Consider the following 60948-nt stretch of genomic DNA (forward strand, 5'->3'; position numbering starts at 1 on the left):
TCTGTTGTTTTGAGTTTTCTTCAATTGCACATAGGTTATTAATGTCACCAAGGAAGACTGATGACTGAATGTAAATTGTAACTGTTAGTTATATCAATATCCTTATGAAAATACTGTATCTATGTTAATCATTCTTATTTCTCTGACTCACATTGTTGATGGAGTCTTGGTTGGGCAAATGCAGGTAAACACCTTCTACTTGCATCAGATTTGAACTGCAGTAGAGCATACCGACTTCTCACCGCCCAGCGTGAGACGCGAGACAAGTGAATCAATCCTTTTAAAAAATTTGTCTCTCTACTTCTGGCTTACACTTTGTGTAATGACCAAAAGCAACCCACTATGCACTTGCTATCTCCAGCTGTATAAAAATGCCAGAGAAATAGTGAAACATGTGCCAGGTGCAAAGGAGTACCTGAAATGTAATACATAACATGTAACTCCACAATTAATTCCCATTATTAATTTCCATAACATTAGGAATAAAATAGGGTTGATTTTCCCCAAGTATTTTAATTCATAAGGTGTATATATATATTGTAGGTTAAATCTCAAATAAGTGACCCAGTATCAACACCTTTAAATAACAAGCCATATCTTTGGCTAGCAGGATAGTTATTTCTCCTAATTTACAGCTGGTACCCCGGCTATTCTTGACCTAAGTTTTTTTTAACAATAAAATTAGAGACTATTTCTGCAATCCTAAAGGCCTATGTAAGTACCCATCTTGAGTATTAATGTTCCTTCTAAACCATAAATTCTTTATTTATACACTTATGTATGCAATGGACATATTTCCTCTTATCCAAAGTTATGAAAACTGCAAAAGAAAGGCCTCCTGCTGTGTTGGTTGCAGAGAGCTTAAATTTATAAGGTTGGGTTTTCTTTGCTGGAACATGCCTATACTGAAATGCCATCAAACTCATTTGCATTTGTATTACTTCTCCCAAAGCTAATTACAACTATTTTTATTGCCTAACTTTTTCTTACTATTAACATCAACAAAATTGAATGTATTATGCTAGTTCCAAATTAATAAAGGACGTCTGCGATTTCCAGTTTACATACTACACTCTAATACCTTTTATGAGCTAAACTGCTTTGTATGCTGTAGTCCATAATTTGAAATAAAAGACTTCGGCATTTTTATGCATTCAACTGTACATAAAAGAGGATAAACGAGTAAAACTCCTATGCCCTTTCTTCGCACCAGCACTTTACTGATTCCTCCCTTAGCTTTGGCATTAGGATTTTGAGGGATGCCCAGAACAGCCTCACTGGAATCAGCCTCACGGTTTTACACCAGGTGTTATCTCCGCTGCCCCGGGATGTATTTTGCCCGTGGGCTCTGCACCTCCCCGAACGCCCCCTCCCCCGCCCAGGCAGACCCCGCTTCCCCACCTCCAGCCGCCCCCCGGGCCGCTGCCAAAAACTTCGGGAAGTTACCTGGAGGGAGGCGCTTCCCGGGGGACCACCCGGTGCCGGAGAGGCGATGCGGGGCAGTCCGCCGCGCACCCCGGGGGGCGGCCGGGTGTAGACGGGGGCTGGGCGGGGGCGGCCGCCCCGCCCAGCCCCCGTCTACACCCCGCCGCCCCCCGGGGTGCGCTCCGGCCCGCTTTTGGGGGGGGATAAACCGCAGGATTCCGCCTTCCCCCCCCCCTTTTTTTTTCTCTCTGCCCCAGCCCCCCGGCTCTTACCTGGGCGGCGGGAGGGGAGCACCGTGAGCCCCCAGACGCGGTCGCAGGAGGTGCCGCAGGCGTGCCCTAAGTTTGTCGGGGAAGGGGGACGGGCAGATCCCGCTGGAATTAAAGCCCCCAGGGTGCGCGGTCCAGGCGGAGCAAGCTGATAAAGAGGAAGAAAAGAAAAGAGAAAGAAAAAAGAAAAAAGAAAAAAAAAAAAAGGGTGGGGGTGGCGAGCGAGAGGACGGCACCCGTTCCCACCGGCTTCTGGCGGTGCAATTATCGCAGCTGAAGGGAGGAGTTAGTTTAATTACAGGCCGCGCTCCCGGGAAACGTGCCCGAGCGGAGGCACGCACGGGCGGAGTCGGAAAGTTGCCGCGCTCGGGCGGGCAGCGGCCGCCGCGCTTCAGCACCGCGGACAGCGGCGCCCGGCCCGGCCCAGGCGCGCCGGCAGGCGGGGGCAGGGGGAGCCGGCCCGGCCCTCGCCGCGGGGTCCGGCTGACGCACCGGCATATTCGGCAAAAACACGCGTTCTGGAAGTAAGTGCTTTGAACGGTGGAAAATCGACCGTGCTGCTAGGCGAACTGGTCCGATGGTTAACTGTGACCACACACGGAAGTTTGCCTGTTAGTCCTCCTGGGAATCTGCCAAGTGGCTTCTGCCAGCCATCGCCAGCTGAAAATAGGCATCAGGTCATGATTGCCTGCAGAATCACTGATATCTTAGCAATACACACAAATTATATTTTACTGCACATATTCTGACTGATTAGTGATCCACTACCACTGGCTGATAAATGTTACTAACCTTATTCTGCCGCTGAGGACATTGGGACAGACAGATTAAGAAATAATTGAGATTACATACATAAAGCCAGATCCCTACATGACTCCAGATCTGAGTGTACCTAACCTGTGGGATCATCTTCCTCCTCAGATCATTTCTTTCCCTCCTCCTTGTTCCTTGGGTGTTAAGTGTAGTGCCTCAATGGCACTACAAGCAATAGCTTGGCCATCAACTCTGGAAGCTTTTATAGACCTCACCCAAACACTGAAATATGATTTGAGGTCCTCCAAATTCAGAAAGTTGCTATTGTGAATGTAATACCCCAAAACAAAGAAGCATGGTTTTGTGAGGAACTGTCAAGAAGGAGCATAAGACTAGAACTAGACATTCTATCTACACAGAGATGAGTGTTAAGCAAATGGGATAAGAATTCACATCCTAGGGTCTCTCAAGCAGAAGGGAGAGAATTCGCCTTTTGTAAATCTCACAAACAAAATTTTCCAGAAATTAAGTACTACTTATTATCTCCAGAGTTCGTGAAATATTGAATAGGCATTCCAGGATAACAAACAAGATTTGTTTCAGCATTGTAGAATAAGCGTTGCTACAGGAGTGGAGCTAAGTTATTCTGGAAAAAATATTGACATATTACAGTGAGAAAGCAAATTTTCATTACTAATAATTCATATAAAGAGTAAACAAACAGAACCCACTTCTTGCCTGGTTGTTGGAAATAGTTTATAGATTGGAAAAAAATAAAGGCAGGCTTGGGGAAAGTTCACCAATGATCAAGACAGACAAGAGGAAGGTAAAGTGAATCTTAAACCAGTACTGCATGACTCTTCAGTTCATCAAAATTTATATGATCTATTTATGTGCATGCCTTTTCTAAATACATGTCTGACATGAGAATACAAATTACAGCTGTGGAAATGGAAGGGAGTGTGGAAGGCCAAACAGACGGAAATCCTATGAAAAAAACCCTCAAATTCCTAAATAACTACTAAACTGTGATAGCTCACACACTTTCTGCCTAGTCTTAAAGTAAAGGGACTATAACAACTGAAAGGCTGAACTGATTTTTTTTAATTATTTTTTATTATATATGCGATTATATAGTATATGTATTTTTAATTATTTTTATTATAGATGCAATTTTTATTATTTTTTTATTATATATGCAATTCCTCACAGCCTTCCCAACATTTTTACTGTTTAAAAAATATTCTAAAATGTCTTCTTTTTCTACTGAGCTTCTTTTTGTTAGCTAAGAAATTTCATATATATATATATATACACATACACACACACACACTTACACACAAACCTAATGCCAGGCATTTACAACATTTTGCAAAATGGAGCAAAACCAGAGCAAAGATAGGCTTTCAAATCTCAGGATTTGAGATATAGGCAATAACATAAGCTTAGAAAAAGGTTTTCAGAGTAGTAACACACTTAAAATCGCGTCATGCAAGTTTTCCCAACAACAGCCTGAAAGCAGGTGTGCCAATTAGGCTCATCACAGATTGTGCAGTGAAGACACAGGCCTCTTTAGTGAAAGTGTCTTGGAGCATATCCAGTACTAGTACATGACTGTGGATATGATCGTGTCAAAATCCAGGCTGCTATGGCTTCAGACGCGTAAGTCACCTTGCTGTACAGATGGTCTGAGAGATGAAGCATGGAAGAAGAAAGCTGAAATGCTAGTGGCAGAAGTCATGAACTGAAGTAACGTATAACATATCCTGCTGCGGCAGAGAAGGGTTTCTTTGCTTCCCTTTTTCCCCCTTTGCTAACCACAAATTCACAGTCAGGAGGCTTGTTCAGGGTAGTGTCCAGTTTAGTATGCTCGTTTTACAGGACAATCAAAAACATTCTTATGGTTAACATTTGGCAGTGAGGGTGAGATTGCTCTAATACGGACTGAATTCTTGGCATCTATGGTCTCCGTGCAGTTTCCACAGGAGAAAATTTTTGCTCAGGTAGTAAAAATCAAAGTTAAACAATGGTCAAGCAGTTATACTCAGAAATTATTAGGGACTGAATAATGATCAGCTTAGATCAGAATTAAAATTACTAGAGGAACTGCATATTATTTTTAAGACAAGCTATCTGCCTTGGTTTCCTCCTCTTTTGCTATAGAACAGACACGGTCCTGTTACGTTCCAGAGGAGACAAGTATAGAACAGCAACAGCAAAAACCTTCCTTCGTTGAAGAGCTTATAGTCTAGTAAGGTAAAAATCTTGATAAGAATAATGTACTTACTGTGTGGGCAGCATAAGTTTTATGTGTTCTTAATTATTCATTTCTTTGCTTCTAAGTGCTTTGATTTAAAAATGATGTGATGTGTACATGCAGCGTTGATACTCAGATAACTTAATTGTTTTGGTAATATAACAAAGCATATGATGTAATTGTCAATAGACTGCACCTTGTGTGCATTACAGAGCTTTTCCATGTGGATGCTTACCCTCTAGTGACAAAGCTAATGATTCCTAATATGTGTACAGGGTAAGAAAGAGACTGCTGTGATAGACACTTAATAAATGGTTAAACAGATTGGTGAGAGAGCCAAGAAAAAAACTCAAAATCAAATCTTGGCTTTGAACTGGTTTTGGAATTATATAAGCAGATGCAAAAGATTTGAAAGAGAATAAAACAAGGAAAGAAAAAGCCTGAGGGAGAAAGATACCAAAGTAATGCAGCTATTTGTCCACGCATACAAACTTATCTGCTTCGCTCCTAAAAATGTGCTCCAAGCAATACCATCTTTATGCTATGTTTCCAGTGGTAATCCAGGCTCAAAAATATTAGTTACTGTAGGGCACAATAAATTTTCTTTTCTAGGTGTTTCAGTAATGGAGTACAAAGTATCTAATTAAAATGTAAGCATCCGAATGGATATTCACCCCTTCTAACTGATGTTATCTGAATTACTGCCTAGGAAAAACTTCCCTCCATCAACTATACAGCAAATCTACATTTCTAATCATATCACCTAAACAATGTTAAGTAGATGGCTTCATCCCTCTTTTTTTTTTTTTTTTTTTTGCATCCATTTTTGCTGAAACAAGATAGGACTGGAAATACACGAAACAGAGAGAAAGGGAAATAAAATCTAGACAATTACTATCATTGTTGCCCAGCCACTCAGGATCAGTAGCATTTATTGCTCAGGTCTTCTCGGAAGATAAGGGTCTCAATGCGATAGGTATCAACAGTTGACTGTTCAGAGCAAAGAGGAAATGCTCACCGTTATGTACCAATTGTGTGCTATGTAGTCTTTTAAAAACATATAGTCTATTCAAGAACATTCTTGTAAGAGTCATCCTAGTTCTGCTGTAAAGTGTATATTTCTGGACAGGTTGTGGGGGATTTTGTTAGGGTTTTTTTGTTTTGTTTTGGGTTTGTTTTTTTTTGTTTTTTGGGTTTTTTTTTAAGATATTAGTATTACTGATAGGTAGCAAAAAAAGCAGGAAATCACCTCCTGTAGTCAAAACAGGAAGATCAGCTAGAGCAACTGTCTTTTCTCTCAATAAGCTAATGCATATCTATTTGTATAAATTTCATAAAGCCTCAACTTCATATATGAATAGTTTGGACATTGAAATTAATTTTGGCAGTGATTTCAGCAGGATCAGAATTTTATTAAACAATTTTTAGTAAGCATGAGGGTAAGAATGTGTCAACAGAATGAAAGGAGGATGGAGAATAGGCCATATATGTAACAACATCTCTAATTAAACCTATGAAGAAATATATGCAAATCACTACCATCACTGCTGTGATTCACATTTTCTTTTTAGAAGCATGTCTACTAATCTCTTTCTTTCCCCCCCAGTTAGCCTCAAAAAAAACCAGATTTACATTCTACTTGCCCAAAGGTGACGCCCATTTTGAAGGGCGTCTGACACGTCCAATAGAAAACTGATGGGACGAATAAGAGCAAACCTATCATTCTGCTATCAGTCACATCAGTACAAAATAAAGTATTGGATTACCAAGATGAACTAAGAGGTCATTTACCTTTTTCCAATTACTCAGCTTAACAATTAAAACTTTGAATGATAATTTGCTTTGAGTTGTGTCAAAAGCAATTATACTACTACTAACAGTGCTGCCTAATTACAAATATAATCATGCTTTTGAGTGAAAATTAACTCCTAAACCTGATGATGTAGAAGGTTAAGCACTTTGATTACTTTTTACCTAGAATCTGACCCAGAATCTCAGTTTCATAACGCCAGACCAATTTCTAATTGATTTTATATTACCATTGGTTATTACAACAATGTAAGACTTCATCCAATTGAGTTATGAGGGGGAAGGGGAATCTATCATAAAGATACAGAAGCATCCATCAAAGATGCATTTAGAGAAAATGGACAATGCACTTTTTTTAAAAAGTTGTAATTGTATTCAAGGGAATGACATTTAGCAGCCATCGACTGTAGGTTATTGAAATATTCTGTGACCTTGGCTCCACTTCCAAATGGAAAGCAAAACCACAGATAAAACTGCAGGGAATAAAGAAATCAAATTTTGGTCTCAATTACATTGTTTTGAAAATGTTCAATAATAAGAAGTGATCTTAATTACTCTCACAGCTACCAATTTTGGAATCGGTGCTTAACCAAAAACCACGTGTTGAATAACCCCATAATCTGTAAATGGACAGAGTTCAAAGTATTGCAGTTGGAACCCACCTACACACACATAAGTGAACCTGTACATACTTACTGCCCAATTATTTTGGTAAGAGCATGGGTTTCTTGCCAAAATAGTTGTACCAGTATACTCCTTGTCTTGTATAAGCCTAACAAAAACACATGCAACACATTATAGGTTATTTCATTACTATGTAACATTAAACGATGGTGACATTGCGGTCACATTGGATGGGCATTTTCCACTCTACTGTATCCTAGCATTTAAAGCAGTAAGCTTATGTTTAGTAGTAATGCCTTTTTTACTCATGTAGCTACTTCTTTTAATGTAAAATCATAGTCTAAAAGAAAAAAAAATTTTTTTTATTTCAGAAGGGACAGGAAAGGGTAGAAGTTAAAAGCCAGGCCCCAAAGTTCCAGTTTATTTGAGTTATTTATTTACAGCTTGAGTCTGTTCTCTGAATTTAGCTGTTAAGTAAAGGAGTAGGAAGAGAGGAGAGAGAGAGAGAACAGAAGCTCTTTGCCTGACAGCAGTTGTTAGAGCAGCACTCCTGATTATCGTAATGGGTTCACTTGTCAAATGCCTTTCATACCAAAAGCAAGGCTGTTAAATGTGAAGTTGAGACTGTGGATTTTTTTTTTTCCCTGGGAAAAAGCACTCTCCACATCACCCTCCCCCCCCCCGCCAATGAGCATTGAAAGCATTTTGATGCTTGAGGGAATCTTACTTCCAGGGGAATATCACTGCATCTACCTGTCTTTTGTTGCTTCTGAACACTTTGTTCATAACTTCAAACAATGAATCAGCACATAAGATTTAAAAAATGGTTTAGTTTTATCTCTTTTGACCTGTAGCATTCATAACTAAGCTCTATTTCTCACTTCCCATTCCCTAAAAACAATGAGCATTCTACAAATTGAATTGAAAGCCTTTGCTCATTTTTCAGCTCTCTAGTAGCAAAATTCCTTTAAAAAAAATAGTCAAAGGTCAGTGCTGTTTTTGTATCAGCCAGTAATCTGACCCTAAAACTACACAGTGACTAAATGAATATTTGGATACTTTTTCTTTAAAATGAACAAACAAACAAAAAAACCACCCAAACCTCAAACACTTCCTCTGCTGCTTCAGAGGCAAAAAACTTTGAGCAGCAGAGAAGAAAACAAGCCTTTGGTTCCTTTTAAAGGAACACCTTTCCCGTGCCTTCTTCAGGGCACGACTGTCACCAGTGTGGCTGTTGCAGGTTGAGTGACAGAGCACAGTGCTGGAGCAAATGCAAGTGGCCGCTGCGCTGCGAGGGAGAGAACCTCAGGGCTTCCCCCAGCCCTGGAGGTCACTTTGCGCTGGGAAAACACGTTGCAGGGAACAGATGGACAGGTGGTGAAAATCATAACTGAAAAGGCTGATGATTGCTTCTAATAAAAGGGTTGGTTAGGCAAATATTACACCCTTACAGTAGTGGAAGGGGAGTGATTTCAGCCGTCACAGTAGAACTGAAAATACGAAGATGCATCAAGAGGAAGGAAGGAAGCCATGCTATTTCTGATGCTTTCCAGTAAGCAGCACTCAGTGAAGGCAATTATTCACTGGGTATGTGGTAACCCAATTGGAAATGGATTAGGAAAAATAAATCACCCCAAAAATAGTGATTTGGATTTTGGCACGTAATGTTTATTACAAACATCAACAACAAAATATATGTTTTTGCACTCCTCTTTATTTTCAAAGGGGTGTTTTGAAACCTCAGCAATGTTGCTAGGACCAAATTCACACACGTAAGAATCTAAGGACAAGTAGAAGACTCAGTAAGGAGAGTTGAAATAGATTTTTTTTTTTTTTAAGACTGTTATTAGATGCACTACTTACACTTCCAGGTATGTGAAACCTCATTTCTAGGAGATGGAGGGTTGTTTGGTTTTGGTGTTAGGCTGGGGAAGTTGACTTTCTTCCTTTGGGGCAGGGCAAGTCATGTACCTATATGCTAGCTACCTCCTTTCAAGCACAGGAAAGAATAATGTTTGTATGCCCCATAGATTGCCAAAAAAATAACAATAATCTTTTTGTTTACTGTGTATGAAGAGAACAAACTTCCAACTGCGTTTTAAAGCACAGATGAGTATAGTGCTCAGCATTGCTTGCGCTTTATTGGAAAATAAAAATTATAATTATTGTTCCCAGCTTACCTAACTTAATAAAGAACCATCAAAACACCTGCAACTCACTTGAACCCTTACAGATCTGCAATTGTCTTTGCTGGCACATTATGCATAGATTTTAAGTGTGGTGTTCCATTACAGATGCTGCAGGCCACCAGCCTGCATGCAGAATTAAAAAGGAGTAGAAATAGGCATTTTAAAGGACAACGAAGAGGAGGAAGGGAATCTAACTTGGGGGGGTGGGGGAAATCCTCTCAAAAGTGAAACTAGATTTTCAATTATTTTTATAAACCAATTTTAGGTAAAGGCAACAAAGAGAATGAGCTAGTACATTCAAAGAAACCTCAATTCCTTTTGCTGCTGTTGTGTAATAGATGTACTCAAAAATCATTAATATCTTTCTGAAAGATGGAGACTTGGAATTATAGCACCACAGTTATTGGTTATATCCTTTATTAGAAAGACAAGTGATTGCTCCAAGTTTTCTTATTATACATACTGAAAAAATAAAAGCTGCAAAAAGGATTAATTCTGGAAAATAGCACACAAAAGTGTAAAAAAAAGAAATCAATAGCAAGGGAAATCTAGGGAATAGATTGAAAAAAATCACAGGGGCTGGAACAGTTACTTGTAAATGACAGATAAAAAGCATAAATCAGTACAAAGCTTTGAAGAAGGTACCAGAGGAATAGATGAATATATACTCCACAAAGATTAATGTTTTGTGTATGGCAGACAAAACCAATGGAACCAGTCATCATGAAATGGAAAATAACATCACATCCCATAACACTTTGTAATGACCTTGATAGGAAGAAGCCTGCTGCAGAGAAGTTACATCTCACTTAATTAGGTAGGATTTTGTGCAGCTTTGAAAGCATTTACTCGATAATGTGTACGTTAAACATACCTCCAAACTGCTCGTAACTTAAATGCATGCCTGAATCAAAGAGAGACAATGATAAATACTGTAATTTTCATATTTTTTAACTACACTTGTTAACTACGTTTTTACCAATAGAAGTCCATCATTGAAAACAACACATTGAGACATAACTGGTCAGAAAGCTACCAAAACACACTTTCTGATTTGAAAATGATGATTGGACATTGTTCCTTTTATACAACTTGCCTGAAAGCTTTATAAATATAACTTCTTCGAATTCCAAAGGAATTTTGCACTACCAGGCATGAATATACTGGTGAGGGAGATTAAGAATAAGGAGAAGAACAGTTCATTTGCTCTCCTTAAGCAACATACCATCCATTCCATAGCTCAGGAGAAAAAGCCCTAAGAACAAGTGATCGCTATTTTATGAAGAGTTTTCCTATCATTTTGTTCCTGATTACATTTGTGTTTTATAGGACACACAGCTAGTATGAAGAGAAGATTCTGTGTGTTGGTAATGAAGTTTTAAGTAGATATAAGTTCCAGGGAATAGATTCACCTAATGCTATTTAATGAGATAGTGGTTTTGTTTTTTTCTTAAATTCCTCTTTTATATATTCCTGTAAGTTCATGTTAGAAGTAGTCAAGCACATATATAGCAACACTTTTTCTGAAAGTTTCCTTCTGCTGCACATCAAAGGACCTTAAAATGTATGTAAAAATCACTTTAATGACTTTGGTTTCTGCGCGATAGTGTCTCGACCCTTGCCTTGATGTTAAGAAACAAAGGCAGTGTGCTATTCCTGCTTTGAACTAGCCCACTGTCAGGACCGGTGTGACGAGACTACCAGACAGGCTACCTGAACACGAATGTCCTGAGCTAGATTTTGTCCCGTAGCACCTATGCTCTGTCTCTATATAGGGACAGCCATGAATATAAACAACTAACTGGGCATTTCCCAGGCACTGATGATGCATCTAGAAGCTTTTAGTCTGGAACAAACTGCTTTCCAGCAGTCCTTGCCTGGCACAGTAGCTTTTCAGGGAGTGTTTTAATACATTGTAATTTGAGCAGTTTAAATTACATTGGACAGGGAAGCCTCCAAAAGAAAAAATGAGAGCACATGCACCATGGAACGTACCACGGGATCACACGCTTGGCAATATCTGTAACTTTTGAAATTTTAAATGTTTTTTTCAGAAATTCCAGTGCGGAGGATGCATGCTTTATATGCGTGATAGTTATATCTTCCTCTTCTTGAATTTTCCCTTGCTTTTCTGACCTCCTTTTCTTGCATCTGGCTGTTTCATCCTTGAAGGGAAAATAATTGGAAATTCACATTTTGCTCTGAGAAAGCGCAGAACATAACTGTTTGTGAAAAATTCTGAGAATGAACCAGAAAACAAATGTTCATCCTCTGCTCTTCTTTGGTGCTCACATCCTCAGCCCTAAGCAGTGGCCACTTAGGTTTGAACCACTTGGTACCTCATAATCCACTCAGCATATTTTTGAGAGATTTGAATGGAATAAATTCACTTTTCATGAAAAAAAGGTTTTGGTCAAGCAAAAAGAAGAACCATAGGATGTTTAAACTTTATCCTTCCTTCTCGTGAGCATATACTTATGAAAGATTAAAGCTGGAGGAATTTTTATGGAAACCTTGTGAAAATAGCTGCAGATTTCGATAACTGAGCAGGGAAAACACAAATACTATTTCCCCAGTTCTCTAATCCACAATGTAAATGACTCTCACAGCTTCTTTTCATCTTCTAAAATTGGCCTATACCTACACTAATATCATTATCTATAGCTAGTGTTCAGCTATATCATATAAGTCTACAATATTGCTTCCTCTTGTGTCAAAAATAATTCTGTACTGCCTCAGGCAATTTTTCTAACCTTCCCTTTCACATCACAGTGTCTGATAAGGCATTTTATTCTCCTTTTCCCAACAACTTCTCAGCTGTACCCTTGACATATTTTAATCGGGGTTTCTCTCTGACCAAAGGATGGACACCTCTCTCTTCCAATTAGTTAATGGTTTCCTACTTTCTGCTGCTGCTGTTGTTGTTGTTTCCATCTCACTTGCCATCCTCCTTGACCTCAGAGCAGCTGGAACTCTGAAATTAAATTAGACAGGCTCATGCAACCCTCTCAGCTACAAGCTGCTACAGTAGTTTTGCTGTTTGTGTCCAAAACCATGCCTGGATTCTTATTTTGTTGTATAAATTGCAGTAATAGCAGGTGCATATGGATGGAGATTACTATTTCCAATACAAATGAAAGTATGAAAATAATAAAAAACAGAACAAGTAGGAGACAGACACACTTGGTTTTGTAGCACAAACACATAGAAGACACATATAAGCCTTCCCAAAGGCTGTATTCAAAACACTGTTCATCAACATTACCCTAGGAACAGCCCTACAAAAGGGGAGCTACTAATGACAGAATGGTAACAAAGTCCAGTAATTAGGAATGGTTTATTATTAAAGATACTGTAACTGAGATTATGACTGGTAAGGAACTAATCTTTCCATTTCAAGTATGCTATAATTTTAATGCAAGGCTCATAGTAATACTAGAATTCTAGTGTGGGGAAAAAGGATTTTTACACAGATGGACAAACCTCTATTTTACTAACTTCTGCCTCTTGTGAAGCCATATTAACTCAGGCTGACTCAAGTATGCTCTCTAACTCTCACTGCTTGTATTTTACAAAAACTTTAAAGGGATATGGGCTCTAGCAGCAAGTACTCACAAAAAGTCCTTTTCCGCATGTCATTAGCCCAGTTTTGAACAAGTAGAGTGAAGGCTAGGCAAGGAAAACGTCTCCTGAAAACTAAAGCTAATAAGAGGAACAGAAGATAGAAGCATTGGTTGAAAATGCCACTAAATGAGGTGGTACAAACAAATTGCAGTTCAGCAAGTACCTGTCACTTACTACAGTGGGTATGGCAGTGCCCATATCACTCATGCACATTAATCTATTAATTAAAAAAAAAAAATCAAGTAGTGGAGGAAGTAACTGTTATTTCTATTATTTGCGTCTATCTTCTTACTATACGCTGGGAAAAGGAAACCTGTTACTAGTCTTTAGAGAAGACATATTATGGTATGTTAAAGTTTTTGCTCCTTTTCTGAAGGAGCTGTGCAATTTAAGTTTTACACTCTTAGCAACAGTTCCTTTTCACCTCAGTGTCCTTCTGCTGTTAAAGTAGGGCAGGATCAAAGAGAGATGTTTGTTAAACAGCTTCTCTAGTTGTTTCAGTTTCAGTTCCTCTGACTGTGACATTTCAGTTTCATACACATGAGGGTCAACTATAGACTGCCTGAGCTCTTCCCAAACACTCAGGAACTATCCCACCATCCACACTTCCTCTTAATTCTCTCTCATTTTGCCAACCAATTTTGCCAAGACCATAAATCAGGAAACTGAGCTCTGAAGAGTTGATATGGTTGAATACAGGAAAAGTATTTAGGTCAGATTTTTCAAGTCAAAAAGCCTCACTGATATGCCCATTAATCTGAGTCTGAATCCCAATGAATAATGAGGCTTCTCTATTTCTATGATGCCATTACTTTCATTATTATACTAATGTAAAATAATTTCCATGATTTTACCGATGTAACACAATGCTTTATGAATGTTAAGGATTTCAACCTTACAACAGTCGTCACAGGTATCTGTTATAAAGCAAGAAAGTGAAATACAGAGCTGCTGAGTTACAGTGAAAGTTAAGGAAAAAAAGCCCAGCCAAACAGAGAAAAAAACAATAACAGCAGAAGCTGTCTATGGAACATAGAATTCCTGATAGCTCATCTGCCACTTAACAAACAGCAATTGATCTGAATAAAAATGGAGAAAACAAAGAAAGACATTCTCCAGTTGTCAGTCATAGTAGGAATGATATCCACCCAAAAGGCAGAAGTCCAGAAGTTTATACCTATGTAAGCAATGAGGTGAACAGAATGGATCCTGCTAATTGTTTTCATCCTTCATTGTAATTAAACGAAAAGAAACCTATTCACTCAGTGGGCTGCAGGACCAAACCGTCACTGTCAGGTCATAGTTACCATGAATATCAAATGTCACTTGATAGAGTCCTTAAACTTCAATGCTATTTCATCACAATAAATAAATAAATAAACAAAAAAACCCTCAACTTTACACCAAGATTCAACTTCATTTAAAATAACTGCAAGGGCTTAACATTTGGAGTACATTTAGACAACCTCCCCTTATTCAGAAGTGTCTATGGTTAGAAAAGATAGTCTCATTTGGATTTATATCGCTCTCCTAAAGTGCATGATTATGTCTCCAACAGAAAATCAGTATTCCATTGGCTACAAATGTATTACTGCTCCCTCCACTGTCACCTTGCTGATAATATGATGTATTTCAATGCATTTTGCTGAGTTCAGTGCATTTTGATACTTCCATTTAGTGTTTTGGACTTCCTTTTCAATTCTCTCTCTGAAGTGTATCAAACTTTGTTCATTATATTTCAAGTAGTGGGGCAGATAAATAGTGTCTGCCAAGATATACTTTCAATTGAGCATTGAAAGTGCCTGCTTAAAATTCCCTTTGAATAAATTTTTGTTTAAAAAAAAAAAGGAAAAGCTTTTTGGCAAGCCATTAATCATCACACAATTATTTGTGCTAGACTGTCATAAGTAGTGGATGTAGCACTATAAACACATTTTATAACTAAATGGCAAAAAAGATACTGACCATCTTTCCCACTGAAAAATTTGTTGCACAATCCTAAATAGATACCCTACGTGTCCTATGTCAAAAGGATTTTAGGCACCTTTTTCTGGACTTGCACACTGTTATAAATCTGGCTGTTTCCTTTAAAACAAAAAATCTTTACCTTCATAGGCAGGATAAGCCATACTTCTTAACAGTTTGCATCTGTAGCTAATGTTTTACTTTATGTTGAACATGAAGAATGATCTCCATAGATAAAACCCAAATATATTCAGAAAAGTATCAAAACTCTTTCCAAAAGCATCTTGCAGATGCTTTTCAATAAGTCATCTTCACTTGATCATTTGACAATTAAAATCCTGTCTGCTTCATACTTTTGAGTTAGAAGACATCAAGAACTGGGCACTGAACTTCTCTTTTATTTATACAGGATTCAATTAGGGACAAATATCACTGAGTTTCTCCTACTCTAGGAGCATCAAAAGCTCACCATAAATGCCCATCTTTTCTTTTTACCCTGACCATGCTTTCTTGCTTTACTGGATCTGGCTGAGATGGAGTTAACTTTCTTCACAGCAGCCTGTATGATGCTGTGTTTTGGATTTGTGGCTAAAACAGTGTTGATAACACACCAGTAGTTTGGCTGTTGCTGAGCAGGGCTTCCACAGAGTCAAGCCTTTCTCTTTTTCCCCACTCTGTCCCCACAGTGAGTAAGCTGGGGATGGGCAAGAAGTTGGGAGGGGTGACACAGCTGGGACAGCTGACCTGAATTGGCCGAAGGGATATTCCATGCCACATATGCTCAGCAATAAAACCTGGGGTACAGGAAGAAGGGGCTGGGGCAGGGGGGAAGGTTGGCTTCCAAGGTGGCCATTGCTCAGAGATTGTCTGGGCATCAGTCTGCTGGCAGGAGGTGGTTCATGACTGCTTTTTCATCACTTTTTGTTTGTTTGCTTCCCCCCCACCCTTTCCTTCACCTGTTAAACTGTCTTTATGTCGACCCATCAGTTTTCTCACTTTTTTGTCTTCCCATTCTCTCTCCCACACCATCACGGGGAGGGGGAGAGTGAGTCAGCAGCAGTGTGAGTGCTTATTCTATGTTATTTCTATGTATTTTCTATTTTCCTGTATCCTTTCTTGCCTGCCTGTCCAGTAACCCGTTCCCCAGGCTCGGTCAAGGCCCTTGCTCAGGGATAGAACTGAAGGACATCATATGGAGAGCAATTCCCTCCTCTCATAAGTTGTCTCATAGTACACCATTCAAATAAGTCAAATGTGCTACACAGGACACCGAGCTTTTAATGAAGCCTAACATTTTGCAGCTGGCAGCTTATGATATAAGCTGATTCTAGTGTCACCTTTTTAGTAAACAGTTTTTAAACTAATGGAATTGTTTCCCTGAGAAAGGCAGTTACCCACTGCTAAATTCACACAATTAGTTCCACTTACTTAAACTGATATTTCTAGTACAGGGTTGAATCCTTCTTCCAGTGTCTGCCTGAAACACAATCCAAACAGCAATTGCACTGTGTGTAACTTTAATCTAGTCAATTTGGATATTTGTAACAATCTAACCATAGCAGCACAGACTCAAGCTTTAGCTATATTAACTTACCTGGGACCTCAGGGGAGGTGCTCAGCCAGGCAAACCTGTAGCTCTGCTCAGTGTAGCCAGACAAACCCATCGCAAGGTGGCTGGGGTAGGGAAAATTTCACTTTAAAAATCTCAGTGCAGCCACAGCCTATACTAGGTGTGCTGAGTCTGTATATGGTCTCTCATAATACAAAATTATACAATTTAGTCTACCCATTTGCTCTGTTTGCAAAAACCTTCTTTCCAGATACCACAATCAAAAGGCAAGAGAGACTATTTGCCCTATCTACTAGCCTGTGAAGTTTTCATTAAATTCCTGGAGGAATTATTCAGATATTTGGAGAAAGAATAGGATCATTGCAGATATTTCAAGCAAGATAGTATGTAAGCACTTATTGGCACAATATCTCCTAAAAGGTCATTGATTATTACCAACTGTGTCTATTAAAATTCAATTTTATATGACATTTTAAAAAGTGCATCGGGCAATAAATTGCTAGATGGGAAGTGTTTTTCCAAAGAAGAGAAGGTAGCCACAAGGGCAGATATACATTGCAGACTAGTAAGATTGCAATAAACTAAAGTACACTATCAATCTGCTGAATTAATGCAGGGGGGGTTGATCCATTGTATTTGCTGTAATAGAGATAGCAGTTGTCACAGAAAAAGTATGGCATTACCAGGCTTGATAACTATTACAGTGATAAATACTGATGGACAAGGCCATTCTTGAGATGCCCATGTCAAAGTTGATATTTAACTTATTTCAGGTGGGCCTGAAAAATATTTTTCCATTGCCCTTTTCTTCCAATGGACTCTGTCATTCATGGCCACTGACATAAATGGGGCCTGAAAAAGAGGTGAAGGCTGAAGTTTCTTAGGATCCTTCCCCCACTACCCCATCCTGCAACAGACCCCCAAATCCGGTGCTGCTGGCAGGTAGGAAACCTACTGTTTGTGCATATTATTAGAATAGGGAGAATAATTTTGCAAGAATGGATTACCCAAACAGTCCTTTTGCAATTTGCAGTGATCCGCTGCCTGATATACTCTTGTTTTCCCCCAGCTACACAGAGAAGATACTATTAACTCAGAGAAGCTACTATTTACCAGTCTGCTGATTTACAGGAACAACGAAGCTCATGAAAGCAAGTGTTGTATGATGTTGTTTCATATTTGAGCTCTCTGATGTGTAATAACTACATCTGAACTCTGGAAGAAGTCTTCCTGAGAGCGGGGCATCGGTAACATCTTTCTCCCTTGTGGCTTCTCTGGTACTTATTAAGGATTAAGTTCACCCCACAGCCTTTCTTTCCTTTGGGGAGAGCTGATAGTATCTGTCTCTTCTGTGGCACCTACTGTCACAAAATGCAAAAGCTACTGCCTCTAAGACCATACTATCTTTGTTAACAGAAGAGTTAAATTTCAAAGGAATGGTTGGACAGAGAAACAGCTTGACACCATAAGCTACATCCTCCTAGGAAACCCAGGTTTCCTACTACCTACGGGAAGAAAGCACTTAAAATAACTGTTTATGCCTGATTTGGGCAAGTTTTACCTCTTTGCAATTTAATTGTTAGAATGCTAAGGCCCATTAATAATTATTACACATTTTACTGGTATAGAAACTGTAGCAATGAGGGAGTGAAAAAGCAAACATTTCCAGCAAATCACTTCTCACTAATGGCAGCATAAATCTGCAGTTACCCAGTTGACTTCAATGAATCTACTTTACATTTACGCTGCTGTGGCCAAGCGTGAAATTTGTCGTAATGATTTATTCCATAGATGAGATAGATCTAGGTTGGACTCAGTTCTGCACTTAGAAAACGGTCTGTAGTTGAAAAATTCCTAGTAATTGGAGATAGAATTCATGGTTGAGGAGTGTTTCCAGAGCACATTTTTTTAAATGTTTCAGGGATGGCATTACTATGAAGAGCCAGACATACGCAGCCACCTATGACTTAAAGTGTGTGTGTTTCAGATTTGAAATCGTTCTTAGGACCTAGCTGTAAGGAATAGTTCCGTAAAGCTGATTGCTCCTCACATTTTAACAAAGGCTTCAACTTCATGTTGCATAATTCCTGTAATATAACTTCATATATCAAAACAAAAGTCATAACCTAAGAGACAGAGTTTAATAAGGAAATTGAATAAATCCGGAACAAAATCAGTTGGTCACCTTACTCTAATCTGGAGCTACAAATACTTAAAACACTTTCATCGTAATTACATAGGCATTATGGGTGTAAAGATGACAGAGCCAGACTCTTCTCAGGGGTATCCAGTGACACGACAAGAGGCAATAAGCAGCACAAATTGAAGTACAGGATACTCCACTTAAACGTAAGTGGAATCCTCTAACTGTGGATAGTTTAAGATTTCTATTAGGTTGTTGCAAATTACTCAGTTACTCTTGATGTAAAGCGGTATTTCAACTTATACAGAGGTCAGACCTTATAACAAAATCTTTGGTATATCATAGTTCAACAGTTTGGGTTTTTTTGTTGTTGTTGAAATAGATCTGTCTTTAGTAAATTAACCCTTGCTCTACAGCTCTTATTCTGTTTCTACAGAGAAAGTAGATGAACACTCACTGTCTGCCATTGGTGGCAATTGATCTCACAGGATCAAGGTCATTTATATGGAACCCTCCACCTCTTCCCCAAGAAATGCCTTTTAATTTGATGTGGTTTATTATCTAAAGAAAACTAAATTGGTAAGAGTGTTGGACATTGTCTACTCTGACTAAACTCAAAAGGAGATTTTCTGCCCCTTCCAACACTGGCCTGATCTGAAACTTATTTAAAAAAAAAAAAAAAAAAAAAAAAAAGAAGTATTTCCACTGATTTCAATCACAGCGTTGGACAAGGCTCCCATATCAGAATCCATGAAAGAACTAGGAAAAAAACCACGACAAGGTAAATTAGATGTTTTTTCCCTCAACTGACTACAGTCTCCACCCTTTTCAGTAGTTGCACAATAGATGTTCTGTAACAAAGTTCAGAAGAAATTTACATACCCATCTGGATAAAATATAAAATTCATTAACACCTTATCTTGTAGATGAAAATTGCAAATTTAAAACCTTTCTTCTTGTGACAAACTGAAGTCTTTCTTTGTCAGTAGTGTGAATTGATGTTTCCCATCTTTTACTTTAAGTGTTTGGTGGGAAACGTACAATTTGCACTTCAAAGACTCACTCCAGATTAGTCGTGTGCTTTGCGGCTGTAGGAAAGTCTTGCAATTGTATCATTAAAGTCAAGAGACTTCCATATATTTAAAGTGACAGGCTTACATTTATTTCATTCTATAGCAAGTCTTAGACTGCATATTGTTTGGAGCAGCATTTCAGCATATTTGGATCTCTGATCTATTTATTTAATCATATAAATGATGAGCTGAGTGCCCACTGCAGTACAAAGCCTCAAGTGTGTGAAATAGTTTACTAAACAATCTTGAAGCATGAGGAAAAAAAAAAAAACCAGGCTCCATGGCCCAAAACAATCCTCTCAAAACAATTCCTACTGCCTTAAGCCATTATTTGATTATACAATTTAGCATTTAAATCCACGTGGTACCAGACCAAACCCTGACAACTTTACTTATTCAGTATTTCCGACAGAGGACGTCCCATCATGAAGATTTCAGGTGAGAGGCGACCAGAGCACCCATCAAATCCTGCAAGCATCAGAAATTATTTCTGCTACACCTGTTTACAGAAGCAGCTCTGTAATCACACACACAGAGGTGCGGAAACGTTCTTGCTTCTGATTCCGAAAGGATTTGGAAAGCGAACGTGCCATAAAGTGTTATCACAGCATGTAGCTGAGGTGGCCTCGCTCTCGGCTGCTAAGTCTCTGCCAGAGCTCGGAGCCAGGCTGTTCGCACCTTGCAGCGAGCTGTTCCCGACACCGGTGCACCGATGCCTCGTGGCAGGAGCTACACATCTCTCCTACCAGCGACAGGCGCACGGGGCCGAGGAGCTGCTCATCACCTGCTAGCTGCCATCTCCCCCCTACTTGGAAATATGTTAAAAAAAATTAAAAAAATAAAGGCACTGCTACCTAGGAAGAAGAGGCAGGCTGAATATATCCTCCTGAAATTATCAAACCCTTGGGAACATTATTTGCAAGGAAGTCTGTGACATTCTGTCCTGCACTTCGGCCACAACAACCCCAGGCAACGCTACAGGCTTGGGGAAGAGTGGCTGGAAAGCTGCCCAGAGGAAAAGGACCTGGGGGTGCTGGTTGACAGCCGGCTGAACATGAGCCGGCAGTGTGCTCAGGTGGCCAAGAAGGCCAACGGCATCCTGGCCTGTATCAGAAATAGTGTGGCCAGCAGGAGTAGGGAGGTGATCGTGCCCCTGTACTCGGCACTGGTGAGGCCGCACCTCGAATCCTGTGTTCAGTTTTGGGCCCCTGACTACAAGAAGGACATGGAGGTGCTGGAGCGTGTCCAGAGAAGGGCAACGAAGCTGGTGAAGGGCCTGGAGCACAAGTCTGATGAGGAGCGGCTGAAGGAACTGGGACTGTTTAGCCTGGAGAAGAGGAGGCTGAGGGGAGACCTCATCGCGCTCTACAACTACCTGAAAGGAGGTTGTAGCGAGGTGGGTGTTGGTCTCTTCTACCAAGTAACTAGCGATAGGACGAGAGGAAATGACCTCAAGTTGCGCCAGGGAAGGTTTAGACTGGACATTAGGAGAAATGTCTTTACTGAAAGAGTGGTCAGGCTGGGACCAGGCTGCCCAGGGAAGTGGTTGAGTCACCATCCCTGGAAGTATTTAAAAGACGTGTAGATGAGGCGCTTAGGGACATGGTGTAGTGGGCATGGTGGTGTTGGGTTGACGGTTGTACTCGATGATCTTAGAAGTCTTTTCCAACCTTAATGATTCTATGATTATAATTCATGGGAATGGTATAAAACACAGTGGCTCAAACCATGCCAGGCAATGTGGGGGCAGAGGCTGTGGTGCCCTCCCTCCCCAACCAGCCACCTGCCTCAGCCTCCAGCAAGGCCAGGCTAGGGAAGGTGACTGGGGTCAGCCACAGCCCGTCCACCCCCAAGCCCTGCTTGCAGGGCCCGGCCGGGAAGGCAGCCCCCGGGACGGGACGGGGTCGGGGTGAGGGTGGTGCCCAGCCCAGCAGGGCCCAGGGGCAGGGCTGATGGCAACCCCCAAGGCGCTCAGGGCCTGGGCACTGATTTTTTGCCCAAGTGAAACCAGCTGATGTATAGCATTTTATGAGGTTTTTAAAGCTTTTATTCTGTGTTGTCTGTGACAGCTTAATGACACCGTCCTCCCCAACACAGCACTCAATCAGCAGAGGTGGTGAGGAACTGCAGAGCCCTCCTGCCAGCTCAGCAGGGCTGGTTTGAGTGAGCCACTCTCTCCTCCGAGGTGGGAATGGCTACAGGCCCGATTTCCCCATTACCAGTGCTGATTAACTTCCTCCTAGTAAAACCATGAAAATATTTCCCTGTAAGATACGAATGATCAAGTAACAAGAAAGCTAGCAAGTCTGTGGGAAGACGGGGAAGACAAGGTTCCCTTCACAAACCTTGTTTTGGGGTAAGTCATCTCTTAACAGTATGTCCAGTTATAAGTTTGATCACTCCAAAAGGCAGAGGATGCAGAGGAATCTTATAAGGTAAAAGTTTTAATTTGATATAGAGTCTAGCACAGCTCGGTCTAACCTGGAAATGTTGATAGCACTTGTAATAAAAAAAGAAAAAAAAAAGCAGACCTCTCTGAAAGCTCTAATACTTAAACACTGTCAGCTAAAACAGATTGTTAGAAGTGAAATAAATACTAAGGAGAATTCCTTAATAGCAAAAAGCTTTTTTCACAAGGAACTCTATCTTCTATACTTCTGCATTCCCTGTCACTAAATAGGAAGTGTTTCACAAGCCTTAATGCATTTATAACTTTTCTGGGAGGTAGAGGAAGACCATTGTTTTTCATTTACAGATGGAGAGCTGAGGCAGAGGAAGGGGAACACTTTGTCCATGGCCATGAGTTTGAATCTTCATTTCTAGATCCCCAGGCCACTGCCCTAAATAGTGGGCAATGCTTTCCACCACTAGCATTTCCACCACCCCCTCCCCCCCTCGATTATGGATAGTCCTAGATAGAAACATTGATAGCATTACATCAAAAAAAGGTAGTGTGCCCTTCCCTCCTTCCTTGGGGGACCAATACTGAGATCTCCTCTTATTCCTTAAAAAGTCTAGGAGATAATGTAGTGTTAATCACAGACATCTGAACTGCTTTCAGGAGTTTCTGCTCCTTATCATCATCCTAGCCTAGAGCAGAAAAACCTGTTCTGAAAATTTTGGCATCTGATGAGGCTCCCAAGGCAAAAAATACCAGCAATGATATAGAGCAATATGGTACCTCTCAAACACGGTTTTGATCTAGTTTCCTCACTCAGCTAGCTAAAGCAACTGTTGGATACAGGGATACAGGACTAGGAGGGTGAAAATCTTTTCCCAGTGTTGGCAAACAGGGTGATACTCCAGGTATAAGCACCACTGAAACCAGGTAAAAGACTACCAAAGCCTTGCTATAGGTCTCTGTAGGTTAACAGAGGCCTATGCTTTAACATGGGCTGACAAATAGAAGCCTATGGCTCACCCATATGCAACATAAATTTTTGGTTTGCTGGTAACTGCACCTCTGCAGACTCTTTTTTTGATATATAGTAGATTATATATACACCTGGTATTTCTAGGTATGTTATTAGCTTGCTGAAACAAAGTTATGCTTGATATGAAAACTATTATATGAAACTAGGACAAGGACCTGAAACCAGGATGATTTCATGCTCTTACCAAATAGTTACACGTAACTTCTACAATAACACATAACAGACCATATGAAGATAATGGGAGACAGCATGTAGGGACCCTGGCACTATTGCTATAAACCACAATAGCCCCTTTGCAAAGGAGACAGAAAAGACATCTGTCAAGACAGCATCTTTCCCCTTGGAGGGACAACACCTGGACTGTGATTTGACTCAGTCAAATCAGTGAACAGGTATATTAATTCACAAAAGGAGGCAAACAGCTTACAGCTTATTACATTTAGCTATACACATATACAGTACATGCTCCTTAGCAAACACCTTTAGTGTCCTCGCCTCTTTTCCCTGCAGTCATCCTGATCCCATAAAACAACAGCTCTTGCAATAACAGGTGTCTCAGCAGCTCTAAATCATATAATTTTTTAGCTGCTGACAGGTGTCACCATGAGGAAGGAACACAGTCAATGGGCCAGGATTTGCCACAAAACTGCCCTGGGAAGCAGCCTGAAGAAAATGCTACAAACCCTTGGTTACTTATGATTTCCATGTCTTAACCCATCATTAACAAAGGAAACTTGGCACCATCAGTAGCAGTAGGGAGAATCAGAATATGTTCCCAAAATGCTGCATTTTTTTTTTCCTGGCCTTCTATAAATGAGTCCAAATTCCTCCCTTCTTCCAAACTCATACTACTTCATTCCAGAATACAGGAGAATTTTTTCCTTTATAGAAGAAAACAATACAAGAATATTACACAAACTAAACATTGTTGACTTTTCTACTGCCTTTTGCTGCAGCATTTTCCATTGAACGGTATTCTCCATAGACACAAATACATGCATATTTATAGTGTATCTACATAGATCATATTTTTCCTACACTCTCAAATTCTGAACTCTTCTCCAGCTCTACTGCATTCTTTATCATCTATTCTCCTTTTCTATAGGTAAAAATATTTTATTTTTTTAAACGTCTGTCTTTCTACTAGATAAAACAAAAGCATAGAAATTTAAGGAATCAACTACATTACTTCTGATGTGAACTTCCTTAGTTAAACTGTTCATGTTCACAAACCTGTACTGCTTATGAATTCTTAACACAAGTGGATGTAATCAGAGCTAGTCATTGCTTGCATTGATAATTTTAGCACTTCAACTTCAAAAAAAACTATTATAATGATCAGTCTCTTGGAATTTGTTTTATATTTTCTGATCCTTTTGTTTTAACACTCTGTATGGCTCTAATAAGATAAAAGGAATGCCAATTTAAAAAAAAAAATGTTTTCTGCATTCTTCCTCTTTCAGAAATTAAAACTCCTCCAGTGTGTTACAGATAATTGAAAAAATGAAAATTATATGCTCATTTTTAACTTAAAAAAGAAAACTCTTGCAGAGCAGTTCAATCTGGGAAGTCTGAAAGATAAGAAGAGCTGTTATGCAGCATTCAGATAAGGCCCTTCCCAGTGCTTTGCAATTGGAGAAAATTCCTACTCATTTTAACAGAAGTTTGCAGAAGGGTAGAGTGCTTTGGTAGTGAAAGCTTTCACGTATGGAAAGCACGGACATGGGAATGGAGGCTATCTATTTAACAAATAAAGCACATAATAAGGAATCCAACTGGAAAGAGTGAAATTCAGGGAAAAGTAGATCTACTGTCATCTCTACTACTGCAATGCCCTGGATTTGGAAAAATGTCTAAGACCATAAGTTATATAGATAACCAGATTACTTTAATAGATAACCCAACCGACTATAGGTACTTGCACAATGAAGTATATTGAACTGGAAAATTCTGAGATCATTGCTGAATGCTCTTGTTTACTTACACACATAGCTACATTGTGGCAGTTTTCTTGCTGAAAAGGTGTTTAGAGTAAACAAATATTTATGTATAATTATATTGGCTTCAGTAAGAATTCCTATAGATTTATTATTTCTTTTAATTGGAAATTGTTGCTGGTAAATTTTCTAATTTGCTCCAGAAAATGTTGAAATGTCATGGTAGAGTGAAATTAAAATCTTATTTTGTTTTCTTTCTGGATTTATGTTCTTTTCCTATTATTACATGACATGGGAGTAGCAATAACTCCTACTGACATATAATAACAACTGAAATATTCTGTTACTCATATTCTCTTTCTAAAACAAACATGAACAATTGAATGTTATCTTCAGATGGAAAAAAAAATGTGAAAATATTCAGGATAGACACCTCAGAAGACAAGAAGATTTATTATATTCTTTGGAAATATGCCTGCTCTGTCTGCTGTAATGAAAACACTGTGACAGGCACAGACCCAGGCATCTTTGTATTGATTCACAATACTCCTACTATTTACCATCTAGCTGTAATGATTTGAAAGCAAACCTAAAATACGGACTAAAGGCGTGCTTTAAAACATGTTTCTTTCTTGTAGTAAAACCAGACCATCCTCATACTCCTGCTTCATTTCATCTTCCCCAAATTATCCCATACAACTGGTTGGAAGTCAGTGCAATGAAAGAGATTTCTGTAATTTGCTGGGTTGAAAATGTTTCAGAGATGTCTTTTAGCTTATTTTTACCACACAGATTTTTCCATTGATCAGTTTACCCCTTTAACAGTGTGCTGGCAGAAATTACAAAGCAATAAATTACAGTGAGGAAAGGGGGAAAAAAGAAGTGGAGATGGGATGTTTCAGATCTGCTTCTCAATTTAAGAAAAGCAGCTGGACGAGGAAGCTTAAGTGCTGAAGAGATTGATCTGCAGAAAGTCTGACTCCACTGGTAAGATTGCAAACTGCTCCAACCACAGCAGAGATTTCTTAAATCGAAGGAGGCTTACAGTGCATTCAACAGCTGTGGTAGCTTGACCTTGAAACTAGCTAGCTTTGGGACAGGTAACTGTAGCCACAGCAGCCAGGGGCTCAACTAAGTTAGAATGACTGTTTGTGAGGGTATGCTATAAACTACATCTGGGAACTAAGCTGGGTCTGCAAAAGCTCTTTTCTGCTTTTGTTGCTATTATTTTCAGGCCAGTCTGTTTTCCAATTCAATTCGGCCATGTTGTGAAACCATAGTTTGAGCATCGCTTAGGCAGGACTTTCAGCTTCTTTCATTTTTAATTACTCGGAAAAAAAAATAGGTGAGACAGATCTGAATTGAGCAGATCGATGCAGGCATAAGACCATTTCCTGAGAAAAAATTTCGTAACCCTACATACTTCTGAATAAGCACACATCTATAAATCTTCAAAACACTCAGGATGGAATACTTCACCACATAAGCATACAAAGTAGATAATTACTGGCTTGCTTACTCTTCTTGCTGTTCTGCAATTTTCATTTCACTTTGCCAAACTGCTAGGCAAGAAAATATGGAATAAGAATGAGAAAGAAAACAAACTTGAAGTGCCACCCTTAACAAGTTAAAAGACATTAAGGATAGTTTTAATGATATTCTCTGGAATGACTGCAGTGTCAAAGCATATTGAAAAAAATTTATGAAAAGCTGCAGAATAAGCATGTAATAGACATTCAAACCCCTAAACTTTGCAATATGCAAGCATATAATTAGGAGTGCACTATATAATAAACACCAATTAAGCCAGAACAATCACAAGGGGAATAACAAAATGAATACTAAAGCAGGAAAACCAAAGCCATTTGCACACTGGAAAATACCATGAATTCAAAACAGTCTGTGCATAACTGAATACCTGAAAAACGATTTATTACCAAACTGGACAGGGAGCGGGGTAAAGGATGCCATAACAACAACATTCTTGTTATAAAATTCTCCAATTGTGGTGACATTAATATATAGGCACTACATAAAAAATTACTTTACAAAAGACACTACAGGGTGGGGGAGGGGGGGGAAAAGAGTAAGAACACCTGCAATCAATTGTTTAAAATAAGAAGTTTAGGTCTGCTCTCTGCCAAGATTGAATCCAAATACTTTAATATTAACTTGCTACATTAACAAGAAAAATAGGGTTTATTTTGCCTACAGAGATTTACTGAGAATCTTCTTTCTGTGGCTCACCTGATCATAGGCATGCAAAACATGGAGAGCAACAGCCTGCATCAATAAAAGTTACTGCACCCCCTTTCTAGCTAGTATCAATCCACCTCCTTCACATTCCTTTTTACTAACATATTAAGTTCCTAATTACCATATCTTAAACAATTACCCGCTACAGAAGTATCTTTTATTTTCCCAACCAGGGAGTGTTCTTGCCTCCTTTGCCCATTAAATAAAGGCCTCATTCTCATGTGGACTTAAATCTAATTTCACAAGAAATTAAATCAGTAGTAAAATTCACATCAACTGATATCTGTGCTGAAGAAGTATCCAGCTATTTATATTTAGTACTGCACCTGTCGCAGGGAAAAAACCTTAACCATTAATGAAAGATGTGTGAATTAACTGATGGCTTTTCACAGGTGAGTTATTTACAGAATTTATTTCTTCCATTTCATCTAGCATCAGCGTTGCAACCCGACACACAACCTTTGGGTGCCTGTGAATGCAGGTAGCCAACAAACTAGCGAATTCCCCTCCTGGAGCTCTGCAAAGTGATGGCATCAGCAATAACACCAAGAAGGAAGAAAATGAGGTAAAAGGGAAGAAGGACAAGATGCAAGAGATATAGTTTAATTAGGCTGCAGCTTTGTTAAACCTGGGATCATTTTTCAGCAGTAAATTGTTCCTGCCATGATTGCCCCAACATATTTCAGAGGGTGCTCATCAGCCCACTGATATGGTGGCAGTCCTTCAGTCCCTCCTTGGCTAAAAGTGAAAGGAGAGCCGATGACTGTTATTTGTTACCCTGCGGCCTCACAGAGAAGAGGTATCTTGATGCCCTTCACCCTCTTCCTGCCAGCCCATTTCCAGCCTGGTTTATCAGATAACCAAACCCTTGTGGTTCTTCACCTGCCGTGGATACGGGTGGAGAAAAAGCAAAGCAGAACAAAACAAAGAAACTTGACCAGCCCAGTGTCTGCAAAGGGAAAATTTCCCCCTTGCTCCCTTTCAATCCCCCAGAGAGTTCAACAGTCCAGTGTGAATTGTCAAACACACTCCTCTTCTGATCCAGTAGGTGGGGAAAGTGAGGAGTGAAACTGGCCCTTAGCAGTGATGGAGTGCCAGGGTCAAAAGGAACTCAGTGTAGTCATTACTCCACCCCCACCATGCACATGATCTGACTTTTTCCAGCTCTTGGATAATATTCTCAGCTGATTTTTCTCACCTTAGGCAGATGTGCAATGGAAGGATCAGAAGTGACCTCTCTGCAGAAAACCCCAGATTCAGTTTTTGTGCTATATAAATAAAAAGGCATCCACGTAGGGTGCTGTTAGAAGATACTAGACATAGTCTGGGTAATTGGGCAAGCAATACCTGGGCAAGCAAAAATACCTGGGCAAGCAAGTTATTTTTAATTCTTTATGTTCATGTCTCCTCTGGACCCTTCTAAATATTTGCCTGTGTATTGTTTAAAGCTAAATGATAAAGTAAACATTAGAGTTCTGTATTTTTGACAATACATTATTTCTATAAAATGAAAAGTCATCCGAGAAAATAAAATATTATACTCAACAATATTGATCAGTATAAATTATGCATGACTCATTTTGAATTACTTCTATAACCCAATATTCTCCTCTTGCTAGTGGGAATAAATTAATTATAACATTAGGAGCCATTGTACAAAGGTTAAAAACAGGCATGCATGCATTCAATCTACAGAAAACTAAGAAGTTTAGGTTAATGAAATGTCTGAGGGAGAGAGTCATATTAATTAGCAGGTTCACAGCGTTCTTCACAGCTATATTTTAGAGATGCCAAACTGTAATATATTAATGCTGCAGGCAAAAGCTGCATCTCCATCTAGAGAATCATTTCAAGCTTATTTTATTCAATCTTGGATCTTTTTTCTAGTGATTTGTATGCTGCAATGCACTACCTCTTCTTCAAAGTCTTGCATGAGACAGAAACCAAGTGCAACGTTTATGGCCCTGTAGATAACGGCATAAAACTACTGAAAGAGCTCTAGTTATATTTATCTTTTAAAATTGATTGCATTTTCAAAATTTTGTTAACATTGTACCTGTTGTAGGTAAGTGCTTATAGATTTTTTCCTCTTCATTGGTTTTAGATTTGATGTTGATATAATCTCTTGTTTTCTTCTTTTTTTTGGGGGGGGGGGGGGCGATCCAAGCCCATTGCAATCAGCAAGGAATCTTTCCACTGATTCTGCTGAACACTTCAAGACCTTGTAAACAAAAAAAAGTATGGTACCTTACAACCTAACAAACTTGGAACTTTCTGCATGATATGCAGAGAGGTCATGGAGTGAGGAGTATTGGCACTAGCTATCACACTGCTCCAGTCCTTCAATTGCGACCTGAAAGCCATTCAGGAGTAGATGTTGCAATGCTTCATGTTTTCTCTTTTCAGCCTTTACGCTTTGAAGAATATCAATAATGTTATTGTTCATTGGGACTGTTTTTGTGAGATGGACATTTCTATTTTTTAAGCACAAAGCTTATTCTGTCATTGAGCATCACCTTTAAGAACCAAGCAGTAAGCTAACATTTGTGGTCCTGTGGGTTGTTTTTGTTGGGAGGAAAAATCGCTGCTGGAGAGAGGTGCAGGAACGAGTGAGCTGCCAGACTCGCAGGCAGTTCCAGGGATGGGGACTTCTTGTTCAGTGCTTGAGTGGGCAGGGGAAGGAGGAGCTGCCCGCTGAGCCAAGTTTGGGTGGCATGGCTCCCAGCAAAGTGTACCAGGGTGGAGAGCAGTGCTTACTGGAGGCAGCACTTCTTCAGCTGACAGACAGTTCAGGATCCAGCTCTGACTTTAAAACCCACTCATCTGAACTAGAACGAACCCCATCTGGCTCAGCCTGGGATGAAACTATGTCTATGAACAAAGTCCCCCCAGTGGACAGGTCCCTTCTTAGCAATTCAAAGTTCTTTTCCCAGATAACACTGCACCCAGACATCTCCCTCCTTTTCCCTGAGCGCGTTCCAGATTTTGTTTTTGTCATTATTTTGACTGCCTCTCCTTCCTACATTTTTCTTTATTTCTCTCACTTTACACTGCTGATCAGGTTGAAGATTTGCATTATTTTCTGGCTCCATTCTTTGAGATTTGTCACCACTATCCTTCCGGTAGTTACAATGCCCTCAAATCTACAAGCTTCCTAACCTATCCCAATAAAGGTGACACAGTTTAGCTGGAGCAATTTAAACAGTAGGTCTTTGATACCAATCAAAATACACTGAGGTAGATTAGGTAGCAATTACATTTGCAGGCAAGGCAAAAGTCCGAAGGGTTACCAGCAGGGATCTGCCACTTCTCCCGGTGACTGGTTCCACTTTGTCCGCATCACTCTGCATTGTCTATCAGTCCTTAGGGAAGCACTTGAGGTCAGCTTCTGTTCAAGTCTCGACACTTACTTGCACATATTGGATAAAGCCTCTGTTTTTTCTTTTTTCAAGAAAGCTGCTTATCTGCATATTCCCTGCCCCCTCAACCTCTCCGAGCCTCCCCACTCGAAAAAAACCCCAACAACCCACAATCTTTTTGTGTGGGCTGCTGAACAGTTGGTGAAACTCTTGACCTCATTTCATCCAATGATATTCCTTTTCTTTCCTCAGGTTATCATATTTAATAAAATATAGATGCAGGTACTTTGAAGAACAACCAGAAATATAGTAATAGCAAGGGGGAAAAAAGTCTGATTCAGAGACATTAAAAAAAAAATACTCTTTTTGATTGAAGAAGTTAGGGCAGATGGACCAGATACAGTATAAATCAGCACAAGTCCTTCACTTGGTAGAGCTATACACTATACCATTATATATTATATTATATGTTTATTATATTTATTTAAAAACTGGTTCTAGTTTAAGACATTTTTTAAAGTATTCTTTCCACAATAAGGACATATGATTTTAAAGTAAATCTGGTAATTTTGCTGACCAGAACAGTCTTTCTCCTCTTTTATTTCAGAAAGAAAGGAATGCAAAAAAGAGAAAGGGAAAAAAGCCCACTTTTTTAAAGTAGATCCAGCTATTGATAGTCAAGGGTGGCCTAGGGACCCTACTGACAACTTAACAATAACCTATATGAGAGCTGAAGCATTTATTGCATGCATATACATAGACAAGTATACAAGTCTACCACCTCCAATTCAACCAGGCTCAGAAGGAGACAGATCTTAATAGACAGGCAGAGTGATACTATTTCTGGAAAATTTCCAATTTATATTTGTCTCATTAATAATGTGGACCTACCAGGATCCCATGTGTTTTGCTAGTCAAAACATTGGGAAATATCCAAAATTCAGCTATCTTAAAATACGATAATATGCATTATATTCACCACACCACCTTCAAACTATAAGCACAGTTCCTGACACCCTTCATACAGCCCTCTGTTCCTTTAAGGAAAATCGGCTGGAAATCAAATGCTTTAAAGTGAAAGAATTGTTTTGAATAAGAACCGAAAAGCTAAAGCCCCATCTGCTCTGCATCCAGTGAAGATATCTTGCTATATTTTATAGGAATAGGGGTATGTCTTGGCATCCAATACATGACAATGCATGCACCTCATGTTGAGCAGTATGCCGTGCTATGATTAACTCTCTGCCTTCCCTTTAAGGCTTGCCTAAAGGCTGGGAACTACAGACTAAAAGCATCCATGAGCATGGAGTAGAAGGATGGGAGGGAGAAGATTGGCAGAGCCTTTAGACACCCTTTGCTCCTTCCTTAGGCTGTGTATTTATTTCTTAATTGAAACAAAGACATAGACTTGCATAGTATACACAAACCAAATCTTTTATGACAGTTTTGAGCAATCTTGAAAATCTTTGATATTTGAGCAAAAAATATGTGATTGCTTGAGACTGCAATTAGGTAGGTTCCTGTTTAAGTGCTTACTTAATTCTCATCTTAACCAACCACTTAAAACATGTAGAGTTCAAGTGCTTTACCAAATCAAGCTCTAAAAACTTCATTAACTGAAGTTGAATCCTCACTTAGCCAAGTGCCTAGACACAAATTTCCGCTCAAGATAGTTTTCCACGAAGTGGCTATGTTATCTTACATCTTGCAGGGATTCATTGACATATCAGCTAAAAGGAAATAGCAACCTGAGTTAGAAGCACTTCAAAATGGGCAAAGTTCCCATCTTAAATATACACAAGCATGTTAAGTCTCTGGAAAGTCAAGACTCCTAATCTTCCGATTGCCTTGCTTTTTCCTTTCCTTTCTATTTTTGAACAGACAAATGGTCTTGCATAGCTAGCAGATGGGGTTCCCATTCTTAGATCACAACAGATATATATTCTGCATACACTGTTTGGAACAGGGGGTCCAAAAGCACCTGGGTTACTTTTTACTGGTGTAAATCCCTGTACGTTCAAGGAACTCTGCTGATTTAAGGTATAGCTACAGAGTTGACTATAGTCTTCCTCTTCGGCCTGTATCTTTTACATTTTACCCTTTCCACAGACAGTAGATTGAATATCTGCAGGTAGATGAGATAAGAGCTCCCTCCGCTTCTGCTGAGCTGCTGACCTTGAGATGCCTCTGGTCTTGAAGTCACTTGGCAACAATGGCTGAGTTAATAAGCTTTGCTGAGATGCTGGACATTTTAATTTGAGATTGAGGAAAGGTCTTAACATGGAAAAGTTCCAACAGATACTGATACATAATGCATGTAACTGTCATGTTTGTGTTAAATTTTTATGAAGTGTGCCTACTTACACTGGTGGTGATCTTCATAAAGCCTTACCTAGACAGTTTGGGAGTTTCTGCTCCTACTCCGGGCCAAATTACCCACAAAGAGACACAGCCACAAGGCTACTCCTTCCACTCAGGAATCAGAAGTTAAAACAAACACATCTTCATAATCTCTTGTATCAGTTCACAAATGATGTTCATTCAAATTTTAGGGTTTCTCTTTTTCCACTGCAGTGATATATTAACTGGAATAGTTACAGACTAGTTGTAGCTGGAGTCTACTGACTGCAACAAGTTCTGTATAAAACCAGTGTAGTCTGCCAACTGCTTATGATATAAATTTCACTATTTGAAACAGCCTTCATGACTACATACTGTATTTGAATAAATACTGAGACAGATTGATATGATTAAGAATACATTAATAAAGCATCATTCACTTAATTTACTAGTGCTTTGTTAGTTTTTATTCTAAATATTGGCTTACCTCTCTGCAATAATATTTAAGCAAGTGTATTTTGCCCGTAATACCTGAAGTACTCAAAGTTCATTTGCCTTAAACTACAAAAAAAAAAAAGGATGATCACATTTCCCTTTGTTCACTCATCTTAAAATCATTCCTAACTCTATTGTTTGAACATAACAGGAAAAAACTGCTACTACAAAGCCAGGCCTCTGTCCTTTGAAGGTAGCACAAAAGAGCAGCATTCTTGTTGAGATCCAGTTTTGTGCATGTTGCAGTTTCCTTAACAAGGTTAACCCCATACTGGTGTGCTTAACTATAGTGAAAGGACTAATTTAAGATGTTTTCTGTATTGTTGTTGGTTTATAGCTTATGTGAAAAGGCTGCCCTCTTCTGACTACTTTTTCATTTCTTCTAAAATCTTCACACATTTTTCTCACCTCCAGTTACACTTTATTCTTTGTTTCTCTGTACATTGTATTGGTAGGACCATTATCCCTTTTCCTTACATTCATATTCAGAACAATGTAAGAAACATAGATATAAGAAGATTAAATACGCTATGCAATTAATGTGTAAACTGCATGCAGTTGATAAACATGATAAAAATCACCACCCCCCCATTACTCAAACAGTCAAGCAGGAAGCAAGTGGCTGTCTGGTATTCTGAGATACGGTGGAAATATTAACTGCCACAGGTGTCACACTTCCACTTTTTAAAGAAGTGTCATCTTTCCATTTTCAGATACACCCATTGTATGGATACCTTTATCCACAGTATTTTGGCAGTAGCTGCATAAGCCTTTTAGTTTGAACCAGGACTGTGCTTCTGAAACAACCAGCTCAACTTACCACATCCTAGTTCGCATTGCAGAGCAGTCTCCGAGCATTCAGAGTGGGTTGATTTCAAATAAAATTAGATTGAAAGATGCCCTCCAGGAGCACACCTAATGCACTCTGATCAGTACTGGGGAGTCAGTCAGTGGGACCAGAACTGAGCTTGTCTGAGGGCTCGCTAGAGCTAGAGCATATAGTGAGTAATCAAGTCTCACATCAACAGTTAAGGCTACCAATCCTCTCCTCCTGGGCCGTGCTACTTGATGGCCACAACCACTGTATCCAGCTGCACTGAAGTCACAGCAGGTCAGGGACCTAAGAGCTGAGCTTATCCAAAAGCTACCACATCACTTTTTTAGGTCATAAAGCTCTTAATCACTGTTTCTCTCCTACACTCCTACAGTACAAGAAGGATGCAAGGGCTGAAACTAAAACTGGATTTTGATGCCACAGTGCAGAGCCTCTTTGGCAGCTGCAGTGAATCCAGGGCTCTGTGGCAGTAGGCTGGTTCTTCACCTTTTAAGAAAGAACAGGCCGTTCAGCTGGAACTGAACACAGACTTTTAAGAGTAAGCCCTTTTTACACATTGACTATTTAACAGTCCCTAAAGTAAGGCCTGTCACCCAAGAGTCCCTCTCCCATCGCTGGGCTCACGTGTGCTTTCTCTATCCCAGTCAATCCCGGTCCCATTCTGCACAGCGGCAGACCTTCAAGAGGAGGGGGGAAAGTGTGCCCAGACCAGGAGGGCTTAGAACATGAGGGCACAAGCACTCCCTGGGGAATCCATAGATGTAAACATATACCTCCTCTATGCCACGGATGACTAACTTGTACTCCAAACACGGTCTCTTAACTATAAACTCTGTCTGGTAGGGAGCAGCAGCACATCATTTTCCTTACACTTTTTTAACAGAAGGCAGAGTTTGTCTCAACTTTTTGTGCGGACTTTAGTTCAAAGCATTAGATGTGCACCAGGCATGCCCACCAGACTGAAGGGGGAGGTGTAAGCATGCTTAGACTTGGGATATTGGTTAGCTGGGCGGCAGTGTCAAACTGTTCAGCACTAAGACTGATGCACACATCTGGATATGCTCAGAAGAAATCTTGGAAACTTCAAAGTGAAAAAATAAGTTGAGTTATGCACTGAGTGCTATCAGTGACAGCTGTCAAACGCAGGAGGTGACTCTGGGCTTCGCATAAATCCTGATTTAGTACCTCTTTAAGTCCCCATGTCTGAATCCTTCCTTCCTCACTCATATCAGCTGCGCTGTACTGGTCCATCACTTGCCATCGAGACATTAATGTCCCATGTGATTATTAATGACCCTGAAATGTTCCTTTAGAAGTAACCCATAACTCTATTTACAAAATTCGCATTAAAAGAGTAGATGGTTTTACAGGGCTTTCTTCTTCCTAAAAAGATACCTGACCTTCTTTCAGCATCTCCTTACTAAATTTCCACTTAGCTGTATATAAACTTAGCCATTAATTCCACCAACACATATCTGTACTTTACCTTATACAAATAAGTAATCCCAACGTGAAATCAATCTTTATCTGAGGCAGAGATCATAAACCACAGCCTTAACTTTATATAGCATCACTGAAATCAATAAAGCCATCCCAAATTAAACTGGCAGATGGTCTTGTTTTACATATCTTTAATCTAGACCATTTCAACCTATTGTGAATTAAGAGAGTGATGTAGTGAACATCTCCTGTATTATACATTGTTTTTTTGTTGTAAGCAAGCTACTGCTTACTCCAGTGACTACTAGTGCTTAATGAGTTTCTTGACATATCCTCACTGTCATGTCATTTGAAATAGTATGGTTAAAAGAAAAGATGACGTTATCAAATCCATATCGGGTCTAACACAAGCTAACAAGGAAAAACAAGCTTATATTAGTTTTATAAACCTGTCACTTAACAATTTCATCTCCCTGTGACCAGGCACTAAATAGAAATACTGCATTAAATCTCCCAAGCTTGTTGCATTTGATAGAAATAATTTAGAGTTCATTACTACAAGTATATACTAACGAGATCCCTTTGGTATTACTTCAATATACTGGTTAATTACAGAGCCTACATTTACTCATGGGATATATCTTTCTTCACATGTATAGAGATTGTTCCTTACAGTTAAACACACTAGATACAAGCAAACTTCTAAAATAAAGTTAACAAAATTTATCATTACAAATTGGGAAATGTTTTTTGGCTGGACAATTTTCTATTTTACAGGTAAGAAAACAAAAGCACAACAGCATCACCAGACCACCCAGCAGGCCAGTACTTATTGCCAAATACTGAACCAGGAGAAAATCAGAGCATTCAGGGTAGTTCTATAAAGCACATACTTCATTGCAAGTCAAACTAGTCTGAAACGGCTATTTCTCCATTTTAGATTTTCTCAATGGAAATTGATTTGGGGTTTTCAGCTCATTCTGAATTTTCCCAATGAAAACATATGTACATCTTTTTGCAGTAAAATTAAAAATTTTAGTGTATATTTTGTACTCTGGCAGAGAATGCAAAACAGTACTGCAATGACTCCAACCCCTCTTCAGTTCTGATGCAGAAGAAGTGCGCTCCACTGAACTACCATCACCACTTGCTTCAGAATAGAGAACTCCTTGGAATATTTTCACTTTCTGCCTGACTGTGGCATCCTCTGCTGAGCTCAAGGGAGCTGACAGAATTAGTACAAAGTAGCATGTGGCAGTGAGCCATAAAAAGCAATACATTTCCAAACAATTACAGCATATTTTTGTTGGTGCTGGGAGACACAAGACTACAGTCCAAGTGCTTAGCCACTTGAGAAGTGCAATTATGTGCTGGAAATGCACTGCCTGGAACAGTCCCTCTTAAGAAGTGGAAATTACCAACTAAGATGGGAAATTAGGGGGGAAAAAAAGTTTCTTTCTGTCTCGTGTTGTTTATTGGAACCTCCTTATCAATCCCGCTGCTTCTTTCCTTTTTACCCAAAGTTTAGCCAAATCAAGGCAACAAATCACTATTTCTGTCCTACCCTTTTTATAGGTATGTTTAAAATATGTGAAAATATTATTATTACCTTTATACTGCACCACTGTGCAACACTTAGTCATGCCAGTACGTCTCCTTGTATGTTTTCAACTGCACCTTACCTCACATTTTTTCCATGCCTTTATAATGGAAACATTCTAGGAAGGTATCGCAGTCCTCAATTCTTCACATTTTCTTGCTCATGTTTTATGCTTTAACCCAGAACTCAATATATCATGACTGCCTGTGTAGCCACCATTTTGCCAGTATGTTTACATGATAGATAAAGGATGCACGAGGCTAGTAGTCCGTTGTGTATGAGTTACGACCACTGTCTAAAAGCATATATTAGTGCAAGTTCTCCTTTCCAAGGGCTGCAATACCAGAGTTCTATCCTAATTTGAGGAGCAAGTAAATGGCAAAGGATATAGTTCCTAGTGAAAATGGAACCCCAGCAAATGCTGAAAAGGTAGACTTTTATGTGTCTCTGTCTTTAAATAGAGTAAGCTGTTGACAATCAAGCTCGTACGGGTAAACAATCCACAAAAATAGGGGAAAAAAACATTTGTTTGACAACTACATCAATAATAGCTGTGGTAATAAACAAGCACTCAGTTCCATTACTGGAAAGAGAAGTATAACTACCATTTACGCTGGCAAGTTAGAGCTAATATAATTTCATTAATTTTTCCAGATATGAACTTGTAATTGAATATCTCAAGCAAAATAAAAGTTTACAGCCAAAAATCATATTCATATCTCTGTACTTCAATTCTTCTCAGCAGGACATAAAAACAATGGGGGGAAAAAAGCGAGAATATAAAAAAAAATTTAAAAAAATTTTAAATTAAAAACATATACAAATATAAAACTTCAGAGAAGTTGTAGGAAGCAACATTAAATGGAAACTTAAAAGGCCATCTGATACATTTCTATGCCTGAACATCTGTGTCACCCATTGAAAGATTCTAGTTCAAGACATTTGAAGTTTACTCTGAAGTCTCCATGCTTTTTTAGAGTGATATAAGAAACAGGTATTTGGAGGCAAGATGATGAAATAAAGGAGGCTGAGAGACCTGTAAAGGGGAAGCTAGGGGTGATGAGAACAAGTCTGGACGAAAACCTGCAGGGTGAAAACAAGCAGAATAACAGCAGTTTACAAAAAAAAGGGGAGGAGAAATAAAAAAAAAAACCCACCCCTCCATACACATGCATCTAAGCAGACAAAAACGTCTTTTCCTGTGTATCTCCTTATGACTCCTTTAGAGGAAAGGAACAAAGAAGTATAAAATAAAATGATAAAGCTGAGAAAGACACCACCTGAGAAAACCTATGGTAACATAATTACCATTTCTATAGAATAAATAATTTTTTAAAAAAGTCAGTCCATGAGCAAGTCTAGCCACAGTTCTGTATTTTTTTGGTGTGTCTAGACAAGTAAAAGCATGTGCAATGGCTGGTTCAGAGCTTTGCACGTACTGACCAACACGCTGGAGCTGTCCCTTGCAATGAAAAGGACGAAGTTATAACTTGCTTTCCCTTCCTTAGGACACTATTGTCCATCTTCCTTCTAACCCAGCTGTTGACTTTCAATAAAACTTACAATTCATAGGTTTTGGACCTCCCACTCTGACATTCAGATGACATTGGTCAATAGGTTCAACCAAGTATTGCTGTCAAGACCAGGGACAGTGGGGACATAGGAAAGAAAGGAAAAGGATAACATGCATAGAACTCATTTACATGAGAAACCAGGGTTAAATATATAAAACAACCTTGAAGAAGAAAAATATACATATCTGTTCTTCAATCAGTACCATCAGGAAAGGCAATCTGGCATTGGAAAACCTTTTTCTGAACTGGAGGAGGAAACCTTTATGTAGGGCTTATTCCTGCTCACATTCCAATAGGTGAAAAGCTGTCATCAATCTCAACCCGAGCAGCAGCTCTAATTCCAAGAGGACCAAACAGAAACAAATTGAAAATGCATTTATTTCATCTTTAAGTTATTCTCTTCAGAACAGACTTTAGAGTTGCTTCATACCTGAAACATCGCTGCCCTGTCCATAGGTTTAATAGAAAAAAATCTGAATGGTTGCAATAATATTAATCTACAATGAGCATAAAGATAATTGATTTAAATAGCAAATTTACATATATACCCACAAATCTTATTGTTCCAGCTCTTAGAGACTGAGATATTATATAATGAGAAAATGTGAATTCATTTATCCAGTGAATATAGCACAGCAAAACTGCAGTGTATTAGACCTGTAGATCACATGTACAGTATATTAAATTCACTTAGTAGGCAGATAATTATGTTTCCATGTAAAAGCCATTATAAATAATAAATAATTAAATATATGTATGTCTTGACAAATAACGTGCCAGGATTATGCAGACAACTCATATTTAATTCAGTAGTTGCTTCATTGCTAACAGATAATAACAAAGAGACCATTGCATGTTCTCTACCATGATACATTTACTTTATTCAAATTTCCCAAATACATAGATATCTGAACTTTTCAATTAATTACACCCTAAGGCACTCAAAGCAAGTAATGCATATTACCAGGTAGACTCTTGAAAATAAATCTAGCTTATCTCATTTCCTTTCTCATTGCAGTCTTTATCCTGAGGAAGAATCAAAATGTCACTCTGTGAGAGAAATTAAGTTAGTAGAAGCTCTCTCTTCATGTACCCCTCTCTGGGCAAGGGATAGGTTTGAAGGTCAGTTCAGTGTTCTCCATCAGTACAAAATCATATCTGCACAGTTGCAACCTACAAAAGTAGAAAAAGAAAAAAATGTGCACAACAGAAAAAGTTAACATTAGTGGAAAAATATTTCAGTATTTAAATTATTAAACCTCCAGTATTTACCACCTCTCAGAGATGGCACTCAGGAAAAGAAGAAATGTCGTCTTGTCTAAGTTTACACCCTATTTTACGCATCACTAGAGTAGTTTTGCCAGACTGTGAACAACAACCAGGACATCAGCTGGATGGTGCAAAGTGGCAGGAGTGATAAGTGTATCACATTAGTATGAAATATGAAAGGCAATACTTCATCCATTAAAGCTATTCATCTGCATTCAAATTAATTCTTTAGAATAATGGTCCAAGAACAGCCCGTTCCTGTTAACACTGGGCCTGAATAATTTATTTTGAGTTCCCTAGGTATGAAAGTTTCTCTGCTTTCATTCCACAGAGGAAAGTAGAAGACTACATCATAATATCTTCTAAGTCTTTCAGTTGCAATCACAGCATGCGTAAGAAAGTTTAATGCAAGAGAGTAATTTGTCATCTAAACACCTAGAAAACTCAAAACTGCATAATCCTACACAAACACATACAGAGGTCACAAAGGGAGTCACACACACACAAAATCTGACTTTTTGAGGTCAACATACATGCTCTGCCTTTTAAGGCAGAGGCAGGTCATAGCTCTGCCCTTCATGCGCTACTATAGATAGACAGTGAGAGCTGGTTTGAACAGGCAAATGACTAGCACATCCTCTGATGGCACCTCTAAGGGCTTGCAAATTATGATAATTCTTTTATTTAAAATTATCTTCTATATTGCTCTGAACTCTCAGATGTGGCTATACAACACAATCAACCTCGGACTGGGATGTAGCGTACAGGGAACCAGCTAAAAGACAAAGCCTGAGAAAGAACATCCACTTCTGTTGTTGCCCATTAGTGCGAGATTTCCAACCAGTCAAGGCTCCTCCACCTGTCTGCATGTGAAAGGACTGTCAGATTCCTGTGTAACAATTTGAGGCCCTTTAAGGACCCCACAAAACTAAGATAGTAGATTTTATGACTAAGAAGATCAAGACAAATTCTGGTATTCTGTATAACGCAAAGCATAGAAGTTCATCCAGTCATCATCCACAATTTGTTTTGATTTGAATTTCATGGTTTATATTATTTTTGTAGAGGGAGAAAAAAGGACATAAAAGCACAGAAATTGCCAGCATTTCAAAAGTCCTTATAAAAGACTGTGAAAGAATTCACAGGTCAAACTTCCCACCAGAACAATGTAAGACTACTACATGCATCCATTTCCTGACTTGACTTTCGATATCTCACGTAACAGTACAATGCTGTATTTTAGCACATTTGCAACAGTATTTGCAACACAGCAGGACAATGTGTTAGCACAGCCAGTTCTCCAACAGCAATCGTCTCCTGGGAAGGGCTCTATCTAACCACAGGGGACATAATACTTAGACAAACCATGATGACGAATACTAGAAATAAAAATGTATAGTTTCCAACATATTGTATCTCATTTGAACTGCAATCCATCTAAGCTTGTGATTATTGAGTACCAGGAATGCCTTATAGGAGAGTAGCCCTGAGCGAGGAGCAGGTTCTCCAGTTCACTGCCAAGAAGCAAAACACACATAATTTTTTTGTTAGGTGAGGCTTTCATAATCCCTCACCCCATGTGGCTTCTCTGCTGTCTACTAAAAAGCAAGGGCATGCCACATTCTCTTGCTCAGTAGAGGTCGTCTTTTTTATTACTCCTGTTCTTGTTTTTGTAAAAAAAAACAAAGGTGGCTGGGCTAAGTATCTTTGAGACATTCACCTTCCCCATCAATTGAGTTTGAATTGACTGACAGGTTCAAAAGCTTTTTGGGAGAACTGACACCTGGACACACATAAGTTAGGAAAGCTGTCTGTTTTTACGGATGAGCAGGAATGAGGCCAGAATCATTATCTCAGAGGCCAGAAGAAGAGTTTGAAAATTATATGTCCCTTTTAGCATTCCCACATTCACACACCATCTGTCTAAATAATGGACCAGCCCAGTAGACAATTGTCAGTGACATTCCCAAACTCCCATTGTCTGCTATTAACCCAGATCTGGGGAGACTGAGACTCCTATTGTCTTTTATCCCTGCACCTGTCCCCTGTTTTTTACCTACTACTTTCTTATATGAATAATTTAAATATTTTTAATGTAGTTTCTAGTTGATTATCCTGTATTCAAGTAATTGTTGTAATTATATGTAACTAAATAAGGTAAATATAGGTAGTTATAATTACAATGAGCAATTATGTAATTATACCAACCAATAGTGTTGTAACATCTGCATTTAAATTACTTTTACATGCTGATTCAGTACACTATTTTCCATTGCTATCTAAAAGTATCTAATGTGCCTATATGACTGCCATCTGATGAGGCTCCGTGTGAAGGACTTTAGCGGATACTGTATTACAGAAAATCAAGTGCATCTTACTTCAAAACTAACAAGAGTCAGGTAACAAGAATGAAAACTCAAAACCAGTAAGGGGTGTTCACTGAATGTCTTCCTTATTTGCTAGATCATTATCTGAAATAGTCCTGAATGCTGATAGGTTTGCATGAAATGTATCTTCTGATTTATCACCGTTGGGTTGAGAAAAAAATTGCAATATGATTTAGAGCTTTGAATATCTCTCATCACCAAATGCTCTTAAATGAAATCATGCCAGTTCACCTGAGAACGTGAGACTTATGGCCTTCAACAAGTTAATAAAGTCTAATGTATACACATTTTGGGGTAATATTTTGGTTACTGTTCCGTTTCTTTCTAAGTCTCTCCCACCTGTCTCCTCCTTCTCAGTAAATATGAAATAGCAGATTAATTTAACAAGGTTTCATAATTTTTATGAAGTATCCTACCCAATTGCTGCTAGACTATTATTATATACCAAATCAGAAAGCCTTAAATATTATTTCTCAAGTTAACAAAATATACTTACTTAAGACTTACTCATATTGTAATACTATTTCCACTCATTACTTATTTGATAACCATTATTAGTTTTTATTTTAGATTCTGACTTTGTTGAATCTGACATTCATATTAAGCAAATTAACATAATAAATCTAAAATAAAGTACTCTTGCTACTTACCTATTCCATGTAATATGTTATTCTCACAAGATGCAAACGTAAAATTTAATTACTAATGCTACCATACAAGTAACTCTAAAGATCTAAAAAATGAACATACGGCGATACTGCCCAAGTATTTAAAACCAGAAATAATTAAAGACATTTAAATATCAAAAAATGCAGATGATTTCATTCTAAGTGTAGGCAAGCATAAACTGTGTGTTGGTCTTGGAAGGTCTTTACCATCAGCAAGAAGACCAAAAACCTATTCCAGTCACACAAGTAGCTGAAGTGCTCCATTTCGTACCCGAGTGTGAAAAGCTGTGTATAGACACATGATTAAAATCAGAAAAGTGCTTAATAAAATTTGTTTTCCGGAAGAGAACTTAACCGTGCAGGTCTAAGTCCGGCTGGTCTACATAAGTGGTCCCTGAAAACCCGCTGTGACCAGCCAGCAGCAGCAGCCTGCTGTAACAAGCAGCACGCTTGTTGACTTCTACGTGTACGAGAGATGCAAACTGAGGGTGCTGTGCACTAAATGTTCATGTACAGAGCAGCTCTTCTACATGATAAATTTGATCCTAGGTAGAATGAGAAGGATATTCATGCATTCAGGAATATGCGATTAAAAAAATCAATAGAGGGAAATATACATCCTGAGCAGTTTAGTTGATACACAACTTTGATACGCGACAAACACTTACCTTTCTGGATTATTAAGAGATTTCAGCCTCATCTGGAGAATCCTAAGCTTGTGTTTTGGGCCTATTAAAGTCTTCGTAGAAAAGATCAAGGAAATTTTCGATATTTTGTCAACATCTTGGTAAAATCCAGTTAGTATTTTGACTCTTTTATATTGCTGAAATGTTGAAGCTTCACTAAAGAAAAATATTATTTCTAGTCAGGGTTTTGTTAACAGAGTAATATTCAGTATTACTAAGCATTATTATTAAGATCAGAAATCTTGTAAGATTTATCAACTTTGAGCGTTCAGAACAAGGACACCTAGAACTGGATTCAAACCATGCAAGGACCTGGGCTAGCTCATAAATGGAGAGAGGATCATTTCAGTGTGAGGAGCATTGCCTCCGACACTGAGCCATATCCAGGAAAAGGAGCTGTGGCCAAGTCTTAACAACCTTATGATACTTTTTTGACTTACAAGTTAACAAGTTAAAAGGCTTAGGAAACTCAGAAAATTAGTCCTATAAAGTGATTAAAAAGATTTAGAGACAAAGCACAACATACCTATTCATCTCTGATTCTACTGTGTTTCCAGCATAATCTGTTATTTTAACTTTAATGAAACCTCTCCTAATGCTCTTATTCCAGGTAGTAATATCCAGCAAGTAGTTATACACTGCAAAAACAAATAGGAAATAATAAGATTCAAAGAATGATCTCAACAGGATGCAGTTGTTATTATCACCCTGTTCGAAGTATTCACTGGTTGATGATAGGAATAGTGACTCTACTTCTAAGTTACCAGCTCAAAGCAGAATAAGGCGGCTACTGACAAAAATTAGCTTCTACCAAATGGCTACTTGGAGTTCTGTGCAATTAGTGTATCATTTCCTCTAGTTCTTACATGGAAAGGATTTGCATCAGAAAGCTACCATCAGAATTAGCATGAAGAGTTTGACCTGCCTAAGGAAAAAATGCAAAATCAAGCCCTCACTAGCACCTTCAGGTTTTGGCAAGCTCTGCAAAAAGGGGATATTTGAGCTATTAGCGTAGCAAGACTATCACGTTACCCCCAAAAGTGACACGTCCAGAAAACAGCTGAGGTACATTGGCCGGGAGAGGGGAGGAACAGCATTGGCACAAGCTTTATGTACAGGCAAAGTGGGCAGTTAGCTAGGTGAGCAGATTAATCAGGTGGTAAAAGCTGAAGAGAGACATTATTCCTACGCCTTGCTCGCCCAGCCTGAGCAGGTGCAGCAGTACAGGTCCTCCAAGCACCCTTCCCTCAGAGAAGTCAACCTGCCAAAACCTCTGTGTGGATACTAGAAAAACTGCATGGGGAAGACTGAGGAAGAGGAGGGGGATCTGACTGCCTTCCCACATTCCAGCCCCTTCTCCCCCTCCCCTGGAGGGCCCACGGCCTCAGGAAAACAGGCTGGGTACCTGGGGCTGGCATCCTCCCTGCTCTGACCTCCTCCGCTGTGCCCTCGGAAACACTGACCTGGCCTTCTGCTGCACCTCTGTAACCATCACCAGTATTGTAACCGTGCTATGGCTTTTTGCTTGTTGCTTTTTAACGTTTTCTCCTAAAAGGCCAAGCCTCACCTCCTGTGAAAAACTTGTCCTGCTCAGGTTTACAGTTTCTTGTTTATTTCTTTGTCCTCATGTTTTCAAATATCTAATAATTAAAATAAGGTTTTAGTTAATAAATACCCTCTTTTTCAGACTGGTTTAGTAGACTCATTTTTCTTCTTGACTTTGCATATTTTCCCTTAAATTTATGCTGTCATTACAATGTTTCTTATTCCTCTCCATGTGCCTCCTCCTATGTTTGGTAATATTTCTCTCCCTCTTTTCTCTCTTCTACCGCCCGTCCCACAACAGTAAATATAATCTTTCCCTTCTGCAATGTACTCTTTCCATCATCAGGATTCTGCCTGCTTGGATTTTTGATAAATGCCCAGATTTTAATAGTGTGAGAGCAAAAGCAAAGCCGTAATTCTCTTCGGGAAGAATGAATGAGGAGACAGACCTAGCAGCCTGTGCAGCCTTGACAGCATGGAAGAGCAATGCCCAAGCAGACAGGAGCAGGGGAGAACAGTGGCAGCAGGTTTGGGCTGAGCTGAAAGACTACTGGGAATAGGAGTTATTTTATGTAAAATCCATCACATTTTTTTTAACCTTTCCTTGGCCCTTTGGAAGAAACAGTCATGTAAGTAAGCATGATTACCACTATAACAAGAGACATTCAGTCCCTGGTCACAAAACTTGCCAAGATGGTAAAAAAAGCTAATGGGAAAACTCGATTTCACTTGAATTCCCTGTAAGCTTATCCCCACACTCCAAATCAAGGAACCTGAAACATAAGCAATTAGAAGAGTGTGCTAACATTTGCTTATGGTGGCAAAGTCTGTTAACAAAAACAGAAATTGGATGATAATCTAAACTGGACCTCTACATGGATAGGTAAATAACCAAACTGTTGCAGCTAAAGCCCATGCCATGAGACTTCATTCCCATATAGCATAAACCTGAAACAGTCAGCTAAGTTTTCCCTCCGCTGTTTTACTCCTAGGGAGACATGGACTTTTAAAAGCTGGAGTAGCTGTAGTTCACTGTAGCGTGCCCCCTCCTGGGGTGGAACATAGAGGTGTCTCTTTTCCATCCCCCAGCCAGGGCAGTCTCGTTTCCCACTTTTGCTCTCTGACAACGGCAGCAATGATCCCCTCTAAGCAGGTTCTCTCAGTCCAGCTTTTTCCCTGTCACTCGATTCTCATTTTCTAGCTTACTTCTTCCTCTTGGCAGTCCATCTCATTACTTTTAAAGACACATTTCTTTCTCAGTTCACGTATTACTTACTCTTCTGCCACAATCATTCTTCTTCTTCCTCCAGTCTGCAAACTGACACTTAGCTCATTGTTTATTACACCATTTTACACAGCAGCTAACAATAACTTTCTACTTCTAACATGCTTTCGCTCCAGATCAGCTAACAAATAACAGCCATAACATTTCATAAAGAGTTTGTTATATATGTATTCAGCCACTCACTGCAGAATGGGTCTTGGTCCGAGGTATCAAAATAAGCTTTCGTTGGTGAACTATTTGGGATTAACAGTTTTTTCCATCTATCAGCATAATAACCTAAAATCCAAAGTTTAAATATTTAATTCCAGACATTTAGCAAAATCCTTACACATACGCATACACTTACAATTATGTAAAAGAAACTCACGCAAAGTGATAGACTTGGCTCTAATTTTCTTAAACATTCTCTGAGAAAGTAAATTGAGTTGGAAAATGCAAGAATCCCCTGAATAAAATAGAATGTAGTATGCAAGTGTTTAATTCTTCTAATACCTTAGTATTACTAAAATTGTCATAATGTTGGAATCTATTTAGTCTAGAGTACTAACTCCAACAATACTGCTTATAAACTGCCGCAGAGGTAATAAAAACAAACCCAAGAAAGTAGCCCACTTATTTGCAGAGAACAGTTACAGAACAGCTTCACATTAGGTAAAATTTTTTTCTTTCTTTTTTGAATCATTAAAGTAAGTATTTTTAAACCCTCTAGTCTATAATTGTGGATATTATTTAATAAAATGTTAGATACTCTTTAAACCTCCTAAACTCTTGGATGTAATGTAGAAAGCACTTTTGTTGTATGCAATTCTATGCTTATTGTCTTTGAGGCTTGATAACAATCCTTGTTTCTAAAGTGGCTGATCCTGTTCTCTCCCTCTTGATTTCTTTACCTAGCCTGGACAACGAGGGCTAGTTCCAGGCTGCAGAGGTGACACTGCAAGGCAGCAAGCAGGAAAGCTTGCAACAGAAGGATGCTGTTTCTCCTCCCAGTTCCCAGATTCAGCTGCCTGTCATTTCCTCAGAGGTTGTACGGTTATTGAAAAAAAAAAGGTGGCAGCTGACTGGTCAAATATTTCTCCACCTCTAGCTCGGGCATTCGGCATAAGTGCATCAGGCATGGCTAACAGCCATGCCAGGGAAGTCCTCAAGCCTTTCTGCCCTACTATAAGGTCCCGCTATGTTGGATTTTATTATAAAATAGTATACAGGTCTGTCTGTCTATGCTTTTTCTTCAAACCTGATCTAAGTAATATACGTAGGGTGTACATCTTAATAGAAGGATGTAAAGAAGACAAGGTATGAATTGAAAGTTAATTTCTATTTAAACATTTTTTTTTCATTCTTAAGAAAACCCTGCTAACTAGGAAATGCTCACACTACTGTAGCTGTTTTCAAGCTGTCCCCAGATCCTCTCTAAAAGCAATAAAACCCCAAGCAACTAAAAAACCCTGCAGATGATAAAAGCTTGATTCCAAAAGAAGAGCCAGTGAAACCATGAAGTTGCTAGAAACGTTATCATTTTTAAATAAAAACCACAGGTACTCTAGGGAAGATAACACACTATGTGTGCCTAAAGTGATCCACTAAGTAGAAGCAGTTTCTCTGTAGAAAGGAAATACACTCTGAATCCATTTCAGACTGGAAAGCATAATAATCAAAGATTAGGAACATTCAGCACCTGTTTCTAACAGAGATAACTATAAAGCAGACAAAGCCATAAACTTTAAACTACTTTAAAGAGTATGCAGCTCTGCACGCGATCAATCTCTACAATCTCTCTGGAGTAGCCCCAGAAAGAGCTAGTCTGGATTTCCCGGAAAATCTAACCCAGCCCAGAGCAGATATCATAACTCTTACCCAGTACTGGACAGGACATTGGCTGGAAAGCTTCACAATCAAGACATTTTCCTCTCTTGTAATCCAAGTAAGAGTCACAAGGATACGTTATTATGTTGCACCTTCTTTTCAAAGATGATAAGAAGAGGAAGACAGATCTTTGATGGTCACACTTAAAATACTGAAGTCCTTCAGGAAAGAAAAAACGAAATATACCAAGAATATGTAATCATTTTTCTTCGTGAAAGAAAAGGTGTTACCAAAGTAATCCCATTTACCTCAGTCATTCTTAGTTAGCCATGCTTTTATTCTCTGGTTAGTTGACCACCAAGTGTAAAAAATGGATGCACACACACAAGAAGAAGAAATTGAAGAGTGTTTTGAATATTACAGGTACAGAGAAAAGCCTACAGGGTTTAATATGCAAGAAATAGTCTACTAAGCCCTATCAAATTTACAGAATTATTGTTATAAAGCATGAGTCTGAGTTAAAATTTGCCTTGTTGCATCCCGTGCAGAACATTTTGGCAAAAAAACTGCTGCGAGGAACACTTCAGAGATTTTTCTCTCTAGTTTTTTGGGGTAATAAATTCCTTCCTCTCCTAGCAAAGCGAACGATGAGAATTGTACAGATGAAGATGATCCTAAGTCTTAAGGGATTCTCCCATACTCACAGACACACAAGTGGAAGCCCTATGCTTTTGCAGCAGCTCTAATTCGTAGCAGCACTGTGCAGATTAGTAATAGAAACATAGACAGTCATAAACGTATCCAAAAAGAGTAAACAAAAAAATGGGCAGCAACCTTGCCTAAGATTTATGGAGGTTGAAATAAGCAAAATTCTGCAGCAAAAGATCACGTCGTTAAACTGTTTTCATCCTAGAGCTTAAAAGATCTGTCCAAAACCTAGTACATCATTGCCGACCAGGAGGAACCTAAGACACAGCGAAGACTTGAAAGCCTTGCCTTCCATGTCATATGCAAGTGATCCTGTCCAAACCACTTGGACACAAACATCTTCCCCCATGCCTAGCCATATATAAACACAGAAAAATAATGATCACTATATACAGATTATATATATGATATAATAATATAATTCCATCATACCAATAATAATGGTATGATGGAATGTGTATGCTTATAGGAAGATCTTTCTTAAAAAAAAAATGATGTCAAATGCCTTTGTTATTTCTCATTTGCTGAGTGCGAATGGAAAAGGAAGAATACAATGCCCTCAGCCCCCATACTACCAAACATGTGCAGTATCCATTGAATTCAGTTTAAGCTTTTTTTGGTTTGATTTCAAACTCTTTTCTCATTAATTGAACACATTTTTATTTACCACTGAATACTGTTTGTGGACAACCAGGCTGATCCATTCCTCCATTTGGATAGAAATCAATGGTTCCTAAAGGTTTCTTGAAACCTAGGGCTAAAGTAAAAACATCATGAATCAAAAAACCATAAACAGAATTATGCAGTGAATTATTTAGCATTACATTTAGCATTACATTTAGCATTACAAAATAACATGAAGGTCTTAAAGGAATTTTTTTGCAAATTTACTGTTCTTTTGTTCTGTAAATGGAACTCATGAGTTAAAACCCATGGGGTTTTTTCTTTTTAAGAAAGTTATACACATGTAAAATGCTGTACACAAATGTATACAAATTTGGGTAAGATTCCTACTACCACAAAAGAAAATGGATAGAACAGAAGCAACTATTTAGTGCTGTAGCTGAGACATTATTTGCATGAAGAAATTTATGAAATTCACATTCTCTCCAGCAACCAAAATTCTTTCCCAATGTCATTTTCATTAGAGTAAGATTTTCCATTTTTTGCACGACATTGGATTCTGAGCTACACTAATATAAGCAGTATATCAAAGTAGAAAAATCTGTATCTATCCCATAAAAGGCCATGAGTAACATTTAGCTTAATCTGACCTACCTTCCTTTTACCACACATTATCTTTATTCACATAATTAGAGCATTACAAAAAATGGTATTTTACAGCTTCACATATAAATTTGTATAATAAAATGCTTAATTATTAGTATTATAAAAGAAACTCATATGAACTACACAAAGAATGGGACAAGTGTGGTAGGTTTGAAAGGTTTACTTACAGTTTCAGAAAAAAAAAAAACAGATTATAGTGTGGGTGAAGCAGACTTTACAACATTCTTCATTTTAACCTAGTAATGTGATTTAGAATTTTAAGCAATGTATCTGAACAGTGTAGTAATGTGATACAGCTGAGACTGTCTCAGAAGGGACTTTAATTTAGTGATAATCACATGCTTACAACCTCTATGTTCATACACACTAGCACAGCAAAAGGATGTTTATGCTAAACTATTTTCCAAATAGCAGTATCATAAATTAATGCAATAGGCACTCTTTATTCAATGTGCAGACTTCTTTTTTTTGTATTCAGAAGGAATATATTATAACAAACAAGACATAAATGACAGTGGTGTAATCTCTACTTTTGCATGACATTAAATAGACTCATGACTATATGGTTATCTACATATGCTTTCAGTTAGCTGCTGGACATAAAAGTTAATTCAGTATTTTCAGGTTCAGTCATGAAACTTCATTCACTCAATAACATGGCTACTCATGTCAGAACTGAACAAAACAGCCCATCATTGCTTAAGTCATTAGCAAAGTTGAGTTTCAATTTCTTGATGAATAGGCATAATGATATAAAATATGATTTCAAAAGTATAGATATTGTTAGAAAGCAACAGCACAGAAATCCACCTGATAACACAAAATATACTTCTGCAATGCTATTTGGATGTTACTGAAATAGCTTATCCCTTCTCTTTCACTTTCCTGCCTTTCCTCAAGTTGAAATAGGAAAGTTAAGGCTATGTCATTACCATCAGTATCTGAATGGATTACATCAACAAATTGTGCATCAGTACGATCCAGTCTCCGCTCTGGTGGTTCTCGAGTGAACGAAGGGCCCGCTGGATCAAGACCTAAGTGAAAGTAACACTAGCATTACAATCCTGGGGCATGTTTCTACAGATATATACAAGAGTGACATTTGAGCATTATTCATCAATGATTCTTCATTTTCCTGGGATAATAATAAAAATAAAACCCAGCACAATTCTTCTCAAGTTTCCATTCTTCAACTTGCTACACAAAGCAAGGGTTTCTACCACAAGACTGATCAACCCATATCTTTGAATTTCTTTCTCTCCCTAATAAGTTGTGCTCACTCCCAGTGATGAATCATAAGCCAACAGCATTAGAGATTAAATCAGAAGACTTAATTTTGTCCTTTTACCCCAAAAAATACTATACCTATAAAGCACTTCATAAAAACAAAACACACAATGTAACTACTCTCACCACCAGAACACAAGATGGAGACATCTTGGATGGAGACAATTTCAAACGTGCCTCAATCACTTTATCAGTTGGTGTTGAAATTACTTATAGAAAAACAATTGTTATATGCAACTAAGTGAAATACCAGTTTTCGACCACATTTTCACCTGAAGGAGGTTTGGAAATCTTATACTCAAATCAAAACTCAACTATGACAAATGAGATTCCAACTGAGATCCACAAAAAGCACTTTTTATCAGGGAGGAGGGGATTTGGATGGCAAAGTATTTGAAGCATAAACACTCATTCACTCATATACACTCATATACTCGTATACACTCATGTGTATTCTCATTCATTTTAGGGATAGGGAATTACTGTTGTGCAGCTCTGAAGCCTGATAATTTTCAAGATGGTAATTTCTGTTCTTCACAGGAAAGTGAAATTGTTAGCTGAGGTTTGCTCTGCTCGTATTTTCTTGACAACAAAAGCATAGACAAATAGGCAAAAAGAAAAAGCAGCAAAGATGGAAAATACAACTGTCACGGTAAAACATATTCCTTCACTTACCTGATTCCTAATTGCATTCTCACTGATTGAGAGACAAGGCCAGTGTACGACCTTAGCTTATCCAAATTTGTATTATGATTTAACTGGCAGATGTGCTTTAAAAACTACTCTAGGAAGGTTCTCTCTCAAATCAAGATAACCAAGACCCGAAGTACCACAAAGGATCATGGAATGTCAGGAATAAACATTCATAGTCATACATAGGTGACAAATGTCATTGTTTTAGCCCACTAATTAGTTCTATATTTCAGAAACCTCCAAAGAGTGAAAAAGAAAATACCTTTTTCTTTGTTTTTTTAAAATCTAATTTTTCCAACATCACTTTGCACCACTGGCTCAACTTGTTTGAAAGAAAGAGTGAAACAATCACTTAAGAAATTATGAGCCTTGTGTGTTTGGACTACTCAATCTTTGCCTTTATTCATCCATATTTGTAATTATAAAAAGGTGATTGAAACATTTCATATAATTCCATTTACCTGTGAGCATCTGAGTTCAGAAATTACATGGATCTACTAGCTCCCAATTATTGCACAGAGGGGACACAGACCTGCTAACCTAGCATTGCAATCAAGACTGTCCTCAACCAGTGACACCAACAAACTCTAGGGAACTGTGTAAAGGGGAAACGAGTATTCTTAACCAAAGGAATAGAGCTGGAGCCTATTACACTCTTAGAAAATGCTCTGATTTTCATATTACTGTACGAAAAGCGGAGTCATCTCTAATTCCCTTTCTTAAGGCTGGCTACTGGCTCCTCTTACATTTTGGGAAAAAAATTACTTAAGTACACCGAAGAGAGGGTTTGGAGCTATGAATGTCAAGGAGAGGTAACTGCCTCCTTTCAGCCTGAAAACAGCTGCTCTCTTAAATCCTAAACACTATCCAACAGTCCCGACTCCTCTTAGCACCTTTTGTGATAGTTAGCTGAGTCAACTTCCTTCTCAACACGCTAGCTGCAGTGAGTTTTGCTCTTTCACCACAAGAAGTATCTGGAGCCTGTGCACCCAAATTAGCACTGGGGATTCTGGCCCAGGAGCTAGCATCTAAAAGTTAATCCTAAACTTCGTGCAACCCCGGTCCTGAAAGACGTACCCAAATGACGGTACTCCAGTTTTCACTGTATGCACCACTTCCCACAGATGGCAATGCTGATGATGCAACAAGTATGAGGTAAAATTCGCAGTACCCATACACAGGTTGCACACCTGATCTAAGCTCCCTATATGAGATAGCTCAACGTACTAAAGCCTACACCATGTTCAGGTACCTCAAACTGAAACTAAATCCTTGTGCCTGATTCCTGCGGTCTGATCAAGAGCTTTTGAACTTCCCTTCAGAAGGACCTGACTTGCTCCATCAACTAGACAGAAACTCAGGTAGCATATTGTTTAACTTAACTGCTGTTTGGATGTAGCACTCAATTTTCATTTGAGAGACTAGAGATAAACAGGTTGGAAAATTTCAGCTGTAATTTATGTCCTGAAGGAAGACTTTCACAATTTTCTGAACTTCTATCAGGGATACATTTTTCCTCGTGTATGTTACTAAATAGTCAGTTCTCATTTGTCAAAATTTCAGTGCTAGCATCCATGTGATTTGCAGCTATGACAACAATACAAGGTACATTAGAATACGTGTATTGGGATTAAAAGCCTTACCTGTAATTCTGCCAAGTTTGCCATTATACTTCTGGCCAACAAAACCAGCTATATGAGCCCCAAGACTAACTCCAATCATATACACAGAGTCAAGAGAAGCTCCATCCACCTATCAGGGAAAAAAAAAAAACAAAGCCACCACCACACACACGGTTAACTGAACAGACATCAGTAGACTGATTTAGTTTTCACTTTTTGTCAGTACTGTAAGTTATAACTCTAACTTTCTAACTTTAAAAACAAATGGAAATTACAAAGTTCTTTTCAGTTTGCCATTCTGTACTAGTTAAACAGTGTAGTAAGTATGAAATTCTTTGACTAGAAAAATGTAAAAAGGAAGCTTGAGTTACATTTCTTCCAAAATGTCACACTAGTTAGAAGGGGAGCAGGGGAGGGAAGAGGAAGACATTTACCAGATACAAGAAAGATGAACCAAAACTATGACCTAGGAAAAAAAATTCTCCCCCTACCTTATCCTTCCAATAAAATAAATTAAAAACATAAAACCATTAACAAAGACTTATGCCACAGAACTGCTGAATAATGGTGCCAAATGCACACCTGCAGGAAAGCCTCAAGATGCCCATTCTACAAAGCAGGCAATATTTAAAGAAAAAAATACTGAAGATCTCTGAAACTGTATCAGCAGACCTGTTGGAATCTCTACAGAGCAATGAGATGATACGTGGGATCGGACATATTAATGTATCTCAAAATGAATTAACAAAGGCCTCATGACAGCTTGCAAGTATGAAACTGGTAGCTGTGGGACACAACATACCCCACCACCATCACTTTGATGACTCGCACAACAAGATCGGCCCAAGCATGCCCTGCTGTCATTGCTTTGCCAGGCAGATCTGTAACCAGCAATTAACCAAAAATCTGCATGAAGAAATTTGCAAAATACACCTTTTAACCCACTCTGGATTGAAGACTGTTCTTATAGTCCTCTTTTATTTTTCTATTCCATAACAATAAATTTACTGTCATAATTACAAATTGTTATCACTATATTTAGTCCCAGAGGACAGATTCTGATAGGTTTTCTCTTCTTTCACCTCAGCCTTTCTCAAAATGCTGGGTTTTTTACCCAAATTCCACATGAATATTTTCTTACTGCACAGCATTCAAAATTTCTGAGAATGGCTGGGAAAATAAGTGGTGAGAACGGAAGAAAAATCAAGTGATAAATCTAGCAATGGCATAAATGAGATGATAACATGTTTTGTTCATTTGATTAAGCAATAAATCTAAAGCCCAGTTAAGACCACTGGCATCAACAATTGTTTCAGCAACTCCCTCTAGAATCAAGAAGTTTATATCATTTTAGAACAAATATTTATATCTCTGTTAGTGATTTCTTTTTCGTTTAAAATCTTTAATTATAGTAGTTTAATAGTAAAAAGAGTAGTGCAATGCTCTTGTAAAATTTTAATGCTGCTTACTATTTGAATGTCTCTCACTTCACCCCCCATTGGTGAAGTCACTCTTTCCAGAAGACCTAAAACTTCCAGCTGTCTAAAGAAATCAGATGCACTCTCAGGCATACTTCAGTGAAAGGCAAATAAGAACTCAGGTGAAGTTAAAGATACGCAGTAATAGCTGCATGCAGAGTTAGTAAATACTTCGGTAAAGAAATTTGATACTGTTCACTGGGCTTCTCTTTAGACGTATTTTAAATATCCATTCACACTCAAACTATGCTATTTAAACTTATGCCAAACAGATGCAACTCAACTCTCTGCCTTACCAGCATCTGGTCAACATAGTTCTTCAGTATTTCTGCAACTTTTCTGCAGTTTTCAACAGCACTTATGTAATTCACAGTTGTAGCACCACGATTCCAATCAACTATAATGAGATTAATATCCTCTGAAGACAGTAAAAGCTCCTTTATGTCACCTAGCCACGCCGGTGCAGATCCTGTTGGTCTGAAGCCGTGAATAACAAAGACAATTTTCTTGGAGGTATTAAGGTACTCAGAGGCAGTAACATTGTGTTCAATGAGTCTCTCAGAACAATTTGTATTTTCCCTTGTGTATAACAGTAGCTGGACTTGGAGTTCTGTTCCATATAAAGCATTGCCTATATTGAGATCTGTAAATTCAGGACATTTTTCCTCCTCCTCTGAAAAAGATGAAAATGTTAGACAGTCATCTGATGAGTTAGACCACCTGAAATACCACCTCTTCACTTTTCTTTCCACATTTTTCCACTAAAAGTGAAGAACTTACATTGTCTTCACTCCAGCCCTTTGGAATGAGGTGCCAGAACATGCACTGAACAACGAGGAGCCACAGTTTAACTAACGACTCTGCAGATACCACTATGCTCCTCTGAACCCTTCAAATACAAAACTAGCCTTTCTAATTGTTCCTGAGCAATATATTTTCTCCATAACAAATACAAATTAGTAGCCAGTGTTGATAAGATCCCTTCCTTAACCATCAAATTTAGGTTCTCAAAATTTTTTCATAACTAGTGTGCGTTGCGTAAATGGAAAGACCGCTGTGGTTGTTTCTTCCTTTTTTGGCCAGGGTGACAAAATTGCCAATCCTTAGGCCTTATTGTTTGATCTAGCAATAAGAAACAGTTGCGCGACAGTATGGGGATGATTCAGAACCCTTCCCTAGTTTTGGATCACCATAGGGACACCATTACCAAGAAACAAAGAAAGAAGAAACAAAGGATCCTGTTCTGGGTTTGAAAAAATAAGAATCTGTAAGGTCAATGTACATAATGGCAGAAGAAAAACTGTAGTATTTAGCATTTCTGTACTCAGACAGTTATGGTATACAGAGTTAAGCTGTAGATCAGTCAGGATCTACAAGAGGATAGAGATTTTCAAAAGATAAAAAGACTTAATTTTTCCCCTGTGTGCTTATCAACATCAAAAGTTAATGCTTTAAAAAGTATCCTTTGGCTGCTGAGGTCACGTTGTGTGGATAAGCCACTTCAGGATTCTGGGCACAACGCTGACGCCTGTCACAGTTCTTCTGTATGGCCTCTTCACCTTCGCTATGCTGTTAGCTGGTTTATGGCCAAAGAAATTTGGGCCCATCTCTTGATTTCTAGTGGGCTACACTACTTTACAGAGGGCTTTTGTGTGATATTTGATGGCACCTTTCTCAATTTTTCTGTCATTAACAACTTTGTAAAACAAGTCAACTTCTAGAAAGCAAAAGCAGGAAGAGAAATAGTGCCTACTCAGTTCCTCAAAAAATAATTAAAAAAGTAACCTGAATTTCTCAGAATTTTAGAGTTATAGGAGAGGCAGTTCTAGCTCTTCTCCTTTTCCCAGCAAGCGGCTAGCAGGCAGAACCGAATCCACATTTGCACATCTGAGAGAGACAGAGAGCCCTCACCGGTTTATAAAGCTGTGAAGGGCAAGAGCAGGGGAGCTTACAAGGTATCTTAAAAATTTATTTGATGCTATAGTGCAGATCTAAACAAAGCTAAACAATGTGAAATACAGCACTTCATATGGTAAAGACACTAATTCACTTAGGGAACTAGACCTATCACCTCTATGCCAAACCATGTATCTACAATGACTAGACCAGTCACCTCTGGACTGGGCATCACAAAAAATAATGGATATTTCCAAAGCGGAGCAGGGTTGAAGTTACAGAGTGTTAGAAATGGCCTGAAACTTCCTGTCTCAAATCATCCAGACAAAAGTTTCATGTCTATCATCACTGTATGACAATAGCTACGATTATTACGTCTGGGGAAAGTTAGAATTATCTTTCAAAATAAATATCACCGTTTTCCTCATTTAGACACTGAATAATTTAAGTGACTTTTACTGAGATTACTGGAAAGGTTATTAACTAACTACTGATACAGGAAGGCATCTCAGTTTCATTGCTGAGACTTATCCAAGGAGTAGTTCTGAAATTAAGAGCTGTTCAGCTGCAGTTGCCTTGAATTTAATGAAAATAATATTCAAGAACCTGGTAAAATGTCATACATGTGACATGATACTGAGATGTTAATAGAACGTGTCCCATTTAATCTCTAGTTTTTATATAATGATATACGACAATAAAACTAGAATAGAAATTCTATTACACAAATGTTATATACAAAGCTAAACGATAATAAACAGCCACTTGATTACATTTTTGCTATTCAGATTCAAAGCTACAACATGGAACTCCTTCATTTTTGCCTAGTATTGTTCTTAAATCCAAGTTTATTCACTGATCCTTACGATCCACTCCTACATATCTAACATATAAAAGATTCATGCTAAGATATTGTCAAAGTGTTCCTCCATATCCATTTAAATGTTTTGATTTCTTATCATTTAATTGGTAGAAATAAGAACTAGTTCGTCTAAAGCCAGTGGAATGACAGTGACATAAAACAGAGACACAGTGCGGTCCATGGAAGTGAGAAATATATCACAAGGAAATTATTTTAACTGACAAAACCTATTTACTAGCTGGCAAATGTCAAACAGAAACAACTCATTTACTTATGGCTGTGAAATGACAGCAGTTATTCTTTGAAAAGTAAATAGAGAAAAAAGGAAAAGATGATGTCTTTACTGTAGAATTAGATAAGTACTATAAATAGATTTATAGATTCAATACTTTGAATTGTTTAGCGAGGAGTCATTGAGAGGAGGTTTTTCAAACTCGTATTTCTGATGGATTACCGGAAGGAATACCCAGCTGCCCTTTGTACACACTTGTGGGAGTACTCACATACACTTTTCTGTACAGCCAGAACATACAGATAGGTGTTGGGCAGTTACATATGCAGTTTAACTCAGTTAATACACAATTTTAACTTTCCTGTGTATGTTTGTAAGCATTGTAAGTACCTTCTGTGGTTGAAAAGGGGAAAAAGCTAACTGGACACTGACTTTTTTGTAACTAAATTTTGCTATTTAAAGGATAACTTGAAAACCTGTCAACCTATCAAGTCAGCAATAAACAATAAACTTTAATACGTTAAAAGTATTTCACAATTACCTCTCTACTTGGTACAAAGTGCACATACCTGAGTATGTCTCTGTGCAAAGTACAGCTAGAGATAAAGTATCAGTCTTTGTTCTATTTACTTTAAAATTAAAACCTACGTCTCAGTCTCAAAGTGATCAAATTCTCTTTACTAATCGTCTGCTCCATTAGGCATAATTCACAAGGTTTAATCTTTTGGCCAATTTAAATGAAGGAATATTCATTTTTTTATGCTTGAATAAAGCCAAGAGACTACATCGCAAAGAATAAGCTAATGGTTCTTACCTGATTTCACCCAGTATATCAAACAGATGAAGAAACACAAATTCAGCATGTGGAAACGGAGAAAAGCAAAACGTAATATCCACAGACAAGTGCCAAATCTAGTGTCTCCTTATAGTATGTTAGCTTTCTAACCTAACCGAATGCTACTAATGAAGTAAGTAAGTGACATGTGGAGTAGGAAGCAGAAAGCAAAGCTGTATTCAAGCTTCTGCAATTCATGACTCCTCCTATTGAATGACTTCCGTAGGTAGGGTGGTTTCTGGTCTTTAAGGGTTGGGACTGGTTTTTAATCTATTTCCTTCTCTCTTTGAATATCAGATTTACACGTAAGCAATCGATGTTATATATTACTGACAACTCTGTTACACACATGGAATTTAGGAAGCAGAGTAACTAGAGGTTACGTTAGAGACCCACCGTGTGTCTTTTTTTAAGTGTGTCACTCAACTGCAATTAGAGGTGCTGGGATGGGCAAAAGAAACTTGGAACAAATAGTCATTCTGGTGACAGAAGGATTTTGCTGTAAGAACTTGAAAATAATTCTAAGAATGTATCTCCATGGATTATTTTTGCACAAAATTATCTTCTGAGCTTTTTCCAAGGAGTCATTCTCTAATCTAAATCCAGAGGAGGTCTGTGAAAGCACTTATATGGGAGAGAGATGGAGCTTAGAGCCCCACAAACCTCATCCAGACACTGACTTGCTGGATGTTTTGGGTACGTAACTTAATTTCATTCCCTCTGTGTCTCCAACTACAAAACAGATGAAGAAACATTTATTCTTGTGAAGCTCATTTATTTACAAACCAATTCACTGGGTAAATACAAGAGGACAAACTTCAGTTTCTTGGAGTTCACAGTGAGGCAAAGAGGCAGATAAACACTGTATTATTCAAGAGAGAAGTCTGGATGCTCAGTTTGCCTATATCCGGCCCCCAATTATTTCCACCGTAGGAGAAAGAAAAACATACCATAACCACTCAAATATGAGGCAGACGCATCCCAGAAATGTTTATTGCATAGCGTATCCTTCACAGTGCTTCTAAACATAAGGTCTAGGTCTCCTTCTTTTCCTTCCACAACAGTTAAGGGCAGGGGGGAGGAGGAGGGTGTTTCGTTACTTACTTCTAAGTGATCAGTCTCTTCAGCTGGCTTTATGATTCTGAGCAGCTCAACAAAGCTGTGCTACACAAGCTCCTGCAGCAGAGAGCCTTTAGGAAATCTCTTCAAAGTCTTTTCCCCCTTGAATGCAGCCACAGGGAGAAGAAGATGCAGTATGTCCACTCCTAGGAAAATCGACTCAGCTTATCCAGGGACCTTTTATTACTTTTTTGCTTCCATTTCTCAAATTTCTCACCCTATTCTCAGTAAAGTTCACCAAGGCAGCTCTTGTTATCCCTTTGCATTCCCTCTTCATCTCAAATCTTTGACACTTTGTCCAACTATTAT

General features: G+C 38.6%; 1 protein-coding gene across 1 annotated transcript; it reads right to left on the reverse strand.

Moving 5' to 3' along the window:
• Positions 1–39822: 39822 nt before the first annotated feature.
• LIPI (lipase I) lies at positions 39823–59670 on the reverse strand. Its single transcript, XM_075173633.1, has 10 exons — positions 59500–59670; positions 55992–56368; positions 54239–54347; positions 51548–51649; positions 49993–50082; positions 48669–48836; positions 46995–47087; positions 44508–44619; positions 43964–44137; positions 39823–40144 (listed from the first exon to the last, which is right to left on the reverse strand). The coding sequence occupies exons 1-10, from the start codon at positions 59546–59548 to the stop codon at positions 40057–40059; spliced, it is 1362 nt and encodes a 453-aa protein (XP_075029734.1). The 5' UTR covers positions 59549–59670; the 3' UTR covers positions 39823–40056.
• Positions 59671–60948: the final 1278 nt, after the last annotated feature.

Source organism: Calonectris borealis, chromosome 1, assembly GCF_964195595.1.
Source record: "Calonectris borealis chromosome 1, bCalBor7.hap1.2, whole genome shotgun sequence".
NCBI classification, from domain to species: domain Eukaryota; kingdom Metazoa; phylum Chordata; class Aves; order Procellariiformes; family Procellariidae; genus Calonectris; species Calonectris borealis.

What these genes read in the sequence shown, in the direction of transcription:
- LIPI (XM_075173633.1), bottom strand. Translation starts at nt 59,548, where the DNA reads ATGCTGAATTTGTGTTTCTTCATCTGTTTGATATACTGGGTGAAATCA. An exon ending in GATATACTGGGTGAAATCAG is followed by an intron (nt 56,369 to 59,499) that starts GTAAGAACCATT and finishes CATCTTTTTCAG; the next exon opens with AGGAGGAGGAAAAATGTCCT. An exon ending in AATCCATTCAGATACTGATG is followed by an intron (nt 50,083 to 51,547) that starts GTAATGACATAG and finishes TTTTTACTTTAG; the next exon opens with CCCTAGGTTTCAAGAAACCT.